This window comes from Psammomys obesus, unplaced genomic scaffold, assembly GCF_907164565.1.
Source record: "Psammomys obesus unplaced genomic scaffold, mPsaObe1.curated_primary_1811, whole genome shotgun sequence".
Taxonomy (NCBI): domain Eukaryota; kingdom Metazoa; phylum Chordata; class Mammalia; order Rodentia; family Muridae; genus Psammomys; species Psammomys obesus.
Genome location: NW_026596039.1, coordinates 1597116 through 1669204, shown reverse-complemented (window position 1 = coordinate 1669204; position 72089 = coordinate 1597116). Strand labels below are relative to the sequence as shown.

Genomic DNA, 72089 nt, shown 5'->3' with positions numbered 1-72089 from the left:
TCCTAGTCCACTGATAAGGGAGATCCTCATCCTCTACTATCTGAGCCTACACATCCTGCTCAGATGTAACCGTTAGTCAGCTCAGTTTCCATGTGGGTTCCCTAGTAAGGGGAGCAATGGCAGTCGCTGGCATGAACTCCTTTGCCTGCTCTTTGATCATCTGCCCCTGGTGAAGTAGCCTTATTAGGTCACAGAGAAAGATGATCCAGATAGTCTTTTTTAATTTTATTTTTATATTAATTACAACTTATTCACTTTGTATCCCAGCTGTAGCCCCCTCCTTCATTCCCTCCCAATCCCACTATCCCTCCCTCATTTCCTCCCCATGTCCTTCCCCAAGTCCACTGATAGATGAAGTCCTCCTCCTCTTCCATCTGATGCTAGCATATCAGGTCTCATCAGGACTGGCTGCATTGTCTTCATCTGTGGCCTGCTAAGACTGCTCCCTCATCAGGGGAAAGTGATCAAAGAGCCAACCACTGAGTTCATGTCAGAGACAGTCCCTGTTACTCTTACTAGGAAATCCACTTGGAGACTGAGCTGCCATGGGCTACATCTGTGTAGGGGTTCTAGATTATCTCTATGCATGGTCTTTGGTTGGAATATCAGTCTCAGAAAAGACCCCTGGGCCCAGATTTCTTGCTTCTGTTTTTCTCCTTCTGGAGCTCCTGTCCCCTCCAGGTCTTTCTGTCTCCCATTTCTTTCATAAGGTTCCCTGCACTCTGCCCAAAGTTTGGCTATGAGTTTCAGAATCTGCTTTGATACCCTGCTGGGTTGATGAGACCTGACAGGATCTAAAATCTTAACAGCAGTTCACCATGGGATGAATGAAAGAATAAAATTCAGGGATTTCCAGATGATCTCCACCGCATACCATATTATTGAGAGCACAGAATAGAAGTCTCAGGAGCTGGATTATACACATAGCTTTTCCTGTAATAAATTTATCAATGTTGTATGTGAAAAAGGACCATATAGACCATAAAGTGTGGTGATTATCCTTCAGGCTTTGCAAGAGGCCGGGAAATCAACAATCAATCAAAGTGAGGTAAGAATGAAACTCAGCCTAGCCCAATTTTTATTGTAACTGGCCCTGGAATGAGACTTCTAGAGTTTGGTCCAGATCACTTTACTTTAGCCGTATTTAAACACAACACAATTTTGAGGAAAAAAAAAATATTCAAATAACATTAACTCAGTCCCAAGCGTACTGAGATTCCTCACAAAGTACATCTGGATTCTCTCACAAGAACAGTTATTGTTGACTCAGAGATAGTGCCTAGATTTAGGTCTAGGGAGCTTGACTGAGGTAAACATAATGCCTGTGGTTGTCAGCATTGGCTTGGCCCTAAGATAACATAGAAGTCACTTAGGATGTTATGAAGCATAAAGATGACACTCAAAAGAATGGGTTTATTCTGATGTACATCCTCTTTGCCTTTCAGGATGGGGATTGAACATTTTAGTTAGGGTCCTCTCTTTTGCTTAGTTTGTTTAGATGTACAGCTTTTAGTGGGTTTATTCTATATTGTATGTTTATATGAGTGAGTGTATACCGTGAGTGTCTTTTTGCTTCTGGGTCAACTCACTCAGGATGATCCTTTCCAGGTCCCACCATTTACCTGCAAATTTCATGATTTCCTTATTTTTCATTGCTGAGTAATACTCCATTGTATAGATGTACCACAGTTTCTGCATCCATTCTTCAGTTGAGGGGCATCTGGGTTGTTTCCAGCTTCTGGCTATTACAAATAAAGCTGCTACAAACATGGTTGAACAAATGTCCTTGTTGTGTACTTGCGCCTCTTTTAGGAAACAACCTCGGAACCCGCTACAGAGGGCCTCTGAAAGCCAGAAGAAAACAGGAAACAACTTTGAAACCTGCCACAGAGGGCCTCTGAAAGCTTCTGTAGTATAGACTGTCAAAGCAGATGCTGAGCCTGATGGCCAACTGATGGGCAGAGTGAATGGAATTTTATGTAAGAAGTGGGAAATAGTAAGAGCTGGAGGGGACGGGAACTCCACAAGCAGAGCAACAGAACAAGATAATTTGAACACAGGGAACTTCCCAGAGACTCATACTCCAACCAAGGACTATTTGTGGAGATGACCTGGAACCCCTACACAGGTGTAGCCCATGGCAGTTCAGTGTCCAAGTGGGTTCCATAGTAATGGGAAGAGGGACTGCCTCTGACATAATCTGATTGGCCTGCTCATTGATCACTTCCCCCTGAGGGGGGAGCAGCCTTACCAGGCCACAGTAGAGGACAATGCAGCCACTTTTGATGAGAACTGATAGACTAAGATCAGAAAGAAGAGGAGAACCTCCCCTATCAGTGGACTTGGGGAGTGACATGCATGCAGAAAGGGGAGGGAGGGTGGGATCGGCAGGGGAGGAGGGAGGGGCTCATGGGGGGATACAAAATGAATAAAGTGTAATTAATAAAAAAAATAAAAGATTTAAAAAAAAAAGAATGGGTTTATGATCTAAAAACAACACCTAAATTTATGGGAAAGAGACTGGGATATATAAAAACAAATTTTGTGTGATAGGGCAGATCCTGTCTGATCACACAATAAAGGATCATTAGGTCCTCCCACTTCATCATTCCTGGCATTCCATGAAGAGCAGCTAAACACCTCATACTACTGAAGAGATAAGCTGTGTGTTGTGTTTAGCCTTCTGGCTTCTTCAGTGCTTAGCTATGTGCACAAGACTTTTTTTTTTTTTTGGCATCTACACCAAAACCCCACATTAAGTTGTGGATTTGTTGATATCTGTTGCTGTGGGAAATGCTTGAGCTTCTGTAGACAATGACACTGAGTATATCTTAATTCATGGCGCCCTGAAAAGTGTAGGGGTAATAGCGCCAGTGGATGGATACAGAGCTACGGTTGGTAAAACTTAAGTTTTCCTTGCCAGAACAGTTATACTCAAAGAGTGTATGATGTGACTTTCTCCTCTGTGGGAGAAGCTTTGGAGGCTTGGGAATATGCTTTACCTTACACCTGACAGTGTGAACTCTGAGAAGAAAGAGGGAAAGTTCTTACTCTAGATAGTGCCATGAATATGAAGCGGTATGCACAGCTTGGGAGCCACGACAAAATTATTACAAAACAAGTCAGAAAATTAGACCTCCAGTAGAGAGCACTTTCAATGTCTCAGGATAGGTTGTAGAGAAGCCAGATGAACCATAGAAAATATTTCAGACGCCAAAGACTAAAATGAGATAATGTACCTCTTCCATTTTTTGTCATAGTACACACACACACACACACACACACACACACACACACACACACACACAGATATCGTACACACAAATATCTTACACACAAATATCTTTGAAAGCCTAATATGTTAAGTAAGATTGACTTCTGAATCATTTAAGTTTTTTTTTCTCTAAACTTTTCTCCCCTCAAGGTTTGTAAACTGCATTTATACTCCTAAAATTAAATTTATAAGCAATCTTAAAATATTGGTATTATTACAAAGTTGATAATTCTCAAAATGAAACAAACTATTGTGAGGGCTGTCAAATGATACTTTAGTAACCTACAATCACCACAAGAGATCACACCTCTAAAATGTCTACAGAAGCTCCCCAAAACACAGACATTATTTTGTTACTGAACTAATTTTTTATTCCATAAAGAAAACTATTTTCCAATAGCTTTGGATATTAAAAAAAAGAAAAAATATATTTTTCCTCTAGTTCATATATTTTTATATTTTTAAAATAATTTATTTTTTCATTTATTTACTTTGTATCCCAATAGTAGCCCCCTCCCTCATCTCCTTCCTGTTCTACCCTCCCTCCCTCTTCATTCCTATCCCCCTCCCCTAGTCTTCAGAAAGAGAGAGCCCTCCACCCCCTACCAACTGACCCAGCCTATCAAGTCTCATCAGGCCTGTCAGCCTGCATCCTCCTTCTATGTGGCCTGACAAGGCTGCTCTGCCTGGGGGAAGTGATCAAAAAGCAGGCAACAGAGTCCATGTTAGAGACAGCCCCTGCTCCCCTTGCTAGGGTACCCACATGAAGACTGAGCTCCCTATTGGCTACATCTGACTGAGCAGGGACCTAAGTCCTCTCCATGCTTGGTCCTTGGTTGGTGCATCAATCTCTGCAGGCTCCCCTGGACTCAGATTTGTTGGCCCTGTTTGTCTCCTTGTGGAACTCCTGTCCCCTCTGGATCCTTCTCTCACCTCACTCTTCCACAAGATTCCTTGTGCTCTGCCCAGAGTTGAATTAAACCAAGCATGTTGATGCTAATGGCATTGAATGGATCAAGTGATTACTTTGGACAGTAAATCAAGCATTAAACCAAGCTCTGCTTCCAAAACCAAGCAACAGAGAACTCAAAACACCTAACTTCAATTTTTCAGTACCAAAATATTTAATGGATACTAGATAAACAAGTGTAAATGTTATTACAATTATCTTAGGAAATATTTTAACTATAAAGCGGTATCAGATGAGGCATCTTCAGCTTAGTCTTTTTTTTTTTTTTCCTTTTTTTTTTTGGCCAGCTTTCTCTGAGGAAAACAAAATCTTTTCTCCCCTTAGAAAGATATCAGCACAGGTGGCCTGCTCACCAATGTCCTTCAAATACTTGTTGCTCTCAAATCAAAGTGGAATTTACTCCTTTATATTGCATTTGGGAAGTACACATGGAAGCAAGAAAAGCAGGAGTAATTTAGTTCTATTAAGGCCCGCTTACTCTCTGGACATAACCTTTGTTTCATATTAAGTAGCACAAGCTAACATCATAACTAAAGTGTTTTACATTTTTTTTTATAACTTAGCACATGTATATCTTACATTTTGACCACTTTCACTCCAACATTCTTATCACCCTAGCGCACCCTCCCCTATCTTCACAAATCTAACTTTCTTATATTTATGTCTACTTTATCTGGTGACTCATGGACCCATGGAAATAAACCAAGGACATCTGTGTGACTATCAGGTTAGAGCTAATCATTTAAGCCTGGTGGGATCAACAGTATGAATACAATTAAAGACATAAATTCCTCTTGTCCCAAAATCTACCAGGAGCCAATAATTGAAAGTAAAAGTGGGCTCCGTAAATTCTCCTGACCTTGATTGATTGTCTGGTCCTTTGTGGGCCCATTGAAGATGACAAAGTGGGCATACACAAGTCTAGAGACTCCCAATGTGAAGCCTTTCCCCTTACTGACACTTATATAGTTCCTACCTCCTCCTCCACAGTGTTTCCCAAGCCTTGTGTTGAGGGGAGGGAGTGATATAAATTACTTATTTAAGGTTGAGCTAATAATCATTGCCTGTTCTCTGCACTGGTAGTCCCTAAGTTGTTCTTTCTTCTTTGTTCCTCACAAAGGGAGCCACAATATTTTCTTGGTTATTTCTCACAATGCTGTTCATGTGTATTCATCAGGCTGGCAAGTCCAAGATAAGCTTTATGAACAGTGGAAAGTTCAGTGACAAACTTCTGCAGAGCAAGAAATATGAGAACAAATTACTGCTGAATTTTCATTGATCATTCTCCATGCTAAGATCTCCTATTTGCTGTTTATGCATTCCTTTGACCTGTGTCATATTTGTTTGCCATTTTCCTAAGATCATATCCTTTCAACAAGACCTCCAAAATATGTGAGATGCTTTTTTCAAATGAAGCCATTTTCTGAACCTGTTTTCTGCCAACTACAGTGGCACAAGAGTCATAATATTTCCAAATAGATAGAACCATCAAGAAGTCCCCTTAAAGAAACACTGCTGCAACAAAATTCCTGTATTGGATTTATATACCGTAAAGAAAAAAGTAAAGTGTTTTGCTATAACAATTTAGTGAAATAAAGCTAATATAATAATGTACACACAAAAGATACCAGAAATGAGAAGAGGAGGACCTCCCCTATCAGTGGACTTGGGGAGGGGCATGCATGCAGAAAGGCGGGGGGAAGGTGGGACCGGGAGGGGAGGAGGGAGGGGCTTATGGGGGGATACAAAGTGAATAAAATGTAATTAATAAAAGTTAAATAAAAACAAAAAAACAAAACAAAACAAAAAAAGATTCCAGAATAGATGCAAGACTTGAAAGGAAAAATATAATGAATCATTCTGAATACTACATTCTTGGAATTGTGTAGTATGTAAATTATTAATACAGCTAAACTTAGGAATCATCATAATACAAAATACTAAAATATGCTATTATCTTTAAATGAAAATCATCAGACATCTGACAAAAAGAATGTTTAATCCATATTATGTACTGCTACAACATGAGTTGTATTTAATTTAACAGTAAGGCAGAGCTGTGCTTATCTGTTAAGCACTGGGATTTGGAAGTGACATATTCTCACCAAGTGGAGGACAGAAGACAAGAGTACAGATATGAACATGCTCATGTTTTATTTCAAGTGACAAATAATACCTGTTTCCCAAAAGAAATTTAAGCTGCCTATTATTGTGTTAAAAATGGCAAGAATCACTCATTATTTCCTAGGATGATCTCTATAACAATAGTGAACAAGTAAGATAAACTCTGCCCTATTATTAAAAGAGGAAAGATGACTAAAGAAGATATTTTACTCAGGAAAAGGGGAAAATACTATTAAATAAAAAAATAGTATGGTAAGAAAAAAACATCTAATATGAAAGATCATACAAACTTTATTAAATACAGATATTCTTTGAGCGATAATTATAAGCAAAAGGAAATAGACTTTCTAATTAAAAGATTTTCCTTCTCAGAGTTTTTCTCCAGGCATCTTTAACATCTTTGTTCCTCAAGCTATAAATTAATGGATTCATCATGGGAATCACAGTGGTATAAATAATTGAAGATGTTTTCCCATTATTCAGTGGTCCAGCTGAGTTGGGTTTGAGATACATAAATGCACCAGATCCAAAGAACAGGGAGACTGCAATTATGTGGGAACTGCAGGTGCTGAAGGCTTTAGATCTACCCTCAGTGGACCTCATTTGAAATATGCTGGAAAGGATAAAGCCATAAGAGATAAAGATGATGACAGTGGGTACAATGATGTCTTTTCCTGCTACAATGAAAATCTCTATCTTATTGACATAGGTGCTGGTGCAAGAAAGCTTCAGCAAAGGGAGTACATCACAGAAATAGTGGTTGATGGTGTTTCCATCACAGAACCTAAGTCTCAGCACACATCCAGTGTGGATCATGGCACCAGAAAGGCCCATGAAATATGAGCCAAGAATAAGGTAGGAGCACACCTTGGGAGACATGGCAATGTTATACAAGAGTGGATTGCAGATAGCCACATAGCGATCATAGGCCATTGATGTTAGGACATAACACTCAGAAATGACACAGAAACAAAATAAGTAGAACTGGGTCATACATCCCACATAAGAGATAACATTTTTCTTTAGTACAAAGTTCATCAGCATTTTTGGTGTAATTACAGAAGAGTAACAAAAGTCTACAAAGGATAAATTAAAAAGAAAAAAATACATAGGAGTGTGAAGGTGAGAATTTAGCACAATGAGAATAATTAAAGCCAAATTCCCCAGTGAAGTTATCATGTACATTACTAGAAAGAGCAGAAACATGGGCATTTGGAGCTCAGGCTGGTCTATTAGTCCTAAGAGAATGAATTCAGTTACCACAGAGCCATTTGCGACAGCCATTTTTAAATAAGCACCATGTGAAAGATGAATAAATGGTGGGATTAGAGGGTCATGCAAGACTTAACACCACTGATGACAGAACTGAAAGCAGGGCTGTCAAATCCTATGACTGCAATAGAAGTCAAGGGGAAGGGGAGAAGAACGATACATACAAAATTGCCCTTATCTCCTCTCAGCATTTGTTTATCTTCCTCTTGATACCAAAAGAAGCTCTAGTAACTGGTGATTACAATCCATTCAGAAATCTGGGTGAATTAGAACCACAAACACTGTTTCTAATTTAAAACAAAAGAACAAGAATTTAGGAATGGTGAGAACTCTGCTACAGTCACATTAGGTTCCGTAATATAAAAACTGTACATGCAAAGTGAACTTAGTAATTTAAGCATTACAACAAAACTGTCTAGCGATTCTGAAAAAGACTCTCTTTGCTGCTCTTGGACATCCATATGGTAATTTTTCTTGAGTCTCAGGATTTTACAAAATGTTAAGAAAATGGCACAACTTTGTTTCTTGGTCTGTAGCAGTGTGCTGTCACTGTAACAAAACACATTTGGGGACATATTACACAAAATGCACTCTATATGCAATCTCAGTTACATTCACACAAGCAGAGAGTGTTGAGCTGTCTTCTGGAACCCAAGAAGGAAAAATCAGATGATTCTGGTCAAAATGAAATAAAGTTCAAATATCTAGCATGATTGTTTTATGGACTGTTCAACATGTTAATGAAAATTAGTTAGACCACATTGTGTATCCAGATTTCTTAACATGATACAACATAAAATAAGATTCTCATTACAAAAACACACACCAAACTTTCCATATTGAAGGGAGCACATGCCAATTAGCATCATTGAAAAGTTATTTCACAATGAATTGCGAACAATTATATATAATTTACCTTTTAATTTATATTAATCAAATTGTTTTAAAGATCAAGAAAAGACTATGACTGTTTTCAAAGCTTATCTATTCCTTATCGGTATTATTTACTGATGTAGTCCCTGAAGAACAGTTCCTGGCTCTGCAGTATTGTTATATTTTATTTTAAGAGCTTATAGAAAACAAATGCTGTAATTCTACAAATTTTCTCATAGTTTAACAGAGTAACCATTAATCTATAAAACATCAGAGGAGAATGAGCATCTTGTCTATTATCATTCTAGCTACTGAGGAATCAAATGATTTTAGTAATATAATACTCATGACTATATGCAAAGTAGAGCCTTACTCCGTAGCTTCCCAGGAACACAAAGCAGAATTAAAGAGAGAATGAGGTGACAGCCCTTTCATACTATGCCATACGGGTAACTCATATCTTGGGAATTTGAGTTCTATACACGTTTCTCTATGGGGATAGTACATATTCTGTGCTTGAGCCAACTGTGAACTCCAAGCTTCCAATCACTTCCATGTCCTCAGGGAGAGCTATTGTTTTGACTCTTTCTCTCATTGTTCAAAAGTCTCTATTGACAACGGTAAATAAAAGTCCTTAATTATTTGATGTAAAATATTTCAATGAATATCATAACAGAATTCAGGCATTATATCTCATAACATATCTCTCAATTTTTTTTCTTAATTTTGGTCTTCTGGGACTGTGTCTAAGTATGTTGTACATGCGAGGCAGGTAGTCCACCACCAAACTAATTTTCTCAGCCCTCAAAATCAGTGTAAGATTCTGCACTTTTTATACATTTCTGCTTGAATATCCTTCTTACTGGCTTGAGGAAGATGTGTTTGAAATGTGCACACATCAGCTTCTTTTTGGGAAATCTGTAACTATCAACACCAGAGTTGGATGTTGCACTGGTATTAGTTATGTGATACTCCTTTTGAAATATGCTTGCAGCATCTAATAAATTGTATAGGGAAAACATCTGACAAAAACGTCACCCTATTCTGTTATATATATTTATAATCCACAAAACCTGTTCTTGAGGTCATGACCTTATATTATTATGTTAATATTGCATATGGTTTTCATAAGGACATCTATATTTTGTCAATGTTCAGTATGTTGAAAACTTATTAAAATGTATAAAACTTACTAAATTTATAAAACTTATTAAAAATTCTGTCAAGCCAGTAATGGTTTTCATAATCCTAGCACTTGGGATGCTAAGGGCTGAGGATCATGAGTTCTAGGCCAGTTTATCATGCTCATCAACTATATCTTTCAACTAGTACTCAACAATAAAATTTCCCAATGTTGACAATAGAACCCAACTATGTTTACTGGCCTGGACCATCAGGTTGTTCAGTGACAAAGTCCTGAGGGTGAGGACCATAAGACAAGAATCTAAAGAAACCTGACACTATAACCACTCTGCTGTTTTTGCAGATGGGAGCCTAGCATGGTTGTTGTGTGAGAGGTTCTGCCCAGCAATGGACCAAAAAAAAGCTGAGACTCACAGTCAAACATTGCGCTGAGTTCAAGGAGCCTTGTGGAAGAGTCAGATAAAGAATAGAAAAACCCTGAGAGGACAGTAGCTCCATAATAAGACCAACAGTGCCAACTAACCTGGGCCCAGGAGGGCTTGAGGAAACTGAAATACCAACCAAGGACCATGCTTGGACTGGACCTAGGCCCTCTATGTGTATTTACTCAATGGGCAGCTTGGTCTCCATGTGGGTCCCCTACAAAGAAGGGGGGGGGCTAATATGGTCTTTGTTGCAAGCTTTTTGACCACTTCCCCCTGAGAAGTAGGTCTACATTCCCAGTCCACTGTGAAAGAGGAAGTGCTCTGTTCTGATTCAACTGGATGTGCTGGATGGATTAGTGGCAGGGATCCCCTTTTCTGAAGGACAGGGTATAGGAGGAAGACAGACAAATGTAGAGGAGTGAGGAGCTATACAATTGGGATGTAAAGTGAATAAAAAAATCTAAAAATAGGAAACCATCAATATTGGAGGATCATATTGCCCCTCCTTAGTCTCTTTCTCTCAAACTCATGGTCTACTTTTTCACGGATTCTTGTTATATGCATAAATGTATATGCATATACACATATATTCCTAAATATAACCTGATCGGTATGTGTAACATTACTTATAAGTATGTTTTCAGGACTGACCTTTTGGTAGTGGATAACCAACCTGTGTGCTCTCTTCTGGAGAAAACTATGTCTTATTCTCAGCATTCTTTAGTTGCTCGACGTTATTTGTCTCTAGTTGAGACCTCATGGGTTTTCCTCCCTTTATACTTTAGTAATTTATTTTGCATAGAGTGTAACTAAACCATGGCACACTATGAAAATTACTGTGAATATTGTATTAATATGTCTATCTATGTGGTTGCTAAGCAAGATATAACAAGAAGTTGCTAGCCATTTACATACTATAAAATGTTAAAACACTATAAATTCTTGCCTGTGTTTTACATAGAAGTTTTAAATCTGTTTACATATGTAAATCAGTGAATGAATCAATATATTCTTCCTAATGCCATAATCAATAAATTCCTCCTTCAGAGCACTACTCAAACCATAAGAAGCTCCTTGTACCTGAATGTGTTTGCACAGTTAAGAAGTTGGGACAAATCACTTATAATTATGCTATGTACCCATTGAACAAAAACAGGATTTGAAGTCAGCATGTGTGTTCCTATTGTATGTGCAGCTTAGCACTGGGATTCAGGTAAATATAAATCAGCTCATCCAAGACTGAGGCTTGAGAAAATTCAAGAATAATATTGAACACACAACAATAGCTACTTCTGACATCAGCAGCTTTCATGGCCAATGCAACCAACCCTACCTCTGAGCAGCAGCAGCAACTTGCTTATAGAAGTGGTTGATTAATCAAATTCTGTGTTATGCCAGGAAACTTCCTTTGATGCCTTTTCTGTAGGAGATCCACATTTTGTTATAGATTTAAAATTTACGATTTTTTCACTAAATTAGAAATAGCAGATATCTAAAACTATGTCCAAAGTAGATTCCATGCCTTCCAATGCAACTCATAGTTGTGACATCAGTAAAATTATCTTTTATTCACATATATTCTGTAGGCGTTTGTAGAACATTCAAACAAATACATTTGCTTCACAATAAAAAGGCTAAAGTAGACAAGGGAAATATATAAGGCCTCAAATGTACATAAAGAACTACAGACAACTTAACAATACTGAGAACAAGAGAACCGTCACACATCCTGCAACAGGTTACATTTAGGAATACATATGTAATAACAAATAATGAGGAAAAGGGCATGAAGTAAAATGAACAAGGAGAAGTATATGGAGGGTTTGGAAGGATTTTTCTTTAGGACATGGGAAAGGATGTCATATGTGATTATACTGTAATCTCAAAAAATAGAAAAAGTAATTCAAAAGAAGCCATCTGTTTAAAAAACACAAGACTAGGAAATAGTTTTAAACTCTGAGACTTGGGTGAATCCTTTTGAAAAAAGTACAAATACATAAATAAAGATTAATTTCAGTGCTAAATTAAATAAATTGCTTCTTATCAAACTTTACTCCTTTTGATATTTACAAAGTACATTTATACTTTTAAAGGTGAATTTTATAAAGATCCTGAAAATATGAAAGCAACACATTGAAAGAGTTGGTATTCAAAGAATATGCAACTGGTTATTTGCATTATTAGGACATTCCAAAGAGAGTTAGAACCCTACTAAACTCACTTCTGGTAACTGAATAATAAGGAAATCTATAATGAGTTGACATGCCCCTGTTATTTTTGTTACAAGGATCTCATTGATTGTTATCACTCTTACAGAAGTGTGTTTATATTTGGCAAGATTAAACAAATTTACCAAAGCTACCCTATATAAAAACAAAATACAGAATAAATATGTCTCTGAAGTCAACTTTTGTAAATCTACTAAACTTAAAAGAACAGACACTACAGTTGATCTTGGCCAAAAGGTCACATAGTTATAACTTAATTATTATTATAACTCCTTCAATAAAATTAAGCCTGTGGATGCTGGAGTCATCGAATGGAAAACAATTCACTAGGTATTTCATGAAATTAGCCATGCCTGATGTTTAAACAAGGCAACTGAGATACGTTACTTAAAACAAATTTAATAAAACTAAAAGAGTATTCAATGGAGACAAAATAATTGAAAATAGTACATGCTGCTAAAATTACAATAGGAAAGATTTACATTACCGCATAGGATCAGATTCTCATCTTAATCATGATTTGTCTGTTTTTTATTCATTTGTTTGTTTGTTTTATTTGCTTTGCTTTGATTTTTTTTCTTTGCTTTGGTTTTGTCCATCAAAAACATTAAAAATCATCCCTGTTAAATTATATCAGTTCATCATGAAAAGCACAAGCAAAGCTCCACCAACACATAAAAGGAGTAAAAGTGATTAAAACAAAATCAAATCAGATAAAATTTCTGTGTAATTTTCATTGAACACTTCCCACACCTCTTGTTTGTTTTTTTGTTTTTTGTTTTGACATGGCTGGTATCCATTGACATGTTCCCTTAACTGGAAACCTTTAAAAAAGACTTCAGATTTCTGTTTTGTTCTAAAAAATTAACCCTAAATTGACCCAAACATCTCCCAAATATGCAGGCACAAAAGTCACACCTCTGATCAAAGAAAAAAAGCAACAGTGTATTTTAATGAATACTGAAACTACAACAAACCTGAGCTCAATTTATACATCATGAAGAACCAAGAACAGGAAAACCAAAATTTATAAATTCTACCCCATTTTCCTTTAACGATTAGATAACACTAATGTTACAAAGTAGACAGAAATACAGTGAAAATGTTGGTAGTCATAAATGGCTGAAGAATTCTTTCATGATGGTCATTGTCTCATAGTGAACATTAGACATCCAGCTGAGTTTTAACATGTTATTTATATTAGAAATATGTTTGAAAAATAGGACTGAGCTTATTTATATTTAGACAGTAAACAACAAATATCTCAGAAAAATAAACAATGCATATTCATTAAAGATGCAATGTAGATCCTCCCTTTGCATGGTCCTTGGTTGATTCATTAGTCTCTTCAGCCCCCATGTGCCCAGATTTATTAATTTTTCTGTTTTTTTTGGTTATTTATTTATTTATTTATTTATTTATTTATTTATTTATTTATTTATTGGCTCTGTTGGTCTTCTTATGGAGTTCCTGTCCCTCCAAGTTTTTCTATCTCTCCCTTCTTATATACAATTACCTGCACTCTACGCAAAATTTGATTATGAGTCTCAGAATCTTCTTCAATATCCTGATGGGTAGAATCTTTCAGAGGCCCTCTGTAATAGGCTCTTGTCCTGTTCCCTGTCTTTTTACACTTACAATGTCTATCCTGTTTGCTCTTCTGAATGAGGATTAAGCATCGTCCCTAAAGTCCTCCTTGTTGTTTAGCTTCTTTAGGACTATTGATTTTAGTATGTTAATCCAATATTACGTAGCTAATATCCACTTATAAGTGAGTATATACCATGTGTGTCTTTCTGCTTCTGGGATACCTCACTCAGGATGATCTTTTCTAGATCCCACCATTTGCCTGCAAATTTCATGATTTCCTTGTTTCTTTTGTTTGTGGTTTTATTTTTATTTTTTAATTAAATTTTTATTTTTATATTAATTACAGTTTAATCTACCTTATATCTCAGCTGTAGCCCCTTCCCTCATTTCCTCCTCCCATTCCCACCCTCCCTCCCTCATCTCCTCTCTGCTCCTCTCTAAGTCCACTGATGGGGGAGGTCCTCCTCCCCTTCCATCTGTTCCTAGCTTATCAGGTCTCTTCAGGACTGGCTATAATGTCTTCCTCTGTGGCCTTGCAAGGTTGCTCCTCCCTCGAGGTTAATATCCACTTATAAGTGAGTATATGGCATTTGTGTCTTTCTGTTTCTGGGATACCTCACTCAAGGTCGATCTTTTCTAGTTCTATCCACTTGCCTGCAAATTTCATGATTTCCTTGTTTTTAATTGCTGCGTAATATTCCATTGTGTAATTTTACCACAACTTCTGGATCCATTCCTCTGTTGAGGAACATTTAGATTGTTTTTAGATTCTGGCTATTATAAATAAAACTAATATGAACATAGTTGAGCAAATGTCCTTGTTGTATGGTTGAGCATCTTTCAGATATATGCCCAAGAGTGGTATAGCTGGATCTTGAGGAAGCACTATTTCCAGTTTTCTGAGAAAGTGCCAGATTGATTTCCAAAAAGGTTGTACAAGCTTACACTCTCACTAATAAGGGAAAAGGATTCCCTTTTCTCCACATCCTCTCTAGCATGTGTTATCACTTGAGTTTTTTATCTTAGTCATTCCGAGGGCATAAAGTGAAATCTCAGGGTTGTTTTGACTTGCATTTCTTGGATGACTAATAACATGGAGCATTTCTTTAAGTGTTTCTCTGCCATTCAGTATTCCTCTGTCTAGAATTCTCTGTTTAGTTCTGTACCCCATTTTTTAATCGGATTACTTGATTTGTTGCCTTTTAATTTCTTGAGTTCTTTATATATTCTGGATATTAGCCCTCTTTCAGATATAGGGTTGGTGAAGATCTTTTCCCTGCCTGTAGACTGTCATTTTGTTCTGATGACAGTGTCCTTTGCTTTACAGAAGCTTTTCAGTTTCTTGAGTAGCTCTTTATTTTTCCCACATACTTGAGAAATAATTGAAAAATCACTGTTTTTACTATATGAGTAACTTCAATAATAATTATTAAAGAATTAAAGGAAGTTATTATATGCTGATACATTCTTATGTTCACAAAACTGAGAAATTGGATGCAGCCTTTCTTTGTTAAAAGCAGTAAAACATTCATTTTAAAATACCTATGATTATATTGTTAAAATCTGATCTTTATACAGTCAGTTAATAAAGTGCTTTTGAGAGTGCTTTGTTGAACATCTACATATACTCATTTTAACTCTTGTGACATACATGCCAAATCACCTTTAAAATTTTAAAGCGATATAGATAGTGAGGTTTGGACATGGGTCTGTGCGTCTGTGTGTTTATGTGTGTGTTCACATGTGAACATGTGAGATGGATATTATGTGTGTCAGAGAAAATGAAGAAATAATTAGAGTAGGCAAAGCTTTGCTATTATACAAGTGGCTACAGAGACTTGAGTTTCTATATTATTCTCAATTTTGTACCACACAAGCCACACAATAATCCCATGTAAGATCATAAATCCTCATTTTTCGAAGAGGGGAAGGCGTACATTCATGCTGCTGACTAACGAAAATTTAGCATATTCATTCAGCTTCCAGTTTCAGTAATATTCACACCTGGAACCTAAAAATCTAAAATCGTGAGATATATCCTTTGCTGTTGTAATTCTGTCATAAATACTGTAGGCTCTGATTCACATTATCTTCAGTTCTAGAATCTAGGTGCCAATGTGATTGGAAAGATAAATTTTTATTAATTAAATTTGTTCTTGGATATTATCACACCTGTGTATAACCTCTTTGGAAATTAATAAGGCACTTTCTCAGATAATTAGGAATAGCGCTTCCTCAAGATCCAGCTATACCACTCCTAGGCATATATCCTAGGATATATGCTCAAGTACACAAGAACGACATTTGCTCAACCATGTTTGTAGCAGCTTTATTCGTAATAGCCAGAACCTGGAAACAACCCTGATGTCCCTCAACTGAGGAATGGATAGAGAAAGTGTGGTACATTTACACAATGGAATACCACTCAGCAATTAAAAAAAGGAAGTCATGAACTTTACAATCAAATGGTGGGATCTAGAAAAGATCATCTTGAGTGAGGTATCCCAGAAGCAGAAAGATACACGTGGTATATACTCACTTATAACTGGATACTAAACATATAATATAGGATAAACATACTAAAATATGTACACCTAAAGTAGATAAACAAGAAACAGGACCCAGAGTAAGATGATCAATCTTCATTTAGAAAGACAAATGGGATGGACATTGGAAATAGGAGAAAACAAGTAACAGGACAGGAACCTACCACAGAGGGCCCCTGAAAGACTCTACCTAGCAGTGTATCAAAACAGGTGCTGAGACTCAGGTGCAGAGTGCATTGAATCATATCATTTATTTGTTTTTAACTGCTGAGTAGTATTCCATTGTGTAAATGTACCACAATTTCTGTATCCATTCCTCAGTTGAGGGTCATCTTGGTTATTTCCAAATCCTGGCTATTATGAATAAAGCTGCTATGGCCATAGTTGAGCAAATGTCCTTGTTGTATGGCTGAGCATCTTTCAGATATATGCCCAGGAGTGGTAGAGCTGGATCTTGAGGAAGGACTATTTCTATTCTGAGAAAGTGCCAGATTGATTTCAAAATTAGTTGTACAAGTTTACATTCCCACCAGCAATGGAGGAGGGTTCCCTTTTCTCCACAACCTCTCCAGCATGTGTTGTCACCTGAGTTTTTGGTCTTGGCCATTCTGAGGGGTGTAAGGTGGAATCCCTAGATCACCTGCTCAGATGTAGAGCATAAGCCGCTCAGTCCCCATGGGGGTCTCCTAGGAAGGGGACCAGGGGCAGTCTTTGGTATGAACTCGGTTGCCTGCTCTTTGATCACCTCTTCCTGGCAAAGTGGCCTTACTACACTACAGAGAAAGAGGATCCAGACAGTCCTGATGAAACCTGATAGGCTAGGGTCAGATAATAGGGGAGGAGCACCTCCCATATCAGTGGACTAGGGGAGGGACATACAGGAGGAAAGTGGGAATGAGGGTGTATCAGGAGAAGATGAGGGAGGGGGCTACAGCTGGTATACAAAGTGAGTAAATTGTAAATAATAATAATAATGATAATACTACTAAAATATGCAATGTAGATTATATTAAGTAACTAATGCAGAAATATCTTGGTATGTTAAACAATGATATTTAAAACTTACGTAATTTTGTTCAGAGGGTGAAAACACAAGTGAACATAGAACCTTATATCACTCAAATAGTGATTGTAACTGTTCTACAAAGACCTGTGAGAAATCAATCAATGCAATAATTAATGAAGAAATATTCTTTCATGTTTCAGGATAAGAGTTATAATTATATATATATATATATATATTATATATCATGATATTATATATATGAATAAGTTATTGTATATACCCACATATACACATACACACATGGTGTGATTTCAAAAGGTAAAATCACTGGAGGAAAAATGATGCCTGTGATGAGGAAATTATAATATAAAACAAATGTAAAAACCTAGAAGAAATATTGTAAGAGAATGCCAATTAAACCCATCCTAACCAAAGGATCATTCTGTGGTGTCACAATAAGCAAAAGGAGAATCAGTGTCTACTCAAAACTCTTCCTGATCACAGTTTTACTTAGAGCAACTTTAATATCTTTGTTTTTCAAGCTGTAAATTAAAGGATTCATCATGGGTGTGAAATGGTATAAAAAAAAAGAATAAGTCTGTTAGCATTTTGGGTATGATCACAGAAGAAGAACAAAAGTCAATGAAGGACAAGTTAAAAAGAAAAAATACATGGAGGTGTGGATGTGAGAATTCTACACAATTAGAATAATCTATGTTAAATTTCCCAATGGAGTTATATTTTACTAGGAAAAGTATGAAAAGGGGTATTTATAATTCACATTTGCCTGTTAACCCCAAGAGAACAAATTCAGTTACCACAGAGCCATTTGCCAGCCATTTTATTTTTCTGCTAAGAGAATCTGCAAAACCAGGAAAATATGTTGTGAAATTAGAGGAACATACAGAGCATTCAATGATTATTTTTATCTGCATACTTGAAGAATATACAGAAAATATCTAGAAATAAACCACATGAAATCAATGACTCTATTACTCATTGAATCACAATATGGAATTAAATTGTCTCTTGCACATTGGAGCCAATGATGTAAATAAGTGTGCAGAACATCACAGCCCTCAAATGGGGTGTAATCTGATAGTCTCACATTCCAACAGGGTGCTCTGACAACTGAAAGGAGTGAATTATGTTAGTCAGAACATACTTTTCATTTCTGTCGCACCTGTTACTTATTGCTTCATCCTCTGCCAAACACAGAGAAAAGCAAGACAAATGTCTTAAGACAATTCGTGTGTGTAGAAAAATCTGAGCCCAACCATGGAGAAGCAGCTTTTGTTGATACCTGGTATCTAGTGACTCTGAGCATTCCTTGCATGCTCGTCTAGTGTATTATTTGGATAAACACAATCAAATATTAGTATATAACAAAATGTGGGGAAAAGATCAAATTGAGGATCCTGAGATTCACATGGATGTGACCCACTGTGCAAGTCAGGAAGCAACACTATTAACAGGAAATCCTTCATTATCTCCCAATATGTTTGATTTTAGTAAATATATATGCAACTTGAGCAGAAAGATATTGGTTGGTAGGCTACTGGGAGCAATTACATCCTGAATTGGCAAAAGCAAGCTAGTGTCTTTACTGGAGGCAGCCCACTTATTTTTGCAGGGTTGACAAATAGGCATATCCCTGGTTTAGGCAAAGCCCCAGGAGATTTTTTTTTGCCTCAGGTCTGGTTATTGTTGTATATGCCTTCCTAAGCTTGTCTCATATGCCGGGCAGAATGCAGTTGAGCATGGACACCTACAGGGTAATATTATTCCTCCATAGGTGCTACTGTTCTCTGTTGGGCAGATTTCCTACAAATGATTTTGTAATTCCTGATAATGATTCCAGAATTGATTCAGGTAATTTTAAACTCTCCAGCAATACAGAAAAACATATTAGGAGCTCTGTGAACCTTCATGTGAATTACACTAGGAAGGAAAGCAAGATTGAAACAAATTAATAAATTAATAATAATCAAAGAAGTACATTCATTCTAGGTTTGGTTCAAAGATAAGGCCCATGAGAAAGACCATATGAACACAGAAACAAAGAATAAATGGTTAGCGATACAAGACAAGACAGACTCGTGTTTCTTAGAAAAAATCTTGACATAAAAACTCTTGCATTGAACACATGTTGTACATTTGAAATAAGACAAGCAATAAAACTTCTGCTTTGAACTTGTAATGAGTATACAGATAAAATCACTTCTTTATACTTATAATGAACAAAGTATTTAGTTACATATAGTTCTACTGAAAGAATTTAACATCAATATTTCTACTGTAACACCCTTTTTGAATGAGATAATTTTTCCATACGCAGAGAAACTTTATATTGGATTATATAAAAACCCAAGACAGAATTAAACAGTTATTGAAGCCACCTGCTTCATCCAAAACATGTGTCCATCTCTTTATGTGTCTATGTACCTGTATGAATTATCTATTTTTATGTAAATGTATATACATTTACAATTTTATCTGTATGTTACATATTTGTGAGTGAATGGTGTCTTTGGTAGCTTCCTTGTTTTATCTTTTGGTTGTATGTGCGCATGTGTGTATGTGGTTCATAAAACTATGCCCACTTTGTCTGCCAAATGTAAGTTTTTGCATTCTTCTAAGTTTAGTATGTTTAATAAGTGATAAGCAGTCCAGAATGTTTTATTGGCCCTTTAAATTATGTCTCTAGGAGCCAGCAAGCCTCTGTTCACTGTTCAGCCATTTTAACTTAATAGGATTGAGGCTTGAGGCTTTTTTTTTTTTTTACAGGAAACTGTCCAGTTAGACCAGCACCATTTGTTGAAGATGCTATCTTTTTTTCCATTGTATTGTTTGTCAAAAAGCAGGTGTTGATTAGTGTGTGAGTTTATTTCTGGGTCTTCTATTCGATTCTATTGATTCACCAGCCAGTTTCTATGCCAGTACCATGAACTTTTTACTACTCTTGCTCTATAGTATAGCTAGAGATCAGGGATGGAGATACCTCCAGAAAATCTTTTATTGTTTTAGCGATTCTGGGCTTCTTGTTATTCCTTATGAAGTTGAGAATTTTTCTTTCAAGGTCTATAAAGAATTGTGTTGGTAATTTGATGGGAATTACATTGAATGGGTAGATTGCTTTTGGTAAGATGGCCATTTTTACTGTGTTAATCCTGCCAAATCATGAGCATGGGAGATCTTTCCATCTTCTGATATCTTCTACAATTTCTCTCTTCTGAGATTGGAAGGTTTTTTTCATACAAGTCTTTGACTTGCTTGGTTAGAGTCACACCAAGGTACTTTATGTCCTTTGTGGCTATTGTGAAGGAAACTGTCAGGACAGAGGTACACTAAGTTAAAACAGCTGTGACCTTCTGCTGTGGCAAATGGTGGGAACTAGAAAAGATCATCCTGAGTGAGGTTTCCCAGAAATGGAAAGACACACATGGTATATACTCACTTATAAGTGGATATTAGGTATAAAATATAGAATAAACATACTCAAATCTGTACACCTAAAGAAACTAAACAAGAACAAGGACCCTGGGTAAGATGTCCAATCCTCACTCAGAAAAGCATATGGGGTGGACATCGAAAGAGGGAAAAAACAGAGAATAGGACAGGAGCCTACCACATAAGGTCTCTGAAAAACTCTAAAGAAAAAGAAAAACCCATTACAAAAATAAAAGGAAAAGATAAAGATGAAATATTTCTTTTTTTTTTTTTAAAAAAAAAAAGACCGTCTGCTTTTAAACAAACAAACAAAAAAAAAACAAAAAAAAACAAAAAAAGGTTTTAGCTAAAGCGCTATTTAGGCTACAGAGGTACCAAAAGGCTCAACTGATAAGGCTTTAGCAAAGCTACCACCTTGAAAGCTTAAGAGCTGAAGCATAGAGGAAAACCCCAGCCATCAGCTGGGACCTGCCGTGGTTTACCACGTATGCTGGAGCTGGCTTATAGCAAGCAGTAGGGCTTATGAAAAAGTACATTAGGTGATGATGTCTAAGATGTCTAAATACTTGTTTTTTTTTTTTTTTTCAAATAATTGATCATTCAAAACATTAAAAGACAAATTTGTTTCAATTGTGTTTCAGCTGCCTAATTAGAAAGATGATCATGGTTCTACAGATTTTGATTAGGACATATTTTTTATTACAATTTATTCACTTTGTGTCCCAGCTGTAGCCCCCTTTCTCATCCCCATCCCCTCCCAATCCCTCACTCCCTCCCTCTTCTCCTCCCATTTGTTGATTTCTTAACATTTGCTTTTCTCTTGGAGTTGAACACCAGGCTCCAAAACATTTTGCTTTGATTCTAAGGGGAGGCTGCAATCAGTTATTTATTTTTCCTGGCCCATCTGAGTCACAGAGAGCTAGTTCACCAGAGACAGCAAACCCAGCAGAATGAGCTGGTTGCAGGACCCAAGCCCCATTTTCCCTGTCCTGGGGAGGGCTGCGTGGTCCTGGACCAGCTTTCCACTTGGAGATATTTCTGGCTGCTCCCCAGCTGTCTAGCCCACACAGTTATTTCCTAGCATCGTTTGGACATATCTCTGAACTCTTCTTCATATGTTAAAATGCTGCTCCTTATTCCAACAGCTTTTCTTTTATCACACTTAGCATTTATGTGGAATCAGAAGCTTCAAGTCAGTTTAATTTTATAATGCACTTAGAGTATGAAAAGTTAAACTGCTTCTGTCTTCTCCAAAGGTGGAGTGTTTAGATATCAATAGAAATGAAGGGACTTGTACTTATTAGAGAGTGATATCTTTTTTTTTTTTGCATGTCCTTTTCTTTGGGGGTCCTATAGCCTTTGTGCTTATGCTAATACTGACCTCCTACTTTCTAATCATTTTCACCTCTTCGGGGAAATCAATTATTTCTATATCAATATACCTACATTTGGAATTCTTTTAAGTTTATTTATCTATATGTAATTTATTTATTATATATTTTGTGATGTATGAGTGCTCTATCTGCATGCTCTGTCTGCATGTACCCGTATGCCAGAAGAGGGCATCAGATCCCTTTGTAGATGGTTGTGAGGCACTGAACATGTGGTTGCTTGGAACTGAACTCAGGACCTTTGGAAGAGCAGACAGTGCTCTCAGCCACTGAGCCATCTCTCCAGCATGTTATTCCTACATTTTAAATGGTGATAGTATGTAGATATTACCCTCAGGTTTTCTAATTAGTTTATCAAAAATTGTTCAAGGAGTGCAGCAACATACATCACATATTAATCTCTCATGATGTTTCTACAAATCATTACAAATCTTTTTTTAATTTTTTTTTTGTTCTAGGGATGAATCCCAAGGTCTCACATACATTATGTCAGTGTGCTAACCTAAACAAATTTCTCCATCTTCCTCAAAAATTTTTGATATGTTTAACCTTTTCTGTGTTTTAGCATTATTTGGAGCTGTGTCTATGTTTTTAATTTTTAAAAACACATTTAGCAATCATAACAGTAATTTATATATTTGCCTTGGAGAAAAATTGGGGTGAAGGTGCTGGAGATTTTTTTTTTATTCTTTACCTCATCCTTCCATAATATAAGTTTGGATAGCTTACTTAAAATATGGATGGTAATTGTAGTGTTTCTTTATTGAATTCTTATTATGATTGGGAAAGGAAAAGAGACTCGGGAAACATAATGCTCTTCATAGCAGAAATAAAGAAATATTATCTATGAGTACAAATGTTCTTGCTCTGCCATCTTGTTTTACATATATAATATATGTATACACACACACACACATATATATATACATATATATATACAATATATATATGTATATATATATATATATATATATATATACAATAATAGGGCCTTACCGTTACTTACTTTGTGGAGAGCCATCAATAACTTTGGAAATAGTCTGTACTGTTTTATGGTTCCAATTGGATCCCCCTTGGTCAACAACACAATTAGATGTGACATTTCTGATACTGGAAGCTTCATTTGGTGATGGAAGCTTGAAGTTGGGGCTCTGTCTTCTCCATTGTTAGCTGATTTATTTAGATTGGCTTATATAGATCTAGATTACAGAAAATTTATTCTGTACTGTGTTTTCATAAAACCTGTAAATGGCTCTTAATTTCAGCCAACCTTTCTTAATTCCCTTTTCTTGTGGCCCTGCTTCCTCTTTCTCCCTGTTTGACCTTCCTAGTCTAGTACCTTCCTTTCTTCCATACATGACTATCCTATTTTGCCTTCCTAGGAAGATCCATTCCTCCTCCATAGTCCCTTACTCTACATAACCTCTGTGGTTATATCATTACAGCTTGCTTGTTAATGATTTAAGAGCTAACATACACATATAAGTAACTACATACTGTATTTGTCTTTCTGGGTCTGGGTTACCTCACTCAGAGTTATTTTTTTTTCTAGTTCCATCCATTTAACTGCAACTTTCTTTTTTTTTTTTAAATTGGTGAGTAATATTCCAGTGTATAGATGTAATCACTTTTCCTTTCTCCATTGATGGATACCTAGGGTATTTTCAATTTCTAGCTATTATGAATAGGGCAGCAATGAACATGACTGAGAGTATGTTTCTGTGGTAGAAGTAAGCACCCTTTGTATCTATGCCCAAAAGTAGTGTAACTGAATCTTGAGGTAACTCAACCCCCTTTTTTTCTGAATAACCATCACACTGATTCACATAGCTGCTATAGAACAAGTTTTCACACCCTCCAGTGATGGGTGATTATATTATTATCCCCCTTTAGTCCACATCTTTGGTAGAATGAGATGTCTTTTTTTTTTTTTTAATCTTGGCTATTCTGATGGGTGTAAAATGAAACTTCAAACTTTGTTTGTTTGTTGGTTGTTTTGTTTTGTTTTTTACAGTCTGGGCCTATATTTATTTATTTATTTAAATATTTATAAATAATGTTTATTTATATATATGTTTCTATCAGGCAATAACCTCATAAGGAATGAGCTCCAGCAGTTCCAGCTCCTTTTCCCTTTGGTCCTCACAAATTTTGCTTCTCTGTGGGGTACAAGCTGGCCCTTGAGCTGAACCCATGTGCCCTTCTCCTTGGCCTCTTTCTTCTAGTGGTTCTCCTTCACACACTTCAGGAAGCTGTCCTGGCTCCTTGAGAACTTGATGTGCTCAATGCACACATTGGTTCTCTTGGCCAGGATCTTGCCCTTAACCTGCTTGTTCAAATTGATGCCCACAGCATGCTGGATGATGTTGTAGATGGATCCAGTTTTGCTGTGGTAACACCTCTGGGACATTCCTTTTTGACCAGTGCCCATCCCCTTGATATCTACAATGTCACCCTTTTTGTAGATTCGCATGTATGTGCCCAAAGGAACAACTCCATGTTTCCTGAAAGGCCTGGAGAACATGTACCAAAGGGGAAAGAAGTGCCCTCTTCCCCTTTGTGTTCCTCATCCTGGTGAGTTACTGCAAGATGGCAGAAAGCTCAAAGTAGTTTTGATTTGCATTTCCTTGACAACTAAGGAGTTCAACATTGAACTTAGGGGTTTGTTGTTGTTTGTGTGGTTTTGCTTTTGTTGTTGTTTTAATACTATTTCCTTTAGTCACAACTACGAAAGAAACCTTTGATTTGTAGTGAATGTGAATGTTTGGAAACTATGCCTGGGAAACACATATTAATCCAACACTTCATAATTACTATGTGCTATCTTTTAATAGTCAAAATGATAATTCTTTCTTAGTGTTTTTTAGTAAGACCTCTAAATATATAGGGGTGTGTGTCAGAAGAAAAATTTATCCCTTACACGCTAGAGGAGGCTCTAGATTTGATCTTTTGCAAGAAAATATGGTGAAATATAATAAATGTTATTGGTTTGTTTTCACCTTTTAAAGTGTGGCAACAAAACATTTAAAATTATATAAGTATAGATTGTTTTTCAATGAGAAGTGACAACTTTTAGCAAAATATTAAAGTGAGAAATTACAAACCCTTGCAAGAATACGGAAGTATTATACAATTCTAATACAGAAATATCAATGACAAGACATGTCAGGTTCATATTAATTTTGATGTGATAACTGGCAAGATTTAAGACTATCTCAAAGAGAGTGTGAGAGAGATGGTATCTCAATCTGTGTTTCCATTGTTGAGATGAAACACAATGGACAAAAACAACTTGGAGAAGAAAGAGTTTCTTTCACTTACAGTTCCATAATATAGTTCAAAATCAAGGACAGTCATGACAGGAACTAAAACAGGGCAAAATTCTGGAGCAGGAGCTAATATAGAAGCCATGGAGGAGTGCTCCTTTCTGACTTGTGTCTACAACTTACTCAGCTACTTTCTTAGAACACCCAGGACCAACATCTCGGGTGTGGCTATACCCACAGTTGGCTGGGCCCTCCACATCAGTCCTTTTCAAGAATATGCTCTTGGCCGTAAAAAGCTTTTCAGTTTCAAGGAGTCCCATTTATTAATCATTGGTCTTGGAGTTTGAACTGCTGGTGTCTGCTCAGGAAGTTTTCTTCTGTGCCAATGAGTTCAAAGCTGATGTCACTTTCTCTTCTAATAGATTTAGTGTATCTGGTTTTATGTTGGTCTTTGATCCACTTGGTCTTGAGTTTTGTGAAGAATGATAAATTTGGATCTATTTGCATTTTCTACCTGTAGACATCAAGTTAGACCAACAGCATTTGTTGAAGATGCTTTCTTTCTTTCTTTCTTTCTTTCTTTTCTTTCTTTCTTTCCCATTGTATGGTTTTGTCTCCTTTGTGAAAATCAAGGTGTGTAGGCTTATTTCTTGGTCTTTAATTTAATTTCATTCATCAACCAGTTTATTTCTATGTCAGTACCATGCAGTTTTTATTACTATTGTTCTGTAGTATAGCTTGGAGTCAGGGATGGAGATACCTCCAATCTCAGACCACCTCCATGTGAGAAAGCCAACCCATGACACTATTAATGATATTCTGCCATGATCACAGGCAGGAGCCCAGAATAGCTGTCCTCTAAGAGGCTCCACCTAGCAGCAGATCAAAAAAGATTCTGAGACTCTGTGCCAAACGTTGGGCAAAACAAAGAAAGTCTTATGGAAATATGCAAGGAAGGCTAGAAGGATCTATAGGTAATAGGACCTCCACAAGAAGAGCAATAGAACCAACTAACCAGGGCCCAGAGTGGCGAGCAGAGACTGAAGCACCAACCAAGGACCACACATAGACTGGATGTAGGCCCCGTATACAGATAGAGCTGATCGGTAGCTCAGGCTTCATGTGGATTCCCTGGTAAGGGGACCAGGAGCTGTGTCTGACATGGACTCTGTTGTCTCCTTTTAGATCATTTTCCCATGGTGGGGCTGGCTTGCCTGGCCACAGGGAAAGAGAACATGCTCAGTCCTCATGCAACTTGAGGAGCTGGGTGGGTGGATAGGGGAATTTCCCCTTTTCTGAGGAATGAGGGAGGGAAGATGGAGAATGAGGGAGGAAGGGTGGGACTGGGAGAAGAGGATGGAGGGGCCTATGATCAGGATGTAAAGTGAATAAATAAATAAATAAATAAATAGCCAAATAAATAAATAAATAAATAAATAAATAGAATATGCCCTACAGGCTTGCCCAGTCTTTTGGAGGCATTTTCTTAACTGGGGTTCCCTCCTTTCAAATGACTCTAGATTGAATTGAGTTAATATAAAAACCAGCCATTAGAGGTAGTCTGCAGAGTGGAAAAATAAAAATGAAAACTTTTGGCAGTTCTACATCTCACAAGGGATTAGTATTGAGAACATACAAACTGAAATACAAAACATTGATAAAACAAACAAAATTCAAAAACTTAACTAAATAATGAGGCATAAAATTATACAGAGAGTTCCCAAATGAGGAAATCACTAAGAATTATTTTGTAACATATTCAACATTCTTAGCCATCAGGGAAATTCAAATTTGAACTACTTTACAATGATTTTATCTTACCCTAGATAAAATCATGAGGTAGGGTGTTATCTTTATTCTAGATAAAATCATGGGGTAAGATAAAAAATAAATAAGTAAAACAAAAGACCAAAAACAACAATGATCACAAAAATGGTAACAAAGGATGGTGTATTTGGAGAGAGAGAGAGAGAAAAAAAAAAGAGTACTCTACATTAGTGGTTCTCAACCTTCCTAACACTTGACTCTCTTATACGTTTACCCATTCTAAAAGGGGGGGGGTGGAGGAGAGGCATGAGGGTGGGACTGACTGGAGAGAAAGTAGGGGCTAGGATCAGTCTGTAAAGTGATCAAAGAAAGGAAGAAATAAACAAAAGTATATACAAAAGCCATTATTATGTACGGTTATTTTTAAAATGACTTAAAATAATAATAAAAGATATTTTTTCAAGAGAATAAACTTCATGTCTCAATGTGGGGCCAAGCAAAGACTTGTTCACCAGAACCAGAAGATTATAAGGGAAATGATTGTGAGTAATCATTTAGCAAGGGCAATCTGAACTGTTTAACCCAGTCATTAATACATTGTTGTTTGTGCATTAGACCTAAACTCATTTTCCATAAGAGGTGTTAACACACAGGTAAGAGCTTGTTATTCTCATTTCCAGTGCTTAGCTATGTTGGCTTGAATGTTCTGACAGCTCTCAGAAGAAACTTCTGGAGGCAACTTTTATGTAAAGCAAGGAGGATTCATTGTGCATTCAGGGTGAGTAACTTAAACAACCAAAACCTCATACATAAATAGTATGAGAAGTGATGAGTAACATAAGCAGAGATGACTTGGATAAGAGAATTATTTGGTTGCTCCTGACAAGACTGGGAGGAATCCAAGATCATGCAGAGGCTCCATCATCTCTTGACAAACATTTCTTCCAGATAGTCTGCATCCCTCGGGTTCTACCTGTTTGTTGTTCTGTAAGTGCTGGACACTGGTGGAGGACTCCATATTTCACACTATCTGGTAAAGCTTGAAGAATGTTGGTGAAAGTTATGTTTCCTGTTAAAATACTCTTTTCTAGACAGTGGAAATCTCCACATGATAACTGATCAAGTGTTTCTCATTCACTGTGGTAAAGGACATAGCCCAACTAGTTAATAACCTTCCAATTTAGGTTCTTGAATGACCATATAGTCGGTCACAAAGCAAGCCTCAATAGATACAAGAAGATTGAAATAATCCCTTGTATCCTATCTGACCACCATGAACTAAAGCTGGACCTCAACAACAACAGAAATAACAAAAAACCTACACACACATGGAAACTGAACAACTCGCTACTCAATGACAGCTGGGTCAGCGGAGAAATAAAGAAAGAAATTAGAGTTTTCCTAGAATTCGATGAAAACGAAGGCACAACATACCCAAACTTATAGGACACAATGAAAGCAGTGCTAATAGGAAAGTTCATAGCACTAAGTGCCTTCAAGAAGAAATTTCTTCTGTTTGGTTGGATTGGAGTGGGCTGGAGGTAATTCCTCAGGCTAGTATCACTTAATTCTTTCCCACTGAGGAGGCATTAACTTCACAGGGATTTTTGCCTAATGCTCATGCAATTGATTTCAAGTTCATCCACACTCCAGTTTTGCTTTCTTTGGGCTATTATTAAAACAAAACATACAGATCAAATTCCAAACAATCATAGTTTTCTAACATACTTAGGGTGGAGCACGGAAAAATGACTGACACTGAGTGCTGAAGCATACTGCAGAAGATGCTTCACTGACCAGAATAGTTTTTAGTGATTCTAGAATGCTTATGAATTCAGGAGTCGGGTGTCATTTGGACAATGAGGGAAGTCTGTCTCAGGAAATGTTGTCCCTTTCTCTCATCCCAATCAACAAGGTCCTCCGAAAGCTTGTTTTTTTTTTTTGTTTTTTTTTTCTCTTTCATAAAATTTATTTTTTTTCTTTTTTAATTAAGTAATTAATTTATTTTTTCATTTTTTTTATTAATTACACTTTATTCATTTTGTATCCCCCCATAAGCCCCTCCCTCCTCCCCTGCCGATCCCACCCTCCCTCCCCTTTCTGCATGCATGCCACTCCCCAAGTCCACGGATAGGGGAGGTTCTCCTCTTCTTTCTGATCTTAGTCTATCAGTTCTCATCAAAAGTGGCTGCATTGTCCTCTACTGTGGCCTGGTAAGGCTGCTCCCCCCTCAGGGGGAAGTGATCAACGAGCAGGCCAATCAGATTATGTCAGAGGCAGTCCCTCTTCCCATTACTGTTTTAACGTTTAGTGTTACGTTTGGTTTTATCATGTCAATGAATGTGGGTTTTGTTTTTGTTTTTTTTCACGCGGAAGAAGCACTACTCTCCTGAATGTGATGCCTGGTTAGACTGAAAGACATTTTCTGTTTTTAAAACATGATGGTTCCTTCTTGCCTCACAAATCATAGACTCTGTAAATACTCATTTTACTATCAAACTGAACTTAGGCCTTGGCATTTTTCAGCTCAGCCTGGCCTTCTGGGTTCCTGCTCTGCTACAGAGAGGTGGAGTCTATCTGAAGAAATTAAGGCATTTGGCCCCCTTCAAACCGGCTGAGATGAGCTGAGGGGTTACTTTGCTTAAGGAGATAGACCCTTTCCTCTAATCCAAGAATGATCAACTGCAATGACTATCTTCGAAGAGAAGATGTAATTAATTTTACTTTCATGAAAAGACATTCCTTCCTACGTGGCAGACACACACCAAGCATGCTGCAGTCTGCTGCATCTTCCTGGAACATACTCCTCAACTATTGTCACTTACAACAAGCCAACAAATAAACACAGAACATTTATTCATCAATGCCTCTTGTGTGGGATCCACTCTTAGGCTCAGAAAAATCTATTTACTGTATGCTTACTTTGATGCTTGGTCCACAGCGTTAATGCAGGCAAGCCTACTCTAGTAATTCCCTGAACTGCTTGTTTTTCCCAATAGGCCCCACAGTCATCAGACATTCAGGACTCAATCATCTTTTCATCCTCATGTTAGGCCCAGAGTCACTCATCAAATGATATCTGTCTGAATTTTAGCTAATTAATTAATTAGGTAATTTTATTAATCAATTAATTAATAAAAATTAAGAAAAGGAGCAGGATGACATGTTTTATTCTTTTCTTAAAGTTTATTTATTTAGTTGTTGCTGACAATAAATGATGTTGGGCTAAATATGTTTATTATTTGCTCTAAAATTATTTTGGCAGTATTATCTTACTATCACAATCAGTAAGACACAGACACCTGCTAGATTTTATAAATGCCTTATATCACCCTGTCTGGGTAGATAATATCACCTACATTATCTTATGTCTTCCAGCCCCACACCTTTCCATCTGCTTTAATCATTCCTAATTAGACTACCTCTCATTCATAATTTCATAAATACTTGCTTGTGTTTTTCATCTGGGCCTTTACATGCCATTCTTGGAGTAGTTTCTTGGAGTAGTTCTTCCCAACCCACGTGGTTTTTTTTCTACCTAACCCGTGGTGGTGTCCTTTTTTCCCTTTCCTCCTGTCTGTCTGTCTCTACCCCATGATTCTCCTGTCCCCAAAGCCCAGAAACCTTAGCCATGCCTATCTCCTTCTGCCCTGCCTAGGTGCAGGCTTTTTTTTATTAACCAATCAGGAGTAATGTCTCATGCAGGTTTACACAACAAAAATAGGTGTCTCTGGGCAGTAACCAGATCTTGAGGGCCAACAATTAGGATCAAAATACAAGCACCAGATCAACCCTCAACATTTAGATATTCAGTTTACATCCCAACCATAGCCTCCTCCCTTTTCTCCTTTTAGTTCCTCCCTCCCTTCCTCCCTCTCTCCTCACTCTATTCCCCTGCTCCTCCTGCTCAGAAAAGGGGAGCTCTTGCCCCTAACTACCTACCTCAGCGTATCAAGTCACATCAGGAGTGAGCACTTCCTCCTTCACAGTGGCCTGGAAAGGAGAAGAGATTGAAATACCTACAACAGATTCTAGTCAAAGACAACCCTTACTCCTCTTACTAGGGAATCCACATGAAGACCAACCTGCTCATTAGCTACATATGTGTAAGGTGTCTAAGCCCAGTTGTTGAATCCTCCTTGATTGGTGCTTCACTCTCCACAAGCCACCCCTTCCTGGGCCCAGGTTAGTTGGATCTTTTGTTCTTCTTGTGGAGCTCCAGTCCCCTCCAGATCCTCTATTCATGCTCCTACTCTTCTACAAGGCTCTCTGCACCTCTCCTAATGTTTGGTTGTGAGTCTCAGCTTTGGTTTCCATCTAATGCTTGGTGGAGCAAAAAAGAGCATCTCTGAGAAGCTACAGGCTAGATATGTTGGAGCAATGAAAATCTAAACCTTGAAGAGGATTTAGATTTAAAGGACAGGAACTAAAAATTAAATAATAAGAGGTTTCCAGAAATCTCTTTAGAATCTTATTTGAAAACAGCATTAAGAGAGTGTTTAAGAGCTTAAGAGTAATGGCCAGGCAAAAGATGGCCTACCTTCCAGAAGCTCCTGACAACTCAGTTTTAGGGTCTTCAAGCAAAGATAGGGTTGTTGGATTATTCTGGTAGGGTCTGTGACTATTCTCTGTTTCTGACCAGAACACACAGAAGAAAACTATGAATCTCTCTCTGTGCTCTATTTTCTTCTGCCACCATCTTTCTGGTGTGATCTCTTTTCTCTGCCATTGTTAGAATGAGCTTCACAATAGCTCTGTTCCCACTACATATACTACTTGCTAATAAGTTTAGCAGTGAAGCAGATTTCTCATTTGTAGGTCCTTTCAGCTGAAAACAAAATTGAAAATGCTGGAAGGTAAACCAAACTCAATCTCTGTGTCCAAGAATGTGTAAGCTGAAAAGGAGAGAGTCTAAATAATACTGTCCAGGGGTGCCTTGGATCCAACCATTAGGTCTTCTCATCCTTCACTCAAACCCTGTTCTTCATGCAACTGAATAATGTTTTAAGAATAAAGATCACATTCCTCAAACTTCAATAGTCCTTAGATAAATAAATTGATAGACTTGCTAAATCAGATATTTTTATGGGAATGTCATTCCAGTCAGGATTAAAAAGAAGTGGAAGGAGTATAAAATAGAATAGTAAAAATAAAGGTTGAGAAGTATTTGGTCCAACCATCATGCAAAGAAAATGAGCAGAAAACAAGGTGAAAGAATGATGGTCAAGCAGTAGGCTCATATTGTTCAGCACCTTTGACCATCAATGGGTCAACTGTCTCTGAGACTATTAGCATGATCAGTGGTCAATAATACTGTATTATATAATAACCTTCATAAGTGGCATGGTTGATGGTCAGAAACTCACTTTACAAATGTTGAGAGTAGCTGCCTCCTGTGTATAGATAAGGTAAGAAAGCCACCTCTGAAGAGTGATCTCTTTTGTACTAAAGACAGTACAGGGATAAAGATAGAGCAGAGAGTGGAGAAATGTCCAACCAATTCCTGGCATAACCTGAGACCCACCAATGGAGAGAGCCAACCCCTGACACTATTAACAATATTCTGCCATGCTTTCAGACAGAATTATAGCATAGCTGTTTTCTGAGAGGCTCCACCCAGCAGCAGATGGAAGCAGATGCTATGACTCACAGCCATTTTTTAACTGGTTACTTGGCTTGTTGCTCTTTAACTTCTTTAGTTCTTTATATATTATGGATATCATCCCTCTGTCAGATATAGGGTTGATGAAGATCATTTCCCAGTCTGTAGACTGTCGTTTTGTTCTGATGATGGTTTTCTTTGCTTTACAGAAGATTTTCAGTTTCATGAGGTCCCATTTATTGATTGTTGATCTTTGAGCCTGTGCTGTTGGTGTTCTGTTCAGGAAGTTGTCTCCTGTGCCAATGAGTTTTAGGCTTTTCCCCACTTTTTCTTCTAACTGATTGAGTGTGTCTGGTTTTATGTTGAGGTCTTTGATCCGCTTGGACTTTAGTTTTCTGCAGGGTAATAAATATGGATCTATTTTCATTTTTCTGCATGTAGACATCCAGTTGAACCTGCACCATTTGCTGAAGATGCTGTCTTTTTTTTTTTCCATTGAATGGTTTTGGCTTCTTTGTCAAAAATCAAGTACCCGTAGGTGTGTGGATTTATTTCTGGGTCTTCTGGAGATACCTCCAGATGATCTGTTGTTGTACAGGAACATTTTGGCAATTCTGGGTTTTTTGTTTTTCCATATGTATTTGAGAATTGTTCTTTCAAGGTCTGTAAAGAATTGAGTTGGCATTTTGATGGGAATTGCATTGAATCTGTACTATACAGAACACATAAAGAACTAAAGAAGTTAAAAAGCAACAAACCAAGTAATCCAATTAAAAAATTAGGTACAGACTAAATAGATAATTTTCTGTAGAAGAATATAGAACGGCAGAGAAACACATAAAGAAATGTTCAATGTCCTTAGTCATCAGGAAGATGAAAATCAAAATGACCCTGAGACTTCATCATACACCCATCAGAATGGCTAAGATCAAAAACTCAAGTGACAATACACGCTGGAGAGGATGTGGAGAAAGGGGAACCCTCCTCCCTTGCTGGTGGGAATGTAAACTTTGTGCAGAGTGCAAGGAATCTTATGAAAGAAGGAGGAATTAGTAAGACCTGGAGAGGACAGGAGCTCCACAAGGAGAGCAACAGAACCAAAATATCTGGGCAAACGAGTCTTTTCTGAGACTGAGACTCCAACCAAAGACCATGCATGGAAATAACCTAGAAACCCTGCACATACATAGCCAATGGCAGCTCAGTATCCAAGTGGGTACCCGAGTAAGGGGAACAGGGACTATCTCTGACATGAACTCAGTGGCTGGCTCTTTGACCAGCCTCCACCCTTAAGGGAGAAACAGCCTTACCAGGCCACAGAGGAGGACATTGCATTCAGTCCTGATGAGACCTGATAAGCTAGGGTCAGATGAAAGGGGAGGAGGACATCCCCTATCAGTAGACTTGGAGAGGGGCATGGGAGGAGATGAGGGAGGGAGGAAGGGTAAGACTGGGAAGGAATGAGGAAGAGGGCTACAGCTGGGATACAAAGTGAATAAAATATAATTAATATTAAAAATTTTAATAAAAAGACTCACAGCCAAAGTTTAAATTTAAGGAGCCGAGTTTAAGGAGCTTTGTGGAAGAGTGGGGGGAAGGATATAAGGACTTGGTGGGAGCAGAAGCTCCACAAAAAGACCAACAGTGTCAACTAACCTGGGCCTGGGTGGTGAGGGAGCTTGTGAAGACTGAAGCACCAAACAAGGGCAATACATGGATTGGATTTAGACTTCCTACACCTATTGTAGGTCATGGTCACCTGGGTCTTCATGTGGATCTCCTAGTAAGGGGAGCAAGGGCTGTTTCTGACATGGACTCTGTTGCCTGCTTTTTTTTTTAATCACTTCTGTGTGGTGGGGCTTCCTGCCTGGCCACAGTGGAAGAGGATGCATTCAGTCCTGATGTGACTTGATGTGCTGGAGTGGGTCGGTGGGGAGGCTCCACTTTTCTGAGGAGTAAAGAGAAGAGGGAGAGTGGGGAAAAGGAGGATAAGTGGAGAGGAGAAAGGGGGCCACAATCAGGATGTAAAATGAATAAATAAATAATAATAAATAAAAAGGAGGTTAACATAAATCCAAATAATATCTAGAAATGTGGCATACCTGAGGATTAGATATGGACATTAAATACCCCCAAAACCACTAAATAACTTACTTTCAGAAATACATTGTTGATCTCCTTCAAAGAGATGAGAGTTACAAATTCAAAAGAAAGGAAATTTCAAACACAAGATATAAAAGTCCCAAGCTGCTTGTAAGTCAATTTCAATGGCCTTTCAATAATTCCCCTTTCGGCACATCCTCTCCAGTATGTGCCATGCCTTAATTTTTTTTATCTTAGCCATTCTGATGGGTGTGAGGAGGAATCTCAGGGTAATTTTGACTTGCATTTCCCAGATGACTAAGGACAATGAGCATTTCTTTAAGTGTTTCTCTGGCCATTTGATATTCCTCTACTGAGAATTCTCTGTTTAGCACTGTACTCCATTTTTTAAATTGGTTCACTTGGTTTGTTGGTGTTTGAGTTATCTATATGTTCTGGATATTAGCAATCTGTTAGATGTAGGATTGGTGAAAATCTTTTCCCAGTCTGTAAGCTGTCATTTGTTCTGTTGGCAGTGTCCTTTGCTTTTCAGAAGCTTTTCAGTTTCATGAGGTACAATTTATTGTTTATATTACAGCCACGCTATCGGTGTTCTTTTCAGGAAGTTGTGTCTTGTGGCAATGAGGTCAAGGCTCTTTCCCACTTTTCCTTCTAACAGATTTAGTGTGTTTGGTTTTATGTTGAGGTTTTGGAAATTGACCTGGCACTTTCTCAGAAAATTAGGAATAGTGCTACCTCAAGATCCAGCTATACCACTCCTGGGCATATATCCAAAAGATGCTCAAACATACAAGGGCGTTTGCTCAACGTTTGCTCAACTATGTTCATAACAACTTCATTCATAATAGCCAGAACCTGGAAACAACTTCGATGTCCCTCAAATGAGGAATAGATACAGAAATTGTGGTACATTTACACAATAGAATACTACTTAGCAATTAAAAACAAGGAAATCATGAAATTTGAGTCAATGGTAGGAACTAGAAAAGATCGTCCAGAGTGAGGTAATCCAGAACCAGAAAGACACACCTGGTATATACTCGCTTGTAAGTGGATATTAGAAATATGGTATAGAATATTAGATGTATAGTATAGTGTAGCGTAGCGTAGCATAGCATAGCATAGCATAGCATAGCACAGTATAGCATAGCATGGCATAGAAGCTAAACAACAAGGAGAACCCCAGGGAAGATGCTTATTCCTCATTCAGAAGGGCAAACAGAATAGATATTAGAAGTAGAAGACAGGGAATAGGACAGGAGCCTTCCAAAGGGGCCTCTGAAAGACTCTATGCACCAGGGTATCGGAAGAGATACTGAGATTCATAGCCAAACTCTGGACAGAGTTCAGGGAACCTTATGGAAGAAGAGGGAGATAGAAAGACCTGGAGGGGACAGGAGCTCCACTAGGAGAACAACAGAGCCGTAAACCCTGCCTCCAGGGGTTCCTGCAGAAACTGATACTCCAGCCAAGGACCATGCATGGAAAGGAACTAGACCCCCTGTTCAAAGTAAGCCCATTGGCTGTTCAGTTTCCAAGTGGGTTCCCTAGTAAGGGGAGCATGGAATGTCTCTAACATGAACTTAGTTGCCGGCTCTACGATTACCTCTCCCTAGGAGGTGCAGCCATGCCAGACCACAAAGAAAGATGATGCAGCCAGCTCTGATGAGACCTGTTAGGCCAAGGTCAGACAGAAAGGGAGGAAGTTCTCCTCTATCAGTGGAACAGGGGAGGGGCATAGGGGAAGAAGAGAGAGGGTGGGTGGGATTAGGAAGAGAAAAAGTGAGCTGGTAGTGGCAAAGCATCTAAAAAAGAGAAAAGAAAGGAGGGGAAAAGACCACATGTGCACGTGCGTGCACACACACATACACACACTTACACACACACATACACACACTTACACTTGATGAAGTAAGATAGACTCCAGCAGATAGGTTTCAACAAGCTTCTTCTTTACTTAACTTTTCTTTATTTAGCTTCTCTTACAGACTTCTTTTATTTTACACTTACGCATACACATACATACATACACACATACATACAAATGTACATGCATGCATTCAGGCACACATTGTGTGGACGAAGCAAACTCCAGAGAGCAAGCTCCAACCAGACCATGAACACATATACACATGCATGCATCTTGGTGGATGGGAAAATATTCCAACAGCCTTGCACGCATGTACAACCACACATCTTGGCAGGTGGGACAAACTCTGAATAGCATGTTCCAAACCACCCTACATACATACACCTTGGCGCATGGAACAAACTCAACAGAGCAAGTTCCAAACGACATTACATACATGCATATGTATACATCTTGGTGGACAGAACAAACTCTGGAGAGTTCTAAACCATACTTTTATTCTTTTCCCACAACCTATACATCCCAGCAAAAATCTTTCAAGCAGTACAAAAATCACAATGTGGTTACAGTCTATTTTTCTTCACTGATTACAATGAGTATACGTAAGAAAAACACGTTCCCCTAGACGTTCACATGATCAAATGTTTTACGTGTTGTGGGTGAAAAACAAAGATGAAAACCAAGTTATTTCCAAGAACTCATATACATTTGTAACTAAATGACCTGTTTATAGATTAACAAGGTGAGCAAGCACGGTAATTTCTCAGACAGCTTTTCTTTGCTGGCAGGCTACAGTTTGCAGTTACAAAGAAAGAATTAATTATCTTAAAAAAGTAATCTTATAAAAATCTTTTTAAAATCACAGATCTAACCTTTTATATAAAAACAACCACCTCTACTTAAAATCTTTGTGAGTAAAACTATTTTTATTTATTACATTTTATTCACTTCATATCCCAGCTATAGCCCCCTTCCTCATTCCCTTCCAACCCCACCCCCCCTCTCTCAGCTCCTCCCATGCCCCTTCTCCAGTCCACTGATAGTGGAGCTCCTCCTTCCCTTCCATCTGCCTCTAGCCTATCAGGTCTCATCAGGACTGGCGGCATTGTCTTCCTCTGTAGCCTGCTAAGGCTGTTCCCCCATCAGGGAGAGGTGATCAAACAGCCAGCCACTTAATTCATATCAGAGACAAAATCTTTAAGGTGCACATCTGCTCACCAATAATTTTTATTAAGTCATATCAGGAAGTTGAGGGCAAAAACAAGTATAAGGAAATCAATTGTCTCAGTCACCAGACCAGATAGAGAGTGTCACGTCAGCCAATGTTACCTTGGGCATTTGTGCCTGTTCACCAACCTTAAAAATGTTCCTGGCTTTACTATTCAGTGTACTTTTCTAAACTTCAAATTGTACTGAAAGATTTTCTACATCAGAACCCCTAGCAAAAACATCTTTATCTAACCTTGCTAAACAATCTATTTTTCCAAATTCTTTCTAAGGGTAGTAGTCATTGCTAACAGTCTACATCTGCAGGTTCTTCTCAGAGTGGTGGTTAAATCATTATCTGCTCCAACCACCATGCCTGGAAGAGATTAAGCATTGTTAATTTTAAGTGCCAGAAATACCGTTCAATGAGGGGCTGGACGTTCCCTTAAAGTTTTCATATAGTTTGTGAATTAGGAAGATTACAAGGCCCACAAAGATAACAAGCAGAGCCATGCTCCATTAAGAGCATGAAGTCCTCAGGACACATAGTTCTTAGGGCCATGGCCACACCAAGACATACCCATCAGGCTTTGCTAACTGGTGGGCCACATTCTATGAGTTCTAGAGCTGTTTTGCTGTTGCTCTTGCATGGCTCCCAACAAAGGGGAGTAGAAGCAAAGTGCATATAAAAGGCACTACTCTGATAAAAGGGAAGACACCGTGGCTTGCATAGGATAAAGATAAGAAACAGGATTAAGAGAGGGGGTTATGTAAGTCAAAAGCAGAGCAGACATCTTAGGAAACAAAGAGCCTTTCCACTCACTATTGCGTAAGTAATGACAGTGACAGTAATGGCCATTGCACAGACATTCAGTATCACTCTGTACCAAGGAGTCATTTGTAGATATGGATTATTTAAAAAATATATTTATCCACCAGATTCCACAGTACATGCCTCTAATTCCAGCACTTGGGGAAGCAGAGGCAGGAAGATCTCTGTGAGTTCAAGACCAAAAGACCAACCAGGTCTACAAGGCCAGTCCACGACAGTCAAGAGTGTACAAGAAACCCTGTCTCAAAAACCAAATCAAAGCTATATATATATATATATATATATATATATATATATATATATATATATATATATATATATTCAAATTCATAAAGGAAATTGCTTTGCTTGTTTTATTCAATGTCTGTGCTTGTAATCTTTAGTATTATTTGTTCTGTCTCTGCTTCCTGAAAAAAAAAAACCTCTTTTACTGTTGGAAAATGAATCCATTCCTGAAAGCTCTTATGGCTGCTTTAAATAAAAGTGAAGGAAGACTTCATGTCTCATTTTCCCTCAGTCTTTCATTCTATTTATTTTTAAATTTAGTATGTGCGTGTGTGTTTGCTCATGCATACACTAGCCATGATGTCTGTGTAGTGGTTGGAGGACAATTTGAGGGAGTCAGTTCTTTCTCTCCACCATGTTGATTCCAGGGATTGAATTCAGGTGATTCAGGCAGGCACCTTTTCCCACGGAGCCATCTCCCTGGTTTTATTTACAATTTTATTTTATTTTAGAAATCACATGACATATGTTTTCTTCCTCTCAAATATTCTATCTCCATATCTTCATATTAGTTTAGACCGTAAAGAAAGACACAGTAACATTGTGAGGAGAAGGCTGAGAGCACTAACTTTTTACAACTGCTGTTCATTTCTGAACAGCTTCAATTCCAGTGAGCCCTCCACACCCTCCCATCGATAAGCAAAGACTCTCAAAGTTTCTGGTCTTTGTTTATGCTCATTGTGTTCTGTGATTCCATAGCCTCATTAGATTTTCTAATTGATTTCAGGAAAATGTATTCCCCAAGGATCAGGAAGTTCCATGTGTGTTAACCTGTTAGTGTGTGAGAGGCAGACATTGGCAGAAGTTTGAGTACTCAGTCTGTGGTCCTGAAAACATGACCCCTGTTTCCCAAAGTACAAAAACTAGAAATCAAATTTCCTTTTTATGAGCAGAACAGTGTGCTCCAGGCGAAGGAGCTTTCTTCTCCACTTATGAGAAATCACATCTCATTTGCTTATACAATTAATACCAGAACACTCTCTCCCCAGAGCACTGGCTTAAAGCGTTTTGAAGGTCCTATTAGTTCCTGCTTGGAGTTCAGGGATAGCTCTGAGGGAGCAATTACTTTGTCACCTCTATTCATGCACCAAGCATAAAACGAGGGTGATTGTTTTATTGTAAAGAGATATTCCAAAGTAGGAAAAATGTTCCTTCAAGATTATATGCACAGTAGGAAACACCAGTTATTATGTTTTTAGTTTATCCCCAATGCTCTCCTTCCATTTGGTTGCCTTTTAAGACTCAGCTATGCCATTCACCTCATCATTTAAAAAAATATCTATATGTATCCAAAGTTAAAGGTGAAAAAAAATTACCTGAGCTTTTGGAAAGTATTTTACATTGAGGTTTTTTTCTAAGGCAAAAGAATATTCCAAAATGAAGACTGAGACACAACCAAAATTTTAAAAATGTCACAAGAACATTTGTAGAATTTTATTTCCCCTTCTGAGAGTTAAGCATCCTCCCTTGAACCCTCCTTGTTATTTAGCTTCTTGGATATGTGGATCTGTGTGCTTATCTTGTACTTTAAGGCTAATATCCACTTATAAGTGAGTATATATATACCATGTGTATTTTTCTGCTTCTGGGTTACCTCACTGAGGATGATATTTTCCAGTTCCATCCATTTGACTGCAAATTTCATGCTGCCCTATTTTTAATAGCTGAGTAGTAGTCCATTGTATAAGTGACAAGAAAGAAAAAGTTAAACATAAAAACCAAAAGCCATCTCAGCCAAGAAGTGTGGGAGTAGGTAGTAGCCAGGAAACGCTCTTCTTTCATGGGTGACATCCTCAGATGTCAAAGGCAGCAGGATTCACAGATAATTTCAGGAGTCTGTTGGCAGCTTGCACAAGTGCGGGGATGGAGGAGCCTGTGAGGAGGGAAACAAGAATGAGGACTGTGGGACAGGGGAAGAGGCTCGTTCCTTAGTCTTCTCATTCATTCCTATCATCTCCCTTCGGCCTTGACTTAGCTACCTGCAGTACAGCTGGCTCTTCATCCTTCCTTGTTCTGCTTCTCCTTTAGTCTTTTCTGTCCACAGGAACACTGTAGCAAGGATACAATAGCCATGCAGACGTGCTTGCTACAAGTCTAAAGATAGTCTTATTCAGCTAAGCACCCACATCTATGCTCCTTCCCTGTTTGCTCAGCTTGTCCCTAACAAGTACACATTTCACCCTAATACTGAAAAAAAAAAAAAAAGAATTAGCTGAAGGAATAGACAATACTTTGTGATAGCATGGTTGGGGCAGCTATGGGGACTCTCTATTGCTCTGCTGCACTAGACACCGCTCTTTGAGACACTAGACAGACCCAGCTCTTTGAGACACAGATGGGAAAGAGGAGAAGGGAGGGAGGGGACTGTGCTCCTACCTGCATGGTCATGAAGCCAGGCCACGGCTTTCCTTTCCAGAAGCTCCCACTCACACTTCAAGTCCTTGCCATGGGCATGCAACCACAGCACAGCCAGCACTGTGGCCCAGGCTGAGGGGTCCCCATGCTGTAAATCAGACAGAAACTTCTGTGATATTTCAGGCAGGGCAGGAAGCCAAGAGATTTACTATCTCCTTCCTTGTCTGCTGCTACATGAAAATTCCTGCCCCATCCTTTCCATAAAGACTAACCAGAGCTTCAAGAAAATATTCTATTACCACTTAGAAAAGGACTTAAGTCATAAGTCTGGTGTAACCATCATCATATTTCTTAAAATACCTCAAACACTGAGTGCATAGAAACTTAGACTCCAGTAAGAGAAGAAAATGTTATGTTTGAATTCTTTAAAGTATTATGCTCAGACATTTTTTATTTGTATCTTCAACTGCTTAACTATTTCATTAGGAAGAATCAATAGCACCTTTCCAAATATAAACACTACAAAAGTGAAAAGATTTATCTAGAATTAATTGTGTAGTAATGGTGGATATTGGAATTATGCCAGTGATTGACATGGTTCACAGCTTAGGGTAAGTGACATGTGAAAATCTATAATCATAGCAGAATGAAGCTCATCCTGAGGGGTCTTGGTTCAGATCTACTGCTCACATTGCCTGTGGCTGCCTGACCCCTGCAGATTCCATGCGCAACTGCTCTTGAGTCAGCTCTCTGTCTCTATTCAAATGTCATCTGAGGATGAAGGACCAGAAACAATTACTGACTTTTATTCCAGCTGTATAGTTTTTTGTTAGTGCTGCTACTTCTCATGAAAATTTACAAATTCGGTTCAGAGATCTCAAGGGACCTTGAGTCTCCTTTTCATCACTTTTTCTTTTAGTTCTATTTTTACTAATAGAAATCTTTCCTGTATCTCTTCAATAGGGTCATCACTGAAAATACAGACCTGTAAAATTCCAGAGCTTAGTAGGTTCAAATATATGTTTCCATTAGTGATATCAATTCATTAATCAATAGTATTATTTTTAGCTAATATAGACTCAGTCTGATGATTTATTATTTAAAATTTTCAAACTTCTACCTGATATTCAGCTAACAACATGAGCTATGTATTCCACTTTTACTATGTTTTTACAGAACTGATTATATGATCTCATGTATGCTGAGGTTGAATTCTCTTGGTGATGTAGTTCTTGAACTAGTAGCAGCTCTCATTTTTTAGCTTTAAAACAGAATTATTATTTTGACAAGGAATCATTATGAAATAGTTTTGAAGAAATATTCCCATGGCTTTCTTTAAATAATTAAGTCTGTTTCTATATTACAGTATAGACACCTCTACTGATTAAAAAATTTACCTCTCGGCAGTCCTGATGAGACCTGAAAATCTAGGGTCAGATGGAAGGAGAGGAGGACCTCCCCTATCAGTGGATTTAGAGAGGGGCAGGGAGGAGATAAGGGAGGATGGGTGGGATTGGGAGGTAATGAGGGAGGGGGCTATAGCTGGGATACAAAGTAAATAAACTATAATTAATATAAAAACTAAAAATTTAATTAAAAATTTACCTCTGATTTGCATTCACTACATTTCATTGACTCAGTAGCCAGCCATAGCTTGGAGGTAGAGTAAAAGTAGTATAACCATGGAATATCTGAAGTTTATTTAATTATGTTTCACAAGTTAATAAGTTGGAACTATATTTCTTCTTCATGATTTGATATGACTTTTATTGAAAATTCAGAAGGCAAACTTATTGACTTTTATTGACAATTCAGAAGGTAAACTTAAAATTCTGAATAAGGTGTACTCTAGTCAGTCTATGTAAGAACATAAAAATAGCAATAATAGGTTTACTAATGGAAGCTCTAAAGACAGAGCATTCTAGTATTGAATCTAGCTTTGCACTGACTGGCTCTCACAGTGTTCATTTTTTTTCCCTTTTTTATTGATTTATTATTTATTATAACTTACTCACTTTGTACCCTGGCTGTAGCCCCAATCCTCAACTCATCCCAGTGCCACCCTCCCTCCCTCTTCTCCCCCTATGTTCTTCCCTAGTCCTCTGATAGGAGAGATCCTCCTCCTCTGCAGTCTGAGCCTAGCCTATCACATCTTCTGTGGCCTGGCAAGGCTGCCCCCTAGCCCCAGGGAAAGGTGACCAAAGAGCCAGCCAGTAGGTCCATGTCAGAGACAGCTCCTCCCCTTCCTAGAGAACCCACATGGAGACTGAGCTCTCTATGGGCTCCATATGAGCAGGGGGTCTAGGTCCTCTCCATGTATGGTCCTTAGTCGGGGCATCAGTCTCACCAGCACCCCTTGGGCCCAGATTTTTTGGCTCTGTTCATCTTCTTGTGGAGCTCCTTTACCCTCAAGAATTTCTCTCTCCCCCTTCTTCCATAAGATTCCCTGTACTCTGTCCAAAGTTTGACTATGAGTTTCAGCATTTCCTTTGATACGCTGATGGGTAGAATATTTCAGAGGCCCTCTGTGGTAGGCTCCTGTCCTGTTTCCTGTCTTTTCCCACTACTGACGTCCATCCTGTTTGCCCTTCTGAATGAAGATTAAGCATCTTCCCTAGGGTCCTCCTTCTTGGTTAGCTTCTTTAGGACTACAGATTTTAGTATGTTTATCCTATATTATATGGATAATATTCCCTCATTTAGGATGATCTTTTCTAGTTCCATCCATTTCCCTGCAAATTTCATGAGTTCCTTGTTTTCAATTGCTGAGTAGTATTCCACTATGTAAATGTACCACAATTTCTGTATCCATTCATCTGTTGAGGGACATTTAGGTTGTTTCCATAATCTGGCTATTATAAAAAAAGCTGCTATGAACACAGCTGAACAAATGTCCTTGTATTGTTGAACATCTTTTAGATATATGCTCAGGAGTAGTAACTTTGATCTTGAGGTAGCACTATTCCTAATTTTCTGAGAAAGCGCCAGACTGATTTCTAAAATGGTTGTACAAGTTTATGTTCCCACCAGCAATGGAGAAAGGTTCCCTTTTCTCCACATCCTCTCCAGCATCTGTTGTCACTTGAATTTTTGATCTTTCTGATGGGTGTAAGGTGAAATCTCAGGGTGATTTTGATTTTCCTTTAATGTTCAATTTCTTCATCTATATAGCTACATAAATAGAACCTGCTTTAATTAAGGGAAATGAGAATCAAATAAATACATGAATATTAAGTGTTTAAAATTCTGTCTAGAATAATGTGAAGATCAAAAATATCTGCTCTTACAATGAGGCCTCAGTGAATAAGACTAACACAGAATAGTGTTTAGTTTTCTCTTTGATATACATCAGTCTGACCATGCCTTCCAGTAGCTAAGCCATTATTTCCATGATTTTTATGCTCCAGATAAAGTGGAAATGATTTAATCTTTTACATATTATAAATTACATTCATCTTTGCATTATCTATAGTTTTATTTCTCAGCTGGCTCTGGTTCATTCCAATTCTAATTATATTCTAAGTTCATGAAGTATACCCCTTTCCCTTGTTTCACTTTGCATCTCACCATGGCAGGGTTTGCAACCTTGGCATCTTCTAAATTAGTGCCCAGGATTTTGGTCAGATCTTCATCCAGGTTCCAGGAGCCATTTGCCTTTTGAAGGGAAATCAGCTGCACAACAACATTCTCTCCAAAAGCTTTGTGAAAAGAAATATAAAAGAATGATGCCATGGAAAATTAATGGGGCCAGTGGGATACAGTCCACCTGAGGGAGATTTCTGAAGAGGAGGCTGTAATAAGGGTTCTGCAGTAACTCCACAGACTGTTTCTAGTCCATGATGGGTGGCAGTTGGTTTGGGTTCTGAAAGATGGCTGCAGAGTCTGCTAGGGCAAGGCCTATGACACCCTGATGGACTGTGTAGGCAGAGGCAGTCAATGGGCTTAAAGTAGCAGAGGACATGCTCACTCCACTACAGTAGGCTAGAAGGTATCAGGTGCTGTAATATAAATTAATAAAGCTAGACTCATTCTGGCAAATACATGAAAATGTCAAATATCACCTCCTGTCTGCTGCCTCCAATAAGACTTCTGCTAGGTAGAGAAAACTCCAAGATGACAAGAACCAAAGTTTAGTTTACGGTTACATAAGTCAGAGACACAATCTGAGGACCATTTCACCTTTGGGGTCACTTTGCAAGCTGTTTCTCTTGGTGGAAGAACACGCCCTTTTCACCTTTTTGCTGCTTTGCAAAGATAGGGATGCACCAAATACAGCATCTGTGAAAAACAAACATTGTTGAGAAAACTTTTCCCAGAAACCCACTCCCTTCGATTATAGAAGAATGCTTCATAGACTTCCTGGGATACTTACTTCTCAGGCTAAAAGCCAGAGGCTTAGAACGTAGTGCTTTTCCTGTGCATGGCATGCTAACTGAAAAACACAAATGCAGAGTGAAGATTGCAGCACCCTCCATTCTCTGTGCAAGCAAAGATCAAAAAGTGTGAGGATTAGAGTCACTGACCCTCTACCCACATCAGTGTCATTCACTAACAGAGGCAGTCAATGGGCTTAAAGTAGCAGAATGTGCCATTCCCCTGTGTGGCCTCCTCCGGTACATACACTCCCCCTCTGAGCCTTCATTCTACTTCTTACTGAGTTTTTCGAAACCTCTCACATGTGCTAAACATTCATAGCTGCATCTTACCTTCAATACAAGAAAATTATTCCAGCTATGCCTTGCCTTGAAATATTGTTTTCTGTCCTAGAAAGATATTTTACCACTGCCCCTTTCAAAAGGAGTTCAACCTTATCTTAAGCATCCAGGTTCCAAAGAAAGGCTTGGCAATTTTCTCAGTCCAAGACTATTATTTTCTCTCTCATCTGGGTTATCTTCCACATTTCCTCACTACTATCATTGTTCAACTACTTAAGTCACCTCTTACCAGTACCCAAAGTACCCAAAAGACATACTACAGGCTATCAGTGCACTCCAAGCTCTTCATAATTTTGAGAATTATCAGCAGCATTATAGAAAGCCTACCTAACATCTTAATGCAAAGATCTTGCCGCCCTCAGATCTGTGGCGATGGCTCTAACACAGCTCTCTCATGCCATCAAGTTATTGGTATCACACAGAATTGTTTGGTATCTCAGAAGTATTTTAGTCTTACTTTTAAAATACAGGACCCATATCTCTAGTGTTTTAACTTAGTGTTTCCTATTTCAAAAAGGGTCTTTGACCTGACTTCTGCTTAGTCCTTGATTGTACTAATTTTTCAAATATGTCACATCCCTTCAAATTTTGTTTTTCACTCAACTTAAAACAGGCAATAGGACAGGAGCCTACCACAGGTGGGACTCTGAAAGACTCTGCCCTGTAGGGTATCAAAGCAGATGCTGAGACTCATAGCCAAACTTTAGGCAGATTGCAGGGAATCTTATGAAGTAAGTAGGAAATAGAAAGACCTGGAGGGGACGGGAGCTCCACAAGGAGAGCAACAGAACCAAAATTCTGGGCACAAGGGTCTTTTCTGAGACTGATACTCCAACCAAGGACCATTCATGGAGATAACCTAGAACCTCTGCACAGATGTAGCCCATGGCAGCTCAGTCTCCAAGTGGGTTCCCTAGTAATGGGAGCAGGGACTGTCTCTGACATGAACTCAGTGGCTGGCTCTTTGATCACCTCCCCCTGATTGGGGTGGGAAGTAGCCTTACCAGACCACAGAGGAAGACAATACAGACAGTCCTGATAGACAAGGGTCAGATGGAAGGGGAGGGATGACCTCCCCTATCAATGACCTGGGGGAGGGGCATGGAAGAAGCAGAGGGAGGGAGGGCAGGATTGGGAGGGCATGAGGGAGGGGGTTACAGCAGGGATACAAAGTGAATAAACTGTAATTACTAAAAAAAAGACAAAAACACTCAATTAAGCCAATTACCACCCTTAATAGTATCTTTAATTTACAGCCATAATTTCTGATAATCAGAACTATATGGCAAAACCGTACATTAGAAATCAATTCAGTCCTCAACCCATTTCATTCTTAAGTTAAAGTTGCTGACCTCTACTGCAAATGATTCACATAACCCAGGCATCTGAATAATGTTTGTACCTACTGCAAAAAGGCACCAAATGCCACTGGACCCCTGCCATCCCAGAAAAATGATGGCATTTTTTATTCCTACTAATTCCCCTGTAGCTCTTTCAGACTTAACAGATTCAATCCAGTCATTTGCCCAATGTGTGGCCATTTTCAAGAACAGAAATCAGATTTGAATTAAATGGCTTCAATATTCAATGTTTATAGATATGTCTACATTGTGATATGTCCCTTGTGTTCTTTTGTACTTCTATATAAAATCTCTCTCCCAGTTGGACATAATCTATTTCTTTAGAAAATTTAAGGCAAGCCATAAATCTTTGGTGTAGAAGGATGAGAAAAATACAAGAAATTTAAGAAACTTATTTTAGTTTAAATTTATGAAATTCTGAAGCTTCCCTTTATTTAAATGATGTACTTGGATATTTGAAACTCAGTATACATAAGTTTGAATTGGAATGACACTTATAAGACTTACTTAAACACGCATCATAAGATCCGTAAGTCATTGGCCTTGGAATCACTCTATGAGACAGAGGCCCCTGTACTGGCTGATTCAGCTCCTTGTTTATGGCGATGAAAGCTGTGAAGGAGCTAAGAACTCCAGACTGAATGCTGATGTTCTTCACATCCTCTTTTGCCTCTTCTGAGGTCTCATTGGAGCCCAAGTCTTTGTTCTGAATCAAGGACTTTGCAGCCAACCGATGAATGGTGAAGCTGGAAAAAAAATTGCAGAAAATTAAAGAAAAATAACTGCAAATCAATTACCCAAGACTCGTAAAAGCTAGTAATTATAGATAGAAGGGAATGCAGAGACAAAGAGTTCAAAAGAATGATTCAGAAGAGAAGAGGTTAGAGGAAACAGCAGAGGTCAATGACAGGATGACTGAACCATCAAGAATGACAGAGAAAAAAGAAGGGGGGGTGAAAGGAGCAAGGAACAGAAAAGGAGGGGAGAAAAGAGGAGGAGAGGAAAAGGAAGGGAGGAGTGTGAAAGTGTGGAGAAAGAGAAGAAAAGTTGAATTCTTACCTGGCATTTGCCTTGGGTTGTAGGGAAAATGTCACCCTGTTTTCAAGAGCCTTGCCCTGAAGGGAGTATTTGAGGCACACTGCTCCTGAGCTTTCCCCTTGCTACATGTAAGAGAAAAGTAGGACTGACAAAACTGACATATAACCAGGAAAATGGTGAGCACTAGGGAACCTCCTCAGCTCAACAAAATGTAAGATTGAGAATCAGGTAGTACAAGATAGTATAGACATGAAGGCTGGCTGCCTGGCAAGTACCATATCTTGTTGAAATCCCAAACAATTATCACTGTTAACGAAACTTCTGATACAGGTTCCAATGAGAAAACAAACAAACAAACAAACTAAAAAACAAAAATACAAGAATACAAGAATAGTGACTCACGGGCATAATCCCAGCCAGCTGGGCATAGATAATTAACCTCTGACCCTTAAAGATGACAGTCTGCTCTGGAGAAAGCATGTTAGCATATAGACGAGGAGGCAAATCCCAGCTCAGAGATATGTCATCCACTCCATGCTGTAGAGCAAACTTCAGAGTCCCCAGAGCCTGTTGGAGGAGAGAAGAAACATAATTATACATAAGAATGATAATAATTGATGGTATCGATGGAGTATTTATCAGGACCAGGGGCATAATTCATGTGCTAAGTGAGAAATGCTAATTTTTCTCTACTTATGTGTTTGGTGAAGCTTCACAGGAGATATATAAAAGTATAGATATATATGAAGGCAATCTGTAAGAACAGAGGCCCCTGCAAAAATGAGTTAGCAAAGGGATACTGACAACATGGAAAGAGAAGCTTAGAAAGATAATCAGAGATATCTTCCATTTCTGTATACTAATAAAGGAATGTGAACTTAGCATGTCTTTGAGTCTATCACACACATACACACACACACACACATGCACACACGCTTGCTTGTTTTTTGTTTGTTTGTTTGTTTGTGTCTTCTGCATGAAGAATGGATTCCTACTAGATTTACTCAGAGTACAGACTGTAGTCCCAGACAGAGCAGCCAAATCTTTCACTTTCTTTTTCTCTGGTCTTCAAAACAAATGTTGCACCTGCTTTAATTGTCTCCTCTCTGGAGTCACAGATACTATGCTCAGATGTCAGTCTTCATATATGAGAATGAAAAATTTTTAACAAACTAACAAGAAGACCTCTAGATGTATTGTCTAGCACTCATGAAAATGCGCCCTCCAGGAGAGGAGGTCATCTGCCTTTGCAGAAGTTTCCTTGTCCTGTCTCATGCTCACTCTGGATTATCCAACTCTGGGCATTTTGCCTGCTCTCACCTTGGCTTGCATCCTGTCCTTGCCTGTGATAAATTCTGCAGTGCCTCCTGATACCCGGGCAATGCCTTTGATTAAACTGGTGGAGGCTCCTTCCCCAATGCCAAATGAGAAACATCTGCAACAGTAAAATGATGAATGTTAGAGACAGTTTCTCCATAGCAGAATTATCAACTAACACGGGCTGATCAAAAGAAGGAGAGGAGGACCTCCCCTATCAGTGGACTTGGGGAGGGGCATGCATGCAGAAAGGGGGGAGAGTGGGTCCGGGAGGGGAGGAGGGAGAGGCTTATGGGGGGATACAAAATGAATAAAGTGTAATTAATAAAAGTTAAAAAAAACCACATGAAGCAATACTGTAGTTACTGCCAAGTCAGTACAGTGCTATCATTTACAAATTGTACTTTATTTTTATGGGCTGTAATAAGAACCTTAATAAGTGAAACAATATCACAAGTCTTCTATAAGGAAAGACTCAGTTTCATTTTGCTGATAGAGATCCAGGGTTCAGAGAATTCGCATTATCTGTCTTAAATTCTATCCTCACTACAGAGCAGATGGGGCAGCAGCTATCTAGCAACATTCTATCTCCAAAATTCCTCTAGTAAACTATGAAAATATAAAAGTGACAAGTAAATGGACTGACATCTTCGCTGATACATTCGGCATCTGTGGACTTTTTGTTAATATGAGTCATCATCCCCAAATCTTAGAATTTATGTTTTCAGTACATAAGCATGAGGACCAAAATTTATATTGTTTTATTCCCTGTCAATAACCTATAAGGCAATCACTATGGTTTTAGCATTTTCAATTTGGTCAATAGTGGAATTTTCAGACACTTGTCCTACAGAAGACCCAGAAGTGAAATACATGACTTCTTAAGAGGTTCTGACATTAAAGGAGTCAAATACAAGGCTTAAGACAAAAGGAACTATGATCTCTATTCACAGAAAACCTACACTATATTATTGAATATTGAAGATAGAGACCTAAAAACAGCAGTTTTGATGAATTGTGTAAAGCAGCCAGAAGCTACCATGACAAATGGCTCCAATGACTGCTGAGAGAATATGAACCTAGGAGCCAAGACCTGGAAATGGAGAGAAGAAGAGTAAAATGTGCCTGTATATACTGTCCAATTGTCATTTGAAGCACGTGACAAGTATGTAGGTTGAAAACGCAGCAGTTTCAGAAGTAAGAAAATTGTAGTTTTGAGTTTTGTCAGTGGCAGGTATCCTTGAAAAGAGGTATCCTGAAAATTTTCCACAGAACAATGTAGAAATACTAGTATCTAAGAAGTAGAGTTCAGTAAAAAGTGGACCACCTAAATTTCTTTACATGTTAGCTGAATTAAGGATGTCAGCTCTCAGTCTAGACAACAACTGAAAGCAAAGAGTACAACCTATCAGGGGAAAGATGCCATTTAAATGCATATAGTCCAAAAACCCTATCAAGTCCACAACGTCTGATTAGCACATTGGCCATTTCTAATAAACATTTAAGAAAAAAACAAACATTTTTTAAGAAATAGAAATAGGAAAGTGTTTCAGCTCATTTTGTGATGCCAGGTGTGCATAGATAACAAAAGCTCACAATACAATTTAAACTTCACAGGACCATTTCTCATTAGTGAATATTCAAAATCCAAAACCATACGGTTAACTAAATGTCACATTATGTGACAGAGCTCATTCATTAAGACTGAGATGAGTTTACCCAAAACGCAAGGTGGAACTAAGATGTAACAATAGTCACCATTCCTACACAGAATAAAGGACAAAATCACCTCCTATGGCAAAAAGTGGATGAAGTTCAACTTTTACGCAAATGCACATATTCTGGGAGTCTGAACAGCATGTTAGTGTTTGCCCACGCGTGTGTGCACAGACACACACACACACACACACACACACACACTTCTCTTAGGTAATAAAAATAATAGAGAGTCTCATTAGTCTAATTAAGAATAAATTTCCAATAAAGACACTTGTAGGGAAGACATGGGCTCACAGCAGAGAGAACAAGATAAGAGGGGGTTGAGGTGAGAGAAACAAATGAGGGAAGGAAGAAAGAAAGGAAGGAAGGCAGGAAGGAAGGAAGAAGGCAGGAAAGATCAAGGAATTTTTGAAAATGAGCACAATGGATGCTCTAGTGATCTGAAAATCAAGAATTAGCAGAGATGATCAATTTATGTGGTTTAGTCCTAGAATATATTTATACCGATGGGCCAATGGGATGGAACAGAGGACTCAGAACAAACCAGCATATGTACATGTGCTCATTGTGACAACCAAACACTGGACTTCAGTGAGAAAATAACCAATACAAGATCTACCAAATATCTGTAGGGAAAATGAACTTGAAGTATATTTTAGACACGCTAAAGAAAATTGTAGACACTGCCAAGCAATCTCCAATTCTGGGGACCCTAACCAGGCAGATTGAAAGTTCAAATCATATTTGGGCTATAACTAGTTCAAAGTTATCTAAGAAGACTTAATTACATGCGATCTCAAAATAAAATATTAATTGAATCCTGGAATAGAGCTCTGTACTGGAGCTGATATACAATCAGTTGTGCTGGATTTCTTAATTAAAATTGGATGGGAGATAGCCTAATGACTGGAAAAGGCTCCTCCTTGAAATTATGCATTACTAAACAAAAACCCAGTGCCAGGAATAGGATAACTGCCTTGAGGGAAAAAAAAAAAGCCATTGGTCTTGCCATTGCTCATGGTTGCCTGTGGAAGAGAGATGTTAAGACTCTATTTCCAAAGCCACCACACACCTTCAGTTGTATAGCCACGAGTATACCCACCAGCATTCGATAAATAGCCCCAATCCAACAGTCATAGAGATGCCACTGATTAAACAAAATGGGTCACACTATAAAGCAAAAGGGCATAAAATTTGGAAAGGAATAAGTAGGAAAGAGAAGACTGATGGAGATAGGAACAAGGGAGAGGAGATAGTAACCAGAATGCATTATGCGTATTTATGAAATTTTCAAAGAACCAATATAGAGAAACCAAAAAAACTCTGCATAGCTTGAATAGAGGAAAACCTTAACAGCACATAAGAAAGAAGTAATCACAAAGAGAAACTTCAGAGAATACAAATTGAAATGGCAGTTACTTGAGTCAGAGATGGTGGCATGTAGCTGCAATCCCAGCACTCTAGAGGCAGAAGCAGGCAGGTTGACCCATAGAGGCTAGCCTGGTCTAGTAAGGGATCTCCAGACCAGTCAGCACTATATAGGGAAGACTATCTTGAAAGACAAAGCAAAGAAAACAATTTTGATAGTGAACTCTAAACTACGGAGTAAGAAAATAATTATCAATATATTCACACACAAAATAAAATGAAATACATTTCAGTAAGAAAATTGTAATGGAGAAAACAAAAGAAATGGTAAAGAGATTGAAGGTATATGAAAGAGGACACTCTAATGACTTAAATATTAAAAGGTATATAAAGTAGCAATACCAGGAAAATAAAACTTTAAACAATGAGACACTATAGTTTCATACACAAAAATGGCTAAGACTGAAGAACAGGAAAGGTCAATTTTGTTAGGAAGTGAAGCTTCAAGTAATCATTTGTAAACTTGGTGTGGGTTAAATGAGGAGAGTTTGTGAACCTGTTTGCCATCCCACTGCAATTGGAACAGCTCTGTCTACTTAAAGAATGATATATGTGGGTAAGTATGCTCATGGGACTATGCTTTGTTTTCTGCAGACTTGGATTCAAGCATCCCCTGTAAATACATGGTAGCATTTGCCTTTAGCTAACACCTATCTTCCCAAATAAATTAAATCTCCAGTGCATTGCTTGTTGCATGTAATACTATAATACTACAATGCTAAAAGAAAACCATCATATGAATATCAATATAAAATATAGTGAGTTCTTTCATGAAGAACATACACAAATGCAACTTGACTGTGGCTACGTGCAAAGTATGTCTACATTAAAAAAAACTGGTGAAATAAAAACTAAAAGTGATGTATGAAGAAGAAGACACATACCATGAAACTCAATATGAAACAAAAACAAGAAAAAAATGCTCTTAATCCAGAACTTTACATCAGCTAGGTTTAAAGTAGTGAGTGGTAGAAAGAAAACAAGAGAAGACTGATACTGTCTAGCCCTAGACTTATGGTAGCCACACAGAGTATACATAATGGCAGATCATCTACCGAGATACCAAATATTTGATTTACTTTTTATTTTAACTTGCCAATATTTTTCATAATGAAAATATAATTCAATATATCCTTCAGAGCATTAGAAAAATGAGGAACAATAACTTTGTGGCATCAACATTAAGTGGAAAACAATTTTTAAGATTTATTGAGAATAAGTGGTCGGCTAGTTAACCGAAAAATCTGTGAGTCACTGTGTCCCTTTGCAAGCATAGGAAGCGCTGGTAGCATGAGGAACAAGTCATATGTGGAGCTGCCTGGGCTCCAGTCAGTACAGCAGAAACCACACTCTCTTCATACCTGTGTTTCTTGCTGTTCAGCTCAACTTCTCTAATGACCCTAAAGGTGTCACTAACTTCTCCATCTGTGAAGACAAAAATCTGTAAAAGAAAGAATGCATTTATTGAGCCTCAGTGGAGCTCATCAGAAGACAATGTCCCTGGCCCTCACGGACTACAACTGTTTCCAGTCTCTGAAGCATCAAGGGACACTGCCACTTGCTCCATGCTGGCACAGAGGCTCTTCAGACCCCTGAGAAGTTTCACATGCTCCCCATGCTGCTTCATCTGAACCTTTTGTGATACCAACTGCCCTCCATTGGAATAAAGGAGGAAAGCTGCATCTGGTCTTTCTTCTCTTTGCTATATGGTGGATAACTTAACATATTATTTACTCAATTCTATAAGCAAGAACTGCTCAGAACTGAGTTATTAGAGAATTTCATTCTATCCCAATTAGCTTAGCCTGTTAAAGTTTTTCTCTTTTCAAGCAACACAGAGTATTTTGGGTATTTTTGTTTTGTTTTGTTTTCTGTTGTTTGTTTGTTTTGCTTTGATCTCTCTGTGCTTCCAATACTCACTTGTAAGGGATGGCCAGCAATGGAGGGTGCCTTGTAAATGTTGCAGAGTGGTGTCAAGATTTCAGTGCCTCCTAGATCTGCTTCTAGATCCCTCACTCTTTTCACGGCCTCCTCCATTGTTTCCTGAGTGTACTTCACACTCTCCCTTAGAGAAAAAAGTGTGTCTAGTCACATGACAGTTGTACATTGTCACTCTGATATTCCCATCAGAAAACTATTGTCACAAAAATTACTCCCAACGACCCCAGTGTTTAGGTCAACTCTGTATTAATCATTTTAAAAGTGCAGATCTTCCTTTAATGTACATTCTTTCACAGACCATGGTCTTCCCAGAAACTTACGGAAAGAATTTTTCATAGGTAGATCCAAATCCATAGATGTTAAAATAACAACCCATAGGTAAGCTCTTCAGCAACAGCAACAGAGTTTCCTGAAGATGAGAGAAGATGAGGAGATGAAAGGAGAGAGAGCTCTACCAAACATACAGACCCAAGTCTAGTTCCTAAGGTAGGAAATGTCACCATTTTATGTGACCTTGCATTTCAAGGTTGAGAACCGAGTGGCCATGTTTGCTGTTGCCAGATGCAGAACTGACCTACAAGTGGTTCCTATTCCTACCCTTCCAAATCCTTCTCACAAGGCACTGCTGACTAGTGACAAGTCTGGCTTTACCTTGGCAGCTTCTATGCGCAGCTGAGAATTTTTTTGGTTACTCATGGGGGATTCCATACTTCCTGAGCGGTCCACGAGAAATACAAATTCTCCACAGGCCCTTGAGGCCTCCACTTCTGGGATATCTGGGTAGAAGCTCACCATTGCAGAAGGAGCTCCCATCAAACTATCTGTACAGAAAGGAGAAGAACCCTGTAAGGTACAAGGGAACTCAGGTGTTCTAATGTCCCCGAGAATCAATTATCAATTCAATAGAGAACTCAGAAAGATCAAGTCTAGAACCCCATGTTTGCACTTTTTGTGCTGTTTGCACAGGACTAAAAGTAAGCTATCAGTGTAAAAGTGAAAGGAGTAGAACAGAGGGGAGAGGAAGGAAAACAGGGTAGGAATGAATAGGCAATAACAGCACAGCAGTATCATTGTGTGCAAATTCTTGGCACCTTAACACTTGAATAGGACACAATAGCTTAGCGTCCAGCATGAGCTTAAAATTCCTAAGGAAGGTAAATCTCACCAAAATCTTATTAATAGAAAAGTAATCACATGGATCATTGATTAAGTCCTTACTCTGGCTATTCAGGGCAAATTGATACTCACAGGCCTGAATGCTTGAAATGACAAATTCCAAGAGCAGGCTACTCAGAAAAGTTACCCTAGAAAACTAGGTGAAAAAAACTATAAACACGAACAGGAATCAGATCTTTAGATATGCACATCATGCAAAAGTAGCATGGTTTTTAATATGTAACTTAGATCTTCTTACCCTGGGAGACAGGTGGTTATCATGACGCTAGCACTCTTTTGGGAAGCCAGACGCATGCCCATGAGAATCATGGAATGGATGTCTACACTGCTTGGGAAAAGGTCATGTCAGCAGGCAGCACTCCATGTATGGTGTCTACTAGTGCTTTCAAACTAATTCCAATGATTTCACTTTCATAAGTCAAAGCTTCAATCTTTTATAAAGGATCACCTCTACTTCCAAGCCTCAGTTTGCTATTCTAAAGTATCAGGGTAGTAATTCCTGTTATAGGGTTATTGTAAGGTTACACAATACAATATGCTGAAGGAATTCAGGGTAAGGTTTAATTCATACTGAGATGTTAATTATAATTTTATACATTATTCTTTTTAATTTGTGTAGTTTATATTCTAATTTAACACATCACTTAGTTCATACAGTGTTGTGCTTCATGCTGGTATCACATTAAAGGGTTTCAGTGGGCCAAGCTGCCTCTTAAGCTTCCCTTGTGCTTCTGAAGGACATGAGAACAGGCAGGCATCTGGCAAAATTCATGCCCTAGAAAGCAGGAATGAGAAATCATAGATGGACGGAATTACCAAGACTGAGTAAGATATGACCAACTATATCCTTTGATAACCTGCAAATCTGGTCTCAGAAGACATGAGGAATCTTCATAGGAGTAGGAGACATCACAGAAAGAAACTAAGACCTCAGTTATCACATAATGAGATACAGAATCATGAGGTTCTATAGGGTGAATTACAATGATCCTAACTGAAGACCAAATATGAGTTAGAATATTTCATAAGAACCAAAAAGAGGTCAGAAAATCAACAATGACAACAAAGACAGCGCATGCGGTTACAAGAAATCCAGGAAGGCTGGGATTCCTCTGAGTGACCTCAGAGAGAAGTGGTCAGATAGTGAGGGAAGAACAAAAAGCCCCTACTTGTGGTAGAGTGTTAAGTCACCTTTGTCAGACACTATAATGTGAGATAGGTTGTGGTTGGGTATGGAAAACCAGCTTCATGAAAAACTCCTCACAGCGCTTACAATTACAGCAGCAAGAGCTCAAACCTAGATGTCACACTGTGAAAATAGCTGACCCCCAAGGAGCTTCCATAAATCCAACATGAAAATGACAGAGTTTCAGCACCCCTCCTGTGTTCTCTGATGACCCCTGCAAGCTAGTGCAAAATGGGCCAGAAAAGGCAAAACGAACAGAACACCAATGTGTGCTGGACCAGCTTTAATAAAAGTTCAGTGCACTCATAAGGAAATGTGCAAAACAACAGTCACTAAGTGTGGATAAGAAAGGAGTCTCCCTGGGAAGCTAAGCTTAATGTAAGAAAAAAAATCAAGTAGGCTACAAAGAAAAAGTTTGAGTGAAAGTTTTAAAGTTCAACTTCTTCAGGACATAGGAGACCTGAAAATAATTCTATGTTAAATTTGGCCATTCCTACTAGTCATAAGGCAACACAAACAAACAAACAAAAAAAAAAACCCCAACCAAACCACAACAATGAAAATGAAAACTGGCAGCAAGATGGCATGCAGGTGTGACAAATTAATCACCAAAAAATTTACAAAACATTATTATTCATCTAAGAAAAGTTACTTTTACATATTTCCTAGATTATAGTACTGTGAGTTTTCTAAACTGTGATTTTATAGTGCTAAGAGGAATTATAGCTCTATTTCCTTCTCATTATTTGATACATTATTTTGATGACGGCATTATAACATGTAACTGATAACATAAATTGTGACTCTATTGCATTTTAATCATTTAATAATGTTGAATAATATTAAGTCAACATCATCTTCATATCATAGAATTACTTTGATTTATTTCAAAGAAAATATTATAAATATGAGAATTACCAAATAAAGCATTTATTTTACTGTTTACGTCCCAAATACTTTCAAAAACCATTTGAATCAAACTTATTTGCTTCAACACTATCTCTCAGTATAAAACATACCACATCATGTAAAGCATGAGGCTTTATCAAATTTGGACATCTCTGATCCTATAAAAGGAGTAGTCACAAGAATATTTATTTGCCTTTTTTTGTAAAGATCAGTCATTGTCACATGTTGATAATGGGCTGCATATTTTCTTATTAATTATTTGGTCATAATTTTCCTCTAATTATCTAGTAATCCATGTAAATTAGCCCATAAGACATAATCACTTAATTATGTATTAAGCTCAATTATTTTTCATGTGGAAGTGAAAAGTTATAATGGCCAATTATTGATCCTGGATAAAGGATAGAAGATCAAGGATGATGAGCATAACATCTTAGAAAGGGACCATAGTGGGAGATAGAAAATACCTGGCTTCATGTCTGGCATCCCCATCTCCACAGCTACGCTTGGGCTGTGCACCTCAGTGTAGTAAATCAGGAGTTCCACATCTCGGTCAAACTTGTGTCCTTCAGCCAAGGAAACCTGAGTAAGAGACCAGCAGAGGAGCTATGTTAGAACTCCCACCAATTGCTTCTTGAGATAAGGTCAGAGTTCAGGATTGCAGGCTCCTTCCTCAAATACAGGAAAGACTGGCATAAAAAGAGTCTATACTTCATGCAGAATAGGAAAGGTTGGATAGTGTGCCTCTTCAAACATGGCCAGAAACACAAGAGACATAGGGGCAGGTTGAATGAGGACCTGGTCAACAACGAAGACAGAGGAGACTGAAAATAAGTGTTCTCTTACTAGTCACCTGAGCAGAAGTATTGTCCTCTGCAAGGTACTGAAGAGGACTCAAGGAGCAGTTGGACTGGACCTTCTCAATGCCATGCTGGGAAGTGATGGTGGCAACCATGCTGAGGGTGTAGGGCAGGTCCTTCAAAGGAGCTACGGGGCTCTTTACATTCAGGCAACTGTTCGCTGACTGTTCTACAAAAAGTATATTAACAACTTCTAGCAAAACCATAATTTTGTTTATTTCCCCAATCATTCGATCACTGGTTTTCAAAGGCCAAAATTACTTACCTGAGAGCTGGTATCTCGGATTCAAGATTGCCGGGAGCAAGTAGCGCAGGGCCCCATCTGTTTCCAGGGGAAGTTCCTGCACATACCTCAGGGTAACTGCCACCTTAGCTCCAGGCTGGAGGTTCCCCACATTGCAAGAAAAGACATCTCTGGAGTAGTCATCCTCTTCCAATAAGTAAGCTTCATAGCCCTGAGAGAGGGCTTCCTCATAGTTGCTATGTGCCTAGATCAAGGTTAGGGCAGATTGAAATAAAATCACAGGGAGTCAAGAAAGTATGTACTGTTCAGAGGGAGTGTTATGGATTCTGTGAAATTTATAATTATTCTGATAGCTGCCACTTGATTCCCTCTGACTTATTGCTTTTAGGCATGTAGGAAATAAAAGTGAATGAAAGAAGGAAAAGTCATTATCTGCACTTATGAATTGTTTATAAAGATTAAAGTAGAATGTAATTTAAAAGAAGAGATAATGTACTAATCCCTCAGACCTTCGCCTTGTCCTGCAATTCTGCCACAATTTTCTTCCCATCCACCAAAGCTTCAAAGCTGTAGACAGCAGAGTCTTCATCCATGGGGAAGACAAAGAGTGCCTCTATTGGGGCTTTCTCTTCATTCTCATAATTTAAGGTTGCAGACACATCAACCACAAAGTCATTGACGGACAGGGTTACAGAGATGCTCTTCAGTGGCACTGGGGAAAAGATCAGTGTTTAGGAAATCAGCAAACTTTACTAGGGTGACACTCATAGATACAGAGTTGTGCTGGGAACAAAGATCCCATCACTAAGAGTTGTAAGCCAGGCTTACCCATCTCCTTCTTGCCTGTGATTAAACCGCAGTGATGCTCCATGGTGACTGCACGTTTCTGTGGAAATGACACATCATTAATAGGTCCATGGTAGGGGTTAAATTATCAATATCAGCAGTTTATGTGCTTATTTTTTTTGCAAGAGTAGCTTAAAATAATGAGTAATGTTATAGAGGAGACAAGAGGGTACGGAGAGGATACACCATTTCAGGATAGGAGCATAAGGCTCATTGCAGCTGCTACCGCTGGTTTCACTCCTGCTTTACTCCCAGAGGAGATTCTCTGGTTTGGTTTCACTGCAGAGTTGACAATGTAACTAGAAAATTAGCAGGTAGAGGCTGAAATGTCTGGAAAGCAATATATATATATATATATATATATATATATATATATATATATATACATATATTTATATCTCATTGGTAAAGGGAGAATATCTGGTAACTAAGGGCCAGAATTCTCCACAATTGCAGCCCAGCCCAGTTCTGACCATTTTTGGTGTCAAGTTCCCATATCCTCTGAACAGGCAAGGGAGCTGGGAGGAGCAGAAGGCTGTGCAGGCCTTCTGGCTAAAGGCAAAAAGCCTGTTTCAAGAAAACAGGTTAATCTTAACCAAACTGAGCTGCCAGAGGAGCAGTCTCAGGTTAAGAGATTAACACCTTTAGCTTTCCCAGGAGCCACCAAAAGTTTCAGATATCTCAGAGCTTAAAATGGCTGGTGTGTTAACTCTGAAATACAGTAGGTTCTGTCAGAGAAGCAAATGAGCCCTTTCTGGCAACACCGAGTTCTCTGCAAGAATGTCTGGATCACTTCTGGCTTGCCTGTTAGGAACCTAGCTAGAGGCTCAACAACAAAAGTATTTGTCAATCCAGACAAGAGCAGCAGAAACTCTTCGGGTTATAAAAGTAATTATTGATCCAAAAGGGTTTGATTCCTTGATTATCTCCTTTTAAGAAAGCAACAGCAAGTTTCATTTAGATTAAAAGAAAAGGTTTTTGTTTGTTTGCTTGTTTGTATTTTTAGCAGAAAAGGGGAAAATAAAATGTTGTTGGTTTTGTTTTGGTCCCAGCTGTGCAATGTGGTGAAAGAACCAGACTAACTCTGTAACCTATATTTCTTTTAATTGCCTTAAAACCTATATTTTTGAGTTATAGGCCTGTGTCAAGTTGAAGCCTCTCAGTATTTTTCCAGAAAACAAAGGAATGTAACCACCCCTGACTCTGGTCATCTGCATGGACAGAGATAAGGAAGTGAGCAAGCAAAAACCTCCACCCAGTAAAGAAAAATGACCAGACCTATGCCTGCAAGATAACATTGTCTGTGGCCAACTTCACATGTAGCAGGAAATTCCCAGCATGACTTAAAGATCAGATATTCCCCAGACATTCAGGACAGGACTGATAAGGCCTGAGAGCGTAAAACCACCCAATCATTTAAAAAGTCAACCGCCCTATAGCCCATTACCCAATCCTAAGTGGCCAGGACTGCACACTCCTGCCCCTCCCCCCGCACTTCCTGTGCTTTTCCTTTAAAACCCTTTTGTCTCTTTGCATGATGTGGTTTGGATGGCAACCACATCATGCAATGGCTTGAATAAACCTCTTGCATTTGCATCAATAAGGTCTCCAAAAGTTTCCTTCAGTTTCCTCTCCAGCAGTTAGGCTCCTGCTGGGCCTAACAGTTGTACTGATTCAGATGGTCCACAGCAGCAAACTATTTGCCTCATGAGGGCTCTGGGAGGAGTTCTTTGCCAGCTACAGATAGTTTACACCTGAGGACTCTGGAGAGAGAATAAATGCCAGAGTCTAGAGAGTGTGGGAGAGAGAAAGAATATTGTTGCTCCTGTTTCCTCCTTGCTGCTTCCAGTTGCTGTTGTGAGACAGGAAGATGGAGATCTCCTGAAATGAGGAATGGATTGGCTCCAAGGAACCCACCAACCTTAGCCACAATGAAAGATCCCCGGAGGGTATCTTCCGTCAGAGAGACCCCCTCCCAAGGATCAACGAGGCCATTCGGATGCAAACAGCAAGAGGCTTTTATTTTGATACACGGATACCCGGGGCGATAAGTCTTTCGGAAGACTTCCGCGGCCCCTGGGTAGGAAGCTGGGGTTTTTATAGGGTTTTAGGGCAGAAGCACTGATACAGAAGCGAGAGGGCATGGTTATAGGGGGCTGATTGGTACGTTTACACGAGACCACAGTTTGCGTCAAAGTTTGGCAGGGGCACCAAGATTCCAGGAACTGGGTGGTCAAGGGGGGTAGGATGACCCCTTGATGTGGCCCGCCACCTGTTATTTTGTTTTTCTCTATCTTAGCTGAAACAGTCTCACAGATATCTATGAGAGTGATTAACACAAACTGTTTTTAGTATGACTGGGGCAGCCTGACCATAGATATCCCAAGTGGGTGACACAGCTAAGATTTCTCAGCAATTTTCCAGTTTCTCATCTGGCCTTCAGAGTTTTACAAAACAGTGGTGTCTCACAAAATGGCATTAGCTATGTTTAACTTAGGGTGAGGCTGGGGTCTTTCAACAGAAAGCAGCTAAGAAAGAACTGTGCCCCTTTCCCCACAAATTCTCTCCTACCTGGTGTTGGGGTATTGGAAGGGATTGGGGTAGAATAGGGAGAAAAAGAGAAATGTAAATAAAAGTTTTCAAAAGACTAACTCGAACATTTAAGCTCATTCAATATCACCATTCTCCACACAGAATGAGAGAAATATGTATGTGTAGGAAATTTCCAAGACTAAAGTTTGGCCCAAAGGAGATATATGTCAGTGAGGTTGGGTGCCAGTGTTGTTCCTGTTGACACTGTTATTATTTTTAATGGGATTAATTCTATTTTCAGATCATTTTTTCAATTTTTAATATTTTATTTTTATGTTATGTGTAAGAGTGTCTGCCTGGGTGTATCAGGCAGACACTCTTACACATAACATTGTACATAGCAGAGGCCAGAAGAAGATGTCGATTCCCCTGGAACTAAAGTTACAATGGTAATGAGCTGCCATGTAGGACCTGGGACTTGCACTCTGATCCTCCAGAAAAAAAGACCGAGCTTTTAATGATGCAGTCTCTCTTTAGTCCCCATTCCTAAGTTTCCACATGAATACCACTGTAATTCAATTGACATCCTGTATCAGACTCCTCTTAGTCACTTTATTTAGGACTTAGTACTTAAACTACCTACTGTTTTGCTCTTGATATTTATATTAAAGATATTGTCATGTGAGCCACTACTGGTCCAAATGCAGAGAAGAAATAAGAGACTGTGGAGTGCTAGTCCTAAATGATGATCTGTATCATCCTGTCTGCTCCCCCCCCATACCCCTAGAACATCTATCACACTGAAACAAATGTTCCAAGAACATAGGGGAGAGAGAAAAGAGATCAGGGAGGACTATTATAAGTCAATGTTTTCTGTCCATGACAGGGCTACTATACTCATGAACTCAGAGCAGGTATTGTTACCTGCACAAAACATGCCCAAAGATATGCCCGCTCAAGATGGTCAATATTTCAGCACAGATCAGGAAGGGGCACATACACTCCAATCCTGACCTGAGGAGTTTTGTAGTTGATAGCTGCTTGGAGTGTGACAGTCATTTCTCTTCAGGGCCTTGGTCCTTGGTAGGATGCCTATACTCCAACTGAGAGCCTTGCACCTACATATACAAGCAGCACTACTGGATTCAATAAGTTAAGGAAAAAAAATAAAAGGATATGTTGTTGGGAGAGGGACCTGTCGTAGAGCAGAGGAATTGGATGGTGATAATCAGGGGAGACATAAACAATACATACCGTACACATCTGTACAATTTTTAAGGGATAAATTAAAAACTGTGTATTTGAAAAGACATTCTCAGGTATAAAGAGATTATGTGTAGAATATTTTTCTTTCTTTTAAAACAAACTTTCCTAGTTATATTTCATGAATTGATCATGATTTTATGGTAAATACTGTGTCTGCTACGATGACAAAGAGATAGTGTGATTTTTCCAGGTTATGGTTTATATGACTATTTTATCCACAGAATCTAGAGATTGGTCTAATTGCAATGATGGGCTTGATAACACTGGAAGCTGTTCTGGGCCTTTCTAAACCTGACCACATGCTAGCTCGCCTCTTCCTGTTGTCACTGTATGTGACCTCAGTGCCCAACACCAAAAGGGTGGTTTTTGTTGGAAATGCATCCTAAGTAGTTGAAAAAGAATAACTCAGAACACACAACATGCTTGTCCAGTGATGAGCTGCAGTCTCCTAAGAAGTCCAGGCTTCTCTTTCAGGTATACACACTGGAAAGCTCTCTTGAAAGATCAGCTTCCCATTTATGAGCAATGCCAATCAAGGATGTCTAAGACTTCTGTAGGGGACCTCAAAGTCAGCTCAAGACACTCCAAGACCAAAGACAAAGGAGATTCATTTGTACCAAAGGGATAGTGGGATAAGGGACAAGGACAGGAGATAGAGGAAGAGGGAGAATGGAAAGTTAACAAGGGAGAGGGGAGAGAAGAGGTAAGGGGGAGGGGTAAAGGATATTTGTCCCACAGAGGGACAAAGGACTTTTTCTGGATAGAGAGGAGGCAGATGGGGCACATAAGAAAATGATGATTTAAAAAGGTAAAAGGGTAAAGTCCGTGTTAGGATGAGGTGTTTAATTTTAATGGGGCATGTTAATTAGGTGAGCCAAGGGGGCTTTTGATTATTGAACTTATATAATTTGATAGCCAGACCTTGGCTGTCAGCCTCAGGAGGAGAAATTTGCCAAACAAGGGAATAAATAAACCTTGGGAGCTAACTTTAGGAATATAATCTAACAAATTTTAGAATGGTAGAGGGAACTAGGGAAAAGGGTAAGTCCTGCCAGAGCCACATGTTTTGAGTGGGCTAGAGTTCCTTCAGCTTTGGGGAAAGAACTCTATGTTCCTTTGAAGTTCCATAGAAGGAACTCTATGTTTCATTTCTATGTCCTTCCAGCTGATCATATTGGTAATTTAAAACACCCTCAGACTGGAGTGCAACAGGACTTGGCTGCTTGTACAATATCCCGAGTTCCACATCTATCCTAGACTATACTGAAGGCAAGGGATACCTCCTTAGTCTCACTGGAGACCATCCCTCTGATATCAGTGGTGTTTCCTATACAACTTACATTAGTCATACAAATCTATCAAAAAATGGGCCATGCTCTACAACCTGTTACTTGAGCAATTGGAAGTGTCTGACAGCATTAAGTGGCTCTGATCTGGCCAGCAACACAGAGGAATTAGCTAAGCAAGGAGGAGGATGAGGACAGTAAGCACAGGGGAAAAGATTGCTTGGCAATAGGCTGAGGAGCCTAGGATGTGGGGAAAGAATTCCTACCAACTCCAGCAAGAAGTTCAGAGTGGGAGATGCAGATGAGTAACAGAGATGAAGGATCTACAGTGTCTGGCAGCAGAGATTTCAGGCTGGCAGTGGCCACTGTGGGAGGCTGAGAGACAAGAGAGGCATCAACTACAATAAACTATTCCTGATTCCAACCTCAGAACAAATTGCCCTCACTAGGTGTCTCAACCCTTTCCCTGACTCATCCTCAGTCAGTTGTGGCAAGTGTTCAAAAGCCCTGAAGTCTGGCTCTTGAGGTGACCAAAGTTACAGCCTTAAACTACATGCAGCTAGGGATCCAACAGTCAGGACAAAACCAGCTGGACTGTAGGCACAGAGCTGGGTGAGTCAGCTGACCACACCCTGTTGTTTACTGTTGCTGCAGGGAGAGGAAGAATCTGTGCTTCAAGCCAGCGAAAGGGACTGTGGAGTGAAAAACCTCGAATAAAAATAGATATTTTCTCCATCCAAGACCTACAGTGCCAGGTATTTACAAAAGGCACAACTTCTATTACTCAGATGTGTAAGAGGAAGGGTAAATGGGCAGCGATGTATCAGGGTGAATGGAGAGTTAATGCTGCACTTCCATAGGTCAAACTTACCTGAAACCCAGAAGCAAAAGCAAAAGCAAAAACAAGACAAACAAGAAACATGTTTGTGAGTTGGAGGAAGAGTAAGAAGAAAAGGTAGGTCAGAGAAAAAGAAGGGGGTAAAAAGGAGAAAAAGGAGGAGGTGGAGGGAGGATGAGAGGGAGGAAGGGAGACATGAACAGAAATTGAGATCCTTTAAGTACCATCAACCTAGAAAAACTCTCTGGGGCTCACACACCTGGATGCTTTTCCACCCCACCGCAGACCCTACAGCTTTACACTTAAAGTCACAACACCTTGTGGTATTGGATGGAATAGGCTCTTACCCTTTAGAAGCAGCAGTAGGATTCTTCCCAGACAGAACACAGAGCAAGCACCAAGTCCCTGCAGCCACAAGTCCCTGCTGCAACTGCTCCTTGTGCCTCTTACAGTAGCTTAAAGAAACTGAAAGCAGCTGCAGTCAAACTTCCTGGAAGACCTGCCCCCTTCTAGGGAGCAACTATAAAGTTACAATCATACCAGCAAGGGAAGGTCAGAAAATTCTTATTGAAATACTGAATTTCTGCTTCTTTTAAAAATGCGAAACATGAAATTCTGGCAATGTGTCTGACCATGAAACTGAATGAAACAGAACAGTAGTACCCTGAGGGTTTTTTCATTAATTGATTTCTTTGCTCACTTTACAGCTTGATTGTGATCCCTTTCTCCTCTCCTCCCAGTCCCATTCTCATGCCCTGCTTCTCCCACCCCCCTTTTTTTCTCCAAGAAGGGAGGTTCCCCATAGGTACCAACACCCCCTGGCACATCAAGTCTCAGCAGGACTAACAGCTTCCTCTCCCACCTAGGCCAGACAAGGCAGCCCAACTAGGGAAATGGGATCCAAAAGCAAGAAAGTGTCAGAGATAGTAACTACTCCCATTGCTTGGGGACTCACATGATGACCAAGCTGCACATCTGCTACATATGTGCAGAAAATGTGTATGCCCAGCCCATCCATGCTCATTGGTTGGTGGCTTAGTCTCTGTGAGCCCCCATGGGCCCAGGTTAGTTGACTCTGTAAGTTTTCTCATGGAGTCCAATCATAGACATTTCCCAAGAAATGTGTCAGCAATTTCTTCATGATAAACTTTCACAGGCACAGATGTTATGATTTAAAACAATTGCTCTTCTTTACCTCTGCATGGTCTCCTCAGAGAAACAATAGAAGATAGTCAAAGGTGAGGAATTTGTTTTTCATAGTTGAGTGCTGCAAATGTACTACCTAAAAATGATATAAAATGTTGTACACCTCTGTAAAAAAGCTTGCTTCACACCAAGAACATCCTCTGTGCTAAATCTAACTAATAGGAAAGTTTTGAGCATTATATTATATCATTGACTCTGGGCTTTATTTTTCCTCCTAAATTGTGTGTTCTTGTTTCTGTAAAATTAGTATAATAAAGCACAATGTCATCACAGATTCTTTTTTATGAGTAATGGAATTTTTTTCATATGTAAAACTGATTATAAAAGAGAATAAGTCTGTGGATGACTCACAGTCTGTGTTGTTCCTCCCAACTGTAAGTGATCTTTGTTGGCTGCAGTATCTGGGCAGCCAAGTCAGATGCTGGCAAAACTGGCAGAGGTCTCTCTCTGATCTGGTGGAATCAAAGCCAAGGACTTGAAGTCAGCTGCAGAGCAGATGTGACTGTTTGATTCAACTCAGTGAATCAAGGAGCACATCAAGGATGGTGGCTTTCTTGGGAACAATTATAGAAAATAAAGTATGCACAAAATTATGTAGACTTTCAGAGTTTTTAAAGCATGAAATGAATTATATTTACACATTCGTGTGTGTCATGTTTAAATAGAGATGAAAGCAGACTCCCTTTTAAAAAATATTTAGTAAATTAGACAATCAAAGATTTTATTTGAAATTCATGAAATTCATGTTTTGGCAATGTATCTCACCATGAGACTTTTTGAATGGAACAGAACAGTACCCAGAGCTTCTAAACCACAGACATTTTCCAAGAAATGCGCCGGCAATTTCTTCATGGTAAACTTGAACAGCCACAGATTATTGGATATAACATAAAGCACCTTCCAGCAGTTCTTGATGCAATCAGGGACATCAAAGCACAGAGCAAATGAAGCTAGTGCTGGAATAGCATGGCTTGTTGGGTTACAGTTTAATCTACTTGTAAACAGAAGGAGTGAAAGCACGGTATTGCATAGTCCATAGTAAACTGAGAAACCAGTAGCTTAGCCATTCATGCTCATCATCAACAATCATACACTTTATGCATTTTGCATGTGCGATGCTGGTACATGACCCCCAGTGCAGCAGGCTCTTCACACCAGAGTTACAATGAAGACGTGGAACATGGGGTTATGACACTGTGGTCGCTAGGACATTTCAAGTCGGTAGGGTCTTTCAGTTCTTTGGTACTCTTATGTGACTTCATCATCAATGTTTTCTGCTTCATGTTGGTGAAAGCAACTTTATGAAATGCATGATCTTGTATCATAAAGAAATTATGATTATTCCCGCAGTTGTATCACTCATGTAATATGGCATTCTTACTTATCTTCTAATATTACTCTCTAATATTCCTCTCATCCTATTATTCTCTCCTCCCTGTAAGTCCCTTTCTCAAATTCCTGGTTTTTTTTTTTAATTGAAAATTTATACAATATATTTTTATTGTGGTTCCCCCTCTCCCATCTCCTCCTAGATCCTCCCCACTTCACTCATCAAATACCATACCTTCTTTCTATCTCTTTAGAAAACAAAAACAGAGTTAAAAAAAACAATTAAAAAATACAAGAAACACACACACACACACACACACACACACACACACACACACACACACTCACCAGAAAAACAAAAGCCATAAAAAGATGCAATTCTAAACCACAGTATTCAAGTACTAGACCAGTAAGGTTGTTTTTTTTGGTTTTTTTTTTTTTGTTTTGTTTTGTTTTTTTTTAATGTTCATAAAGAGCAATATGAGGCAAAAAAAAAAAATCAGAGTTCATGTTGTGTTGCTCATCTACTGTGCAGTATGAGGCCTACCCTTAAGTGTGGTTTATATACCCAGTGAGATTAAATTGGAGAAAACTGATTTTTTCTTTTGCAAGCAATTGTCAATTAGAGATGGCTTCTTGGTTTGGAATGGCAGCTTTTATCATCTACTCCTCCCTTTCAGAGCTGGGATCCTGCCTAACTTTAATTTGTGCAGGCCCTATGCATGCTGCCATACTCTCTGAGTTCACACGGCCTTCAGTCCTGCTGTGTCTGGAATACCTTCTTTCCTCGGTGTTCTCCATTCCCTCTGGCTCTCAGAACCTTTCTGCATCAGTCTTGTCATGCCTAGGAACACTGTTTGTCCACCTCTTCCATGATGATCCCTGAGCATGGGAGCAGGTCGTTATCCAGATGTTCCCTCTGGGCCCGAGCACTGTGCAGGGACACATTCCCTACACTTTAAACAATCACGAGTTTCTGCGTTAACCACCTCCTGCTACACAAGGAAATGTCTCTGATGGGTACAAAGTTCAGAATTTATATGGCAGTTTGATATTTTGTCTACTTAGAAAAAATAATAATATGGTTTCCTGCTGGGTCCGTGAGGTTCCCAACAATGTGTTTTATACACCAGGAAAGTGTTTTCTCTTGGGAAACAACCCATAAACCCACTAGAAAGTAGGTGGTTTCCCTATTACCTTCCTTCAACCATGGCACTTGTAGACAGGTTTCCATGCCAGTTATTATTCCAGTTCACAGCTAGGTAAGATTATTGATGGCTTTCTCCCTGTGCTAGCTAGTTTTACTTGACACAAGCTAGAGTCATATGGGAAGTGGGAAACTCAACTGAGAAAATGCCATCACCTGATTTGGGTTTAGGCAAACCTAGCATACATTTTCTTCATTGACAATTGATTTGGAAGGGTAGGTTCAGTGTGGGTGATATAACCCGTGGGCCAGTTGTCCTGGGAGCTATAAAAATGCAGAGACTGAGCAAGCCAAAAGAGCATAGCCTGTGAGTAGCTTTCCTCCATGGCCTCAATTTCAGTTCATGTCTCCAAGTTCCTATGCTGACTTCTTGCTCCAACTTCCTGCCCTGACTTCTCTAGATTATGGACGTATAAGCTGCAAAGTGAAAGAAGACTTGCTCATGATGTTTAGCGTAGCAATAGAAACCCTAACTCTACTCCACAAGCCACCGACACAGTACATCCTGATACTATGAAAGCTGGTCTGTAGGAATAGGTCTTTCTGGTCAGTGTTGACTATTTCTCCATGTTCTTGGATCAAAATGTGTGTTTTCTCCAACAATAGAGTCTTACCATCAAGTTCCGGTGGGCAGCCAAGAGTGATGGCAATAGCTACTATTATTAGAGAGGGGGTTACAGTACAGTTTTAAAACATTTTTTAAAATTCAGTTTACTATTTTGTACAATAACTCAATTTTTGGCATCTTATCTAAGAAGGATCACTAAATTAAATATTGTGATAATTTACCTTTTGCCTTTTTCACAGTATCTTTCAGGCTTTAGCTTTTAGACTTAGTTCTAGGCTTCAGCTTGAACTGTTTTTGGTGTTTTTGAGAAAAGCTTACATATTAGTTACACCTATCTCTCTACTTATACTTCTATCATTTGCTGAATAAAAATTTATATCCATTGAATTGTGAAGAAACCCTTACAGCAATCTAATTCTACATAGAAGTAAGTTAAATTCTAGGTGTGGTTATACTCCATTAATCTGTACACCTGTATTAATGGCAACATTACATAATCTTCATTACTGTAACACTGGGTTAAATTTCAAATGGAGAAGTGTGGAATTTAAAAGTTCATTACTGTAATTTTAGCTTCTTCTAATTACTCTGGACCCCACACATACTTTATGAGAATTTTATGCTCCATAGTTCAATAACTGAAAAAAAAAAAACAAAAAAACAAAAAAGCAGAGCATGTATTGCGATAGAGTGAACTGAATTAAAAGTTTAATTTAGGCAGTATTACAAATTTTACAATGTTTAACCTTTTGATTCATAAACATGAGCAGTTTCCATTTATGTAAGTCTTTAATCTCTTTCAGTAATGCTTCATAATTTTAAGAGTGATTTCTTATATTGCTTTTATATTATTCATGAATACTTAATAACTTTTCATAATTTTTAAAGGCACTGCCTGATTGTTGAGCTTTCCTATTAATCTAATTGATATTTAAAACTAGTTCCAAATAGTTTTCGGTAAATTAGTTCAATTTCTACATAAAAGATTATGACCTTTATAAGTAGAAACAGCTTTATTACTTGCCTTATAGCTGGATGTATTTCATTGTAACTTTTTTGCTGAGATTTTCTCTTGCAGTTCTGCTACAGCATTGACTACAATTGCAGAGAATATTCATCTTGATTTGTACATTAACTTATATCAAAAGTGGTTCATTTCTTCACCATCACTCTCCACCTAGAAAAGGCATCTTGACTCTACCTACTCCAGAATTTTAGGGATAAATGTGAATGGTTAGTTGTTCTGTATGTCTTACTACACCTGGGTGTAGTCAGGCCTACCCCCACATCATCACACATGCTGTAGCAGTGATGCTTTTGCTCAGTAGTTTAAAGCTGATCTTTCTGTTGGATTACATGTCTAATTCTAAGGTTTGGTCATCATTAGTGAGCAATGTGCGTCGTGATTTATTCTGTTACAATGGCTTTGTTCTTTAAAATTTAAGGGGTATATTTCATCATTTTAAAAAAACGGTCATCTTCAGAAAGTAGTTGAAAGCCTTATAGCCATCCATTTAAAATAATCCCAAACTAATTTGA

General features: G+C 38.6%; 2 protein-coding genes and 1 pseudogene across 4 annotated transcripts; all 3 read right to left on the bottom strand.

Moving 5' to 3' along the window:
* Positions 1 to 6719: 6719 nt before the first annotated feature.
* On the bottom strand, positions 6720 to 7652 carry LOC129687507 (olfactory receptor 145-like). Its single transcript, XM_055621940.1, has one exon. The coding sequence runs from the start codon at positions 7650 to 7652 to the stop codon at positions 6720 to 6722; it is 933 nt and encodes a 310-aa protein (XP_055477915.1).
* Positions 7653 to 24373: 16721 nt separating this feature from the next.
* Positions 24374 to 24862, bottom strand: LOC129687797 (60S ribosomal protein L21-like; annotated as a pseudogene).
* Positions 24863 to 40624: 15762 nt separating this feature from the next.
* Positions 40625 to 66682, bottom strand: LOC129687719 (von Willebrand factor A domain-containing protein 5A-like). 3 transcript variants are annotated; one of them, XM_055622274.1, is made up of 19 exons: positions 66588 to 66682; positions 60301 to 60358; positions 59982 to 60184; positions 59494 to 59716; positions 59222 to 59397; positions 58836 to 58950; positions 55749 to 55918; positions 55418 to 55506; positions 55077 to 55221; positions 54518 to 54597; positions 50013 to 50127; positions 49095 to 49259; positions 48714 to 48814; positions 48162 to 48400; positions 45951 to 46010; positions 45758 to 45856; positions 45146 to 45276; positions 41600 to 41726; positions 40625 to 41096 (listed from the first exon to the last, which is right to left on the bottom strand). In XM_055622274.1, the coding sequence occupies exons 2-19, from the start codon at positions 60341 to 60343 to the stop codon at positions 41017 to 41019; spliced, it is 2361 nt and encodes a 786-aa protein (XP_055478249.1). In that variant the 5' UTR covers positions 60344 to 60358; positions 66588 to 66682; the 3' UTR covers positions 40625 to 41016. The 3 variants fall into 3 exon arrangements, with proteins under 3 accessions (XP_055478249.1, XP_055478248.1, XP_055478250.1); XM_055622273.1 differs by lacking the exon at positions 66588 to 66682 and adding an exon at positions 63865 to 63918; XM_055622275.1 differs by lacking the exons at positions 40625 to 41096; positions 41600 to 41726; positions 45146 to 45276; ... (4 more) ...; positions 50013 to 50127; positions 66588 to 66682 and adding an exon at positions 63865 to 63926 and having other exon boundaries at positions 49159 to 49259.
* Positions 66683 to 72089: the final 5407 nt, after the last annotated feature.

What these genes read in the sequence shown, in the direction of transcription:
- LOC129687507 (XM_055621940.1), bottom strand. Translation starts at nt 7,652, where the DNA reads ATGGCTGTCGCAAATGGCTCTGTGGTAACTGAATTCATTCTCTTAGGA.
- LOC129687719 (XM_055622273.1), bottom strand. Translation starts at nt 63,909, where the DNA reads ATGACTGTCACACTCCAAGCAGCTATCAACTACAAAACTCCTCAG. An exon ending in TCCGAGATACCAGCTCTCAG is followed by an intron (nt 59,398 to 59,493) that starts GTAAGTAATTTT and finishes TACTTTTTGTAG; the next exon opens with AACAGTCAGCGAACAGTTGC. An exon ending in ACCTATGAAAAATTCTTTCC is followed by an intron (nt 55,222 to 55,417) that starts GTAAGTTTCTGG and finishes TTTTTCTCTAAG; the next exon opens with GGAGAGTGTGAAGTACACTC.